Source organism: Bidens hawaiensis, unplaced genomic scaffold, assembly GCF_021521415.1.
Source record: "Bidens hawaiensis isolate Kalapana, Puna unplaced genomic scaffold, B.hawaiensis_p1.1 tig00005935_1, whole genome shotgun sequence".
In the NCBI taxonomy this organism is placed as follows: Eukaryota; Viridiplantae; Streptophyta; class Magnoliopsida; order Asterales; family Asteraceae; genus Bidens; species Bidens hawaiensis.
Genome location: NW_027491390.1, coordinates 25,810 through 97,898, shown reverse-complemented (window position 1 = coordinate 97,898; position 72,089 = coordinate 25,810). Strand labels below are relative to the sequence as shown.

Below are 72,089 nucleotides of genomic sequence, written 5' to 3'. Positions count from 1 at the left end.
AACTACAATTTTCTTTAATCAATTAATTTACACACTCCATATAACCTTACTTTTAAATCTACAAAATTCATCATGAAAGTGCAAATGTAGAGAGAACTTGTGTAAGTGTTCATTTGCCAATGTAGAGAGAACTGTTATTTTTGTTCTTGGGTTTACTCTTTTTGTTATTTCTGTTCATATCAGTAACTTCATTAGTTCTAATCACATAGTGTGAAATGACAAAAATACTATTTTTTTAATATTTATTTTATTTTAACACAGTAACTATTTGGGATGTGTTCACGTTTCACAAAAAGGAGAGTCAAGAGTGGAATGATTGAAGTACGTTGTTTCTCTAAGACTGAGGGGTGTGGGGCTTCAACGGGGGCGCTAGAGCCCCTCCGCTCGCGCCCCAGGCGCTAACACCACACCATCAGGGCGCTAACGGGGCGCTAACGCGAAAAACAAGGCAGGCGTGACCCGGTTAACGGGAGAAGAGAGAGAGCTGCACAACTTTTGATGATTTTTTGACCGTTGGGAGCCGAACAAACCAAAAAAAAATATTTTTCCTATATAATTATACCCCATTTCACCCATTTTTATACCAAAACTTCAAACCTTCACCCAAAATCAATTCATCTTCTCAACTTTTTTTAAAAAAAATGGCTGGAAATTGGTTCCCAAACCTTGATTCAGATTATCTTGACGACGATTTATGGTCGTCACCGCACCAACCGATGTTTTATTCGGAGCCGCAAGAATCATCCGGCTTTCAACCATCCAACACACAACCGTCTCCTAACTTTGTTGTTCCGGAGACACAAGAATCACACGGTGAAACTACGGGACCAAAAAGACGCGTCCACCGGAAAAAAACCAGTTGCAACGGACGGGTCGGGAAGCCACTCCGTGGTCATCGGATGAGAAGGAAGCCTTGTGTCGGGCTTGGATAGTCATTTCTGAGGATCGGCGTTGCGGTAATTGTTTTAACGTTTTTAAAAAAGATTTTTAATAAAAAAGTTAAATAAAAAAGTTAAATGGAAATTTAATTTATTTATTCATTTTGCAGCCGACTACCAGCAGAAAAAGATTTTTTGGACAAAGGTTAGGGAGACGTTTTACATGCTCGTTGGGAGTACAGAGCGGAACCCCGATATGATTTCGGGTCGGTGGTCCGAAATCAGAAAATTTGTCGGCTTGTTTACTAATCTTTTCAACAGGAACAGCGGTCGTATGAGACCAAGTGGCAGTGATGATTTGGCGGTTTACAATTTCACGATCGAAGAGTGGAAGCAGGAGTGTTTGCGGAGGTATGGGATGGTGAAGACGTGGGACGATTTAAAGTTGTGGGACAGGTTGAAAAGGTGTTCCAAGTGGGTTGAGCTAGTGGCGCTGGACTTTGATGCGAAAGTAGGGCCGGAACGGACTAAAACTAGTTCGTCTGGAGCGTATAGCACTTCAACCGGGTCGGATTGCCGCGTTAGATTCGACCTAAACATTGCGGAGGAGGAAACGTCTTCACCACCGAGGAGGCGGCCATTGGGAAGGGACGCCAAGGGGAAAACACCGGCTGAGGGGGAAGCCGTAAACATCACCAATCTTGTTGAATCCCTCAATAAATTCAACAAAACTATGGAGGTGGTCTCTTATGACAAAAAGGAAAAAAGTCGAATGAGATATTTGGAGTTTCTTACTGGAGACTTCAGTAACCTAAATCCGGTCGATCAAATGATAATGGAAAAGCAAAAGGAACGTATCCAAAAGTGGTTGATCGAAGAAGACCAAGCCGAAGAATAAAAAGAATGTTTCTTTTTAGTACTTTAATTTTTATTTTATTTTTAGATATTAATGTGTTTTTTTATTAATGTATGTTTTTTTTAATAATTTATGGGTTTTTTTAATAATACGTTGTTTGAATATATTTATAAAAAAATAAAAAAAAAATTTCGCTGGAGCCCCTTCACACCAGGGGCCAGGGCTCCAACGGGGGCTCCAACACCCCCCTTATCCAGTTTCTCTCTCTGCCACACGTCATAATATTATTGGTTGGAGCCCCCACTAAAACCCCCCACACCCCTTAGTCTAAATTAATGAAATGGAAAAGTGGGCCCACCTGCATAGATGCTGACTGGCTCTTGTTATATATAATTCAAAAAGTGAGTGCCCCATGAGAGCCCACAGCGAGAAAGAGAAAGAGGAGGGTATTTGTGTTTGTGCATTGTGTTGTATCCATCCATGAGAGTGACGAGTGACTGCCTATAAACCATTCAACTGTGGCACTGAAAAACATGGAGGGTTAATTTGTACATGCCACTATTATTATTATTATACATAATGTTACTTAAAAAAGGAGAGAGATTGGGTATAGTAAAGGCTCTGAGTGTTGCCTCTCAATGCATTATTGCATTAATCTAATGTTCACGTGACAACTAACAATAAATTAATCATATAACATTACCGGCCACCTTTATCATTTATATGTCATAATGATCATAACAAAGTAATGAATCCCTTGTATATTCTTGAGGTATCACGGTTTCTATGAATGTTCTGTACATGAAATAATCCATGAACCATGGATTATTTGTTACTCTCTACATAATCCATGAACCATGAAATAAATAATTATATGTTCTGTAATATCTCTAGATGATTATAGACAAATTGTATGATTCAAAAAGATTATTTTAATTGGTAATTGTTAAAAAAGAGCCAAGGATTATGTCAATGACTATCAATGCATTTTTGCGACATGCAAGCCGTCGACGATTTTTAAAAATCCATGATATAAGATTATGGTGTGATTTCATCTTGCAGACTTTACAGTTGTTATCATTCAGATGATATGTGAGACATATATTCCTTTGATGCCCTTCTAATAAGTTGGGATTAATCTCGGCTAATAAATTAAAGTTATGATTATTAAACTCTAATAACTCTGATTTTAATAGCAAAGGTATTTTAGTCACTTCATGTGAATCTAAATGGAAAAAAACTAACATTCAGCCATTTTAGGGGATCACATTTGTTACAATTTAATAAAATTTATTAAAGATTTTCTTGTTTGAACGACCAACTACTCCTTTAAGGTTATTGGCTAAATTCCCCAAATCGTGATCGATCCGGGGAAAACCCACACGTAAGGCCAACGACCGTAAACACTCGCCTGAAGACATGGAAATGTAGTGAGGTAAAACTCATTGAGTTTAAGGATCCAACTAATGAACGTCACCCACTCGCCTAGCCTCTCATCATCATCATGTGCCGCCGAAACTATTGGGATCAGGAATCGAACCTGGGTCTCATGAAGCATTAATCTCTTGTTTACCACTCCACCATCAACTTATTGAAAAAAATTATTAAAGTTAAGGAGCAAACTTAAACTTATAATATGGACATCTCTCATAAATAAACCATGTAATAAGCTCGATCCTTCATTTTTTTCAATTTCTAGAGCTGGGGAACTTAATTACAGGGACTCCGTTTTTGTACTGCTTTGCTTGTCAATAAACACATGTGCTCATTCTGAATAAACCGATCAAAAGATTTTGTCAATAAACCAGTTGCTTCAATAGCAGTTTTAACCAGGTTGGAAGAAACATCCAAACTTCAGATGTATGAATGCAACGGCAAAGCATCTGTAGGATTCGATCAAAGAGCTAAGCGAAACACAATTAAAACTGATGGAGAGGGAAATAGGGAAACGAAACATCTAACTTTTAACTTAAAGATTTTATTAAATAACCCTTTAAAACACACAAAATTGGAATTTTGAAAACACGCTCAAACTTAAAAGAGCTAACGAGTCAATCCAACGTCCATTAAAAGGGTCATGTTTAGGTTAGACGATTTTTTAGACCTAATATTCGGTTATATAAGTCGTGTTTGGGTTAGGATAGCCAATCTTCTTCATACAAAATGATGCAAATATGAATCATACAAGTAGGATTATGACACAGTTAAAAGACTGGAGTCAGATGAAATATATTCAACTATAAGCATGAATCTGTGTAGGAATGAATGTCCATCCAATAAGTGGTCATAAAGACTCGCAAGGAATCGTTGTAGAACTACATGATGAACCCTAGCAGTAGAGTCTATGGTCTAAGATTCCCACATTCATATGAAAATGGACAAAAACCAAATATTCAAACACCTTTAATTGGCTTGACCGATTTATACCTTGACTCGTGGATTCAAAAGGTGACATGATTTAAAAGCTATTTATTATACCTTCATGTCACATATATTGTACAACCCAATTTTATTAACTCATGTTCTAACAATTATTCATCAATTACACAAATGTCACACTACATGCAGTGACGGATCTATATGAAGGCCTAGAGATGCTTGGGGTACCCATCAATTTTCTTGGTGAGTGCAACTTTATCACATATCATATGTCTCAGAACTTTAAAGTCCGTCATTTTTCATTCATAAAATCCTTTTCTTAATATGCAAAGCAAAACTAAAAAACAAAAAATGAGATACCTTTAAATTTTTCTTCTAAATCTGTCACTAACTACAAGACTTTGACTTCTAGTGAGATTACGAATGTTGAGATCATGAAATAACAACACTTCATTAAATGTATCTTATCACACGTTAATTAAGTATATGGGTTGACAACAAAACATTTCGCAATAATGTAAAATTTTCATGCAAGATTGGGAAAAAAAAACAAGAAAAGACATTTTCTTGCAAATTTAAAAGAAAAAAAGATTTATTCATCCAAGAATCAAGTCGGTTTTGCAAGTTGAATTTTTTTTTTCTTTTAAACGACTAAATGTTTCACTCTATATGGTTTGAACTCATGACATCCAATTACACACCTTAACCACCTTACCACAATACCAAAATCAGTTGATTTACGAGAGAACAACGAAGGATATTATAAGAAATTAACAAGTAATTCATTATAGACTACTTTCAATTTTGAACTTTCTTGGAAAATATTATATACGTTTTTTTTAGTTTTATTTTACATTTTCATCACCTTTTAATTCCACCACTTTTTCGGCCATGTTTATCTTATATCCAAGTTCAGCCCACTAAAATCTTGTACAGGCCCAATTGCTACACAAGCAATTCGAATTTGTGTTTTTGCCGTAATATTATCAACAAATTAGTTGGAAACTCTTCAAATTAAATCCATGTAATTAGTTCACCCAATAGGCACTATAGCTCTTAATTAATAATTAATTTCACCAATTAACTTCATCTTCATTTTTAAGACAATGTGTTTTGCCACGTAAGCAAAGAAGCATTAAATAATTAAATCAATAAAAGTGTGTAATTTTTTTACTAAGTTATCAAATATTTTTATTATTAACGATTGGGATTTATCGAAAACAATTGTGGCCAACAAGTTATCCCATTTCCTCCTTTAACCCAACACCCCCCCCCCCCCCCCCCCTCGGTTCTCTCTTCTTGAGTAAGTGTGGAGCCCTCCTAAAAATGATGTGGTTGTGGGTGGCCCTCACGACACATAATCTAATCGACACATTCATCTTTAACAATCTTCAATATGAACTATGTACTTTTCTTCCATTTAATCATATTTTTGGCCCTCTTTATTTTCAGTCGAGATTTAATATATGTCTAACATCTTTTAAACTCCATATATTTCTTCGAAAATACAGAAAACTACTCATGCTGTCTACCGAGTAAACAAAGTAATTTTCCATTTCATACCAACACATATAGAGTTAGGGTGAAATTTGTATGAGATAAAAAGGAGCTCATTGTAATTATCTTTATGTTTCATGTTAGTTATCTTTGTGTTTCACCGATGCGTTCTACCACTTCGGCAATAGTCAACAGCTGGTAGTGTATAAATAGGAACCATGTTATATTTCTAAAATTACCAAGAGACAATATTGTACTTTAAAATATTATTGTGAAGAGACCATATGTATATATAGTACAATTATTGAAAATTGATTAATTATTTCACCTTAAGACTGGTCGCTATGGGGCGCCCATGGCTGAGGTGGCGGCCGCCGTTCGGCGGTCCAACCAAGGGCGCGGTGGTGCCCAGCAAGCCAACGGCAGGCGTGGATGGAGAAAATAAGGTGGGCCCCCCTCCAACGGCTTTCATCTCAGATTTGAAATGTGGCTCGTCACCGGTGGCTTCTTTCTTCTTGTCGGGATTACCTTTGATTTTTTTCATGAATTTGAGATAGGTATGTGATTTGTAATATATCCGATTATGTAGCCCCAGTTACCTGATAAAATACCCGATTGTAACCTGCCATAATATATTTTTTAATCTATTTTATATATATGATAATATACATAAATATAATATACATTATTATATTCAATATATACTATAAAGATTAAAAATATTAAAATTCATTCAGTTATATCTTAATCTAATATTTTAAATGTTGGTTATATAAGTTGGTTGCATCATGTCATTATTAAATAATAATCCAACTGTTCTTGTTATTTTACTAGATATTTTTTTTAACTGATTTTTGTTTGTGTTGAAAATGAATTCAATAGAATTTAATTTGCCATCATCTCATTATTATCGATTCTTTTGGATTTGGGATTGGGCCTAGCATATAAGTTAAAAAAATTCTGTTGGGCCCTTTTGATCTTTTGGGCCCTGTGCCCTTGCACATGTTGCACTGCCTCAAAACCGGGACTGAAATAGGCGCCATGTGTTAAATAGCTCAAATGACGGCCTATTTGTTCAACAAAACTTGTCAAGGCGAACTCTTTGTTAAACAAAGTCTCCCGGATGACTCGTTTTGTTTAACAACTCGTTGGGACGACTTGTATACAAACTCGTCTGGACAACCTGTTTGTTCACCAAACTCATCTGGGACGACCTGCTTGGGGCTAACTGGCGTTATTTAATTATAGGACATTAGGACACAAGCGTTAGACGAGTAGAAAAAACGACAGCAACGACGTGTTTGGAGGAAACATTTATAGAACTTTAGATTTGTTGGGACATAAACCGAATCTCTTTTGTAAAAATGACATTTTGAGAATTTTCCATAATATATTTCTCAGTAGAAGTATGAAAATATTTCACTTGAGACTCTGCTTGATAGCCGGTAAAACAAGACGGCGGTCAGTGGAGTCACACCACAGCTTGGTAGTAATAAAATCTCTGATCGAGGCTTTATGAGGCCTAATCTTAGAGCTTGTGTAATCGCTTCCCCAACTGCTTTCTCAGTTTGGTATATAGCTGCTGTGTCAAAGTGTCGATAATCCATCTTAATGGCTTCAACTAGAGTTGATGGTGCCACTGTTTCAATGCCTGCGATGCCTGATTCCGACGCTGTCCTCATTGCGATTACGGGAACCCGCCGAGCACCTTCGGAAGAACTTATCATCGTGTAAGGAATAGTTGCCATTCTTTCACTACAAAAAACTGATCATTGGAGACTTAAGTTTCAAGGACTGACATATCAGTGACAAATACATATTATCAGGGATTGGTTTATCAGTTACTGATAATATTAGGGACTGATTTTTATATGACTTATGTTAGTGACTAATCTTTAGTCGCTAATACTTTGCCACACTATTTGAGACTGAATTTCAGTCATAAATATCTGAGCGCTGTATTAGGTTTTGGAGGGAAAATAATTGGCGACTGAATTTTTAGTTCCAGATACATTCACTTTGTAATGAAAAATGATGAAAATGTATGGGTGACTGGTCCTTAGTCTCTAATAAAGAGGAAACATATTAGAGACTGAAAATTATTTCTTAATACTCCTAAATCGAATTAAATTAATGACTGATATTTAGTCTTTAAAGTCTTTTTGTATATAAATAAATCGAATATTGATTTTCAGTCTCCAATTAGTTGGTGCGAAATTTACTATTTTTAACAAGTATCGAAACAAAAAATCAGCCACAAATATGTTGTATCTTTATTTGGTATCAAGAAAGTTTTGTATATGAAAAAGAATTAGAGGCTGATGTTAAGTCTTTAAAAATCGACGCATATTGTACTGTTTGTGAAATATTTAAAAACTAAAAGTGGGTATTTGATAGGAACTAGAAAATCAATTCGAAACCGAAAAAATCGAATTATATATGATTTTTTTATTTGTTAGTAAGAATAAAAATAAACCTTTTTAATTTTCTTTTCATACTCAAATATTTGTTTATAAATATATTCGTGTTTTTAAAAGAAAACAAATATTATGTATTTCCTTCCCAATTATTCTTATTCCCGCTCCTTATTAAAAATAGTTTCATACTCCTGTCTGTAACATCTCGGCCTCAACCCCTCAATCTAACTTTTCCCTTCCCTTAATCATTAACAATTTACAATTCCCATCTTGTCAAATCCACAACCATGGCATCTTCCAATATCAATAGCAGTGGTTGAGTCGTCAGTACCTCCAATTTCAACTCGTAAAATGCTAATTCCAGTGGTGAATTTTTAGGCAATGATCCCTATTTCACTGTCGGATCTGATACTATTCTTCTATATACGTTTATTAATTAGTTTGTTTTCTGTTAAGATTGGGGGTGACTCTTGTGTTTGTCTTTGCCTTTACATGTTTTTTCACATGATAGAATACAAACTACGCCTTTATTAATTGTTCTGCCTTTTAGGATGATGTTTGACACAACCCAAATATTTTATCCAAGTCATTAACTGATCACCTTTAAATCTCTAATTACATGTGAAAAAAATACTAACCTTAGGACAAACCCAACTATGCAATTTATTTAGGCATTGTTTACTTGTGTTTTTTTCAGTTGATCAGTACCAACACTAATTTGTAAACAGTTCTCTAAATTCGAAATGCAACTAGGATAATCTATTTTATCTGCAAGGGATTGAGTAATTTGTACTGTTGTAGTTTTCATCTTTGAATTAAAGAATATATAATTTTCTACGCTTTTGATAATTCAAGTACTTCAAAATAAGACTAGAATTCAAATCATATGATGTCATTTATGTAACATATTTGTGACCTAATATCATGTAATTTATCTACTTTGTTATAGACGATATCTTTGGAGATTTTGACTATTAGACACATGATCCCATGTCTGGTTTCATGTTGTAATACTCCGCTGCATTGCTGCAAGACTGCTATAATGTAACCCTCAGATTCAGGTAGTTCATAACACAATACACTTATCATTCAACATTATGCCATTCATTTTTACAATTATATATAGCTTCTAGGTGTGGTCTATCTTGGTGCAAGTTCACTAGATACCATATTATAAATTGTTTTTGCATTGCCATTGCTTTTAATTGTTGATGCCTCTGTTTTTAGCCAAATGTTTGTTTTAGAACTTATTTTTTTGCATTATAATTATGGTTGCAGAAAGAAACTGCAAAAATCCAGATGATTAGCCAATAATACATGGTTCAATGTAAGTTTGTTAACCTGACACATTACTTGAAACTATAAATTTTTATACTTTATGGCTAACGTTGGATGTTACTTATTTACAATCTATCAAAGGGTTTTGTTTATTTTTTTGACTTTTGAAGTTATAATCTATTAGCTAGTTAGGGTACTAGTAAGAGCTTATGGTAGATCAAATTTTTGGGATAATCTATCAGCTGGTTATAATCTAACACTTTTGTTCTATGTGGAGATTATAACTGATCTCCAAAGATATTTTAAAGTTTTGGTGTTATTGGACTTTGAACTTATTTTTTTGCCATTCTAATAGTTCTTTTTTCTTATGCTACAGAGTTCGTTCTACAACTTCATATACCAGCAAAAGGTATACTAACATTTTAGTTTTTACAACACATCCTATTTTTACAATAATTTTATATTGCTTGCAACATTTATGTCTTAATACAATTAAATATTTTTGAACTGCCTAGAGACTGTTTTATTGATTTAAGTTTCTAGAATTCTATTTCTAGAAATTCTTTGTTGATAAAATTGTCAGTATTTGGCATGTCTTTATAAATTTGTAGCAGATGACATGAAATCTAATGAAATGGAACTCTTATATTTTCAGGTCAAAGATATCACTCGTTTTCATAGGAGCAAATGTTAATCAAAGCTGATGGGAGTTCTACTGCTTGAAGCGACATGCAAGATATACGTTTATATGTGATCCTGTATAACCTTTTTCTTGGTTTGATTTGTGTTTAAATATATATTTATAAATGAGATTTTGGATATGTTTGGTTGATTTGTGCTTAAATAAACATATTGAAGACTGAAAATATAAGTTATATCAGACTTGAAAGGATATGTTAGGGACTGCAATAACGCGGTATTTAAGATTAACTTTTAGTCCCCATAAAAAACATATTAACGACTAGAATCGGGTGATAGCGTGGACTAGTTGGCAGTCTTTAAAACATCTTATTGGAGGAGACTAATTTGTTACGAAACGTATTAGAGACAGTTTAGTCATGTTTAGGTGACTGATTTTTAGTCCATGAAGTTATTCATTAGGGATTGAAATATCATAATATTTAAGACTGATTAGTAGTCACTATATAAATGTATTAGGGACTGAAATGATGTGGTATCGGGGGACAAATTAAAGACTGAGTTTTTCTATATTGGAGACTAAACGTTAGTCTTTGTTGGTGACATACAACAAAGACTGATTTTTAGTTACTAAAACCACTATCTAGGACTAGGCATCCATCACTGGCTATGGACTGGCAAATCAGTCTTTGATACCCATTAGGTACTGATTAAAAAGTATCAGAGACTAATTTTTCAGTCCCAGATACCATTCTTTTTTGTAGTGTTTTGGTATTCTTTTTGGATGCTTTGATGTTGGTTTTTGAGAGAGAGAATATGCATGGTTTTATTGGGACTTTTAATATTTTTTGTTTCTTTGTGTTTTGTGTTTTTGTTTGTATGGATTATTTGTGGTTTGTAAAATTTCTTAGAGCTAATATTTAAAAGCATACTCAAAAGTTTGAATTAAAACCATTAAATAGTTTATAAGAGGATACAAAGTGAAGTCGGTGAGGAACCATGAAAAGCGTTGGAAAAATGAGGCCGCCCAGCCGAGAATCAACCCCACCCCCCTTCGCAGCGCGCGGGTTTATCCTCACTATTTTTCCATGGAAACTAGGTAATACTCCACCGTTTATCCCGGATTCATTTTGAGCGGTTTTGTGTTTTAGGAAAAAATGAGAGAAAGTGGAGTGATACCATGATGTTTGGAGAAAATGAGAAAAAAAACGAGGAATACAAGGAAGATGTGACACTAATATGACATACGGGATAAAATGAGGAAAATAAGTTAAATTGGGATGACTTGCATTTTAATGTTGTGAAAATTCTAAAAAATCAAATTTAGAAAAGAAATACATAATTTCTTTTTTACTATTTTGGCCTTTTGTTTATAAAATGTTTATTTAAACAATATATATATATATATATATATATATATATATATATTATCCTCGTGTATGAATATATGATTACATATAAAACAAATAAAAATGGAAATTGTGACATATATCTAGCGTTAGATTTAGTATGGCCCACGATCATTTATCCTCATCAAGTTCCGATGCCATACGATTACGTACGTGGTATGGATTCGTTTGTGATTATCATAAGTTCATTTTATTTGTAAAAACTAAAAAGAAAAACATAATAATAAAATAAACTTGAACCACTCACGTCATGTGGCGCACAAAGTCATGGCAGATTCTAGGGTATGCATTTGATGAATATCTCATCATCTCAAATAGTACTCCACATATAATTTTTTTTAGGAGACTCATATGTCTAGTGACATGGTTAGTGTCTTAAAAAATAACGGATAGTTTAAATCCTTGTAAGTATAAGGTTAAATAGATTTTAGGTAAACAAATTTGTTAAGAAGAAGAAAATTGGATTTAAATAATCTTAGTTATTGCCCTTTGGTGGCAAAGGTCCAACTAATGAAATGCTTTGTGACTGTCCTATCTTTTAACGTATTTTCTGCTAATAAACATATACTAACAGAATACTAATGTCGTTAGTATACAAAGCTCAACGTACCCGCAATGCACAACTTACAAAGTTTTTGTTGTAGATCTCTACTTAATTTAATGCTAATGTATTGTGCACAAACTATTTGTAAATAAGCATACAACACCAAAAATAGGTGAAACCTTAAAAGAACACATACATATTATTATTTTTCATCAAGTTCTGCATCGATCTCAGCAAATACATCATTATGTTCGGTTGCCAGTCCTCCGATTAGATAACAACGTCTGTGCTGAGGAATTTGATCAATTTTGTTTAATTCCTCATTTGTGAAAGACCATCCAAAGATGTCAAGGTTCTGCTTCATCCTTTCCGTGTAGAAACTCTTAATCACAATAATTACACCTTGCTCATATAACCATCTTAAAGAAATCTGCATGTCAATACTAAAGCATCAATACATGTTCTTTGTTGCCATAGTACATTAGACATTTGATTTGAAACTATTAATAGACTCATAAGCAATGTAACATCATTAAAGAAACAAAAACCTGAGCCAATGTCTTCCCTTTAGATTTGGCAATTTCTTGAAGAATATCACATTCCATGACACGGTTATGTCCCCATGTATTATTACCGACCGCACCTAATGGGGAGTAAGCCGTTATAATGATGTCATTCTCTTTGCAAAATCCGTTGAGTTTTTTCTGTTGCCAAACTGGATTCATCTCAACCTTGAAACCAAATTAAAATGATGTTAGTACTTAGTACCACCATTTTGATTTTTAGTTGACTTTTCTTTTACATTCAAAAACCATCTTGAGCATCAAGCAAATGGCTAGAACAGTATTTATTGTGCTTACTTGGTTTACTGCCGGAGGGATTTTGGCAAACGAAAGAATTTCTTTAATCCTTTTAATAGAGAAATTACTAACGCCAATCGATTTGGTGAGTCCAAGATTTTGACACTCCTCCATGCCTTCCCATACAGCTTTTATATCGATAGCGGCTACTTGCTCGTTTGGAATAGGGAATTTGATTTCCTCTTGGTTAAACTTTAATGGCCAATGTATAAGATATAAATCTATATAATCTACTCCCAGATTCCTACATTCATAAAGGTAATCAATATTTGGTTATGAATAACTTAATTCTTTAGTTACAAATTTTGAGTAATATTTGGTTGAGTCAACATAGAACTTAGTCTATAAGGTTGTTCTTATTATTAGGGACGGTAATAAAACCCGAACCCGATTGAAAAATCAGAAACGTTTGATGCAAGTATTAATACCCGCCCCATTAGGGTATGGGACGAGTTTAAGATTACTTTTGAAATTTTTACGGGCTGGATTGGGCATGGGATATAAAATGTGTCTGATTACCTGACCCGATTACTGGATAACATGCATAGACCTGTTTATCCGATTTTTGTGGATTTTTCCATTTTTTCTTTGTAGACTTGGATGTATAATATGAAACTTGGAGAATTTTTGTAAATTCAAAACTTGTTTATAGCAATTATTTGTTAGAGAAAAGATCCAATACACTAATGCTTATCGTACAAATACGTACGCGAATTCCGTTTTTCACGAATTGATCCATGAAATCACATCCAAACATCTCGGAATCGTCAATACATATCCAATCAATCATTGCTTCACCGAAAAAAACAGTTTTGGATGGTTAATCGATCAATTTTTCACTTTTTTTCACGAAGACGGTTTTTGAGCGTTTAACGTTTTGTGAGCGTTTTCTAAGCGTTTTAGGTTTTTTGCCTTTAAGCGTCTCGCGTACCTATCGTACATTAAGCATTAGCGTACAGTAACTGCACCCTTATTTGTTATACCTGATTAGTTATTGGCAACATTTTAGACTAATTGTTTTTTGTAATTGATTAATAGTTACTTACCCAATATAACTGACTAGTTATAAATTAATTTTCAAAACCCCATAGATAACCGGCGGGTTTTCAGTCGACTATACCCGAAAGATGCGGGTTTGCCTTATACCCGACGGGTAAGTACCCGACTGAAGAAACACTAATCGACCCCGGGCAGATTACGGATAATCTGGGGGTTAAATAGATGTTTCCCACGAGGGGTTAGGTCCGGCAAAGATGGTTCTTCTGATGACCTGCAAAACAGACACCGTGAGCTCGTCACTGAGAAGGGGGGGGGGTACCTCCTTGTGACCACCCTCCGGCGTGAGAATCAGACTAGATTGCTCTGAATATAAGTGTATATATTGAGAGATTGCTAGAGAAGATAAGATAATGAGATATAAGATAATGTGTCCATACCATTCCAAGGTGTTGGAGTATTTATAGCCGAAGGTAGGTTTCCAAGAAGGTACAGCCGGCTGAATAGTATTCCTGTTCTGCCAACTGTGGGCTACGCACATGCCATGCTGGTGGTTGGTGGGTAGGCAGCGGCTGATAGTGACCAGGCCGGCTGTGTACTATTCCTTTTCCACCAACTGCAGGCTATGCACGTGCTACGACAGGTTGGTGAGTAGGCAGCGGCTGATAGTGACATTAAGTAATAGAGCATGCTGCTCGTTGTACTGTTGTCAGTGAGCTGTCGCAGCTTTGGTCAGATCTTTTGTCCATACCTCGTCAGGTACAGTACAAAAGATCCTCCAGTAGCGTACGGACTGGCTCATTTGGGCGGGAGTTTTCCCGGCTTTGTGCGGGAATATTCCCGGCTTGCTCACTCCTTCTTCAGGAGACATTACTGAATTATTTAAGAGTTAAGTGCCTTGTGCGTGTAGCCTTGCTGCGCGGGTAGCCTTCCCTGATGGCTAGTATCCGTTGCTGCGGGAACAGGCGGAGTACGTCGACCATTGGGAGGCATTTCCTGCGGGAACAGCTTGCGTACTGCGCGTAAGGACGTCACGTCTCTGAGCATGGTGGGTCCTGCGGATCCAGTTGGTTTCTGCGCAGACGTCTCTCTTCAAGGTGAGTCTTGCGAGTTTAGCCTTTGCGCAGACGTCCCTGTTGAAGGTGAGTCTTGCGGGTTCAACTGCGCAGACGTCCCTCTTTGAGGTGAGTCTTGCGGGTCCAACTGGGCTCTGCTGGGACCTACCTCTTCAAGTCCCCCCAGTCCAATGTTCTTCTCATGAATTGTTAATAAGTGAGGTGAACTTTTGGACTTAAGCAAAGGGTTTTGAAAAGGGTTTAGTTTTAAGGTTTTCCATGGGGATTCTTCCCGCGGAAGTCCTAATGTCACGTGCAGAAATTCCCGACTTTTCTGCTTGATCTTTGGGTATGATGCGGGTAGGTCTGTAACCTCCTCGCAAGTCAGGAGCGTTGAGTTCCACTTGTGTAGATTTTCCATGAGGTTTTGGTAGTTTTGAACATAGTTATCAATTATGTTAAAACAACCAATTCCATCTTGGAGCTTCAAACAATCTAGTTCTCGACGTTCCCGCTATGCGGGGATGTTAGTCCCGTTTCCGCAAGCATGGCCCAGAAGATCCTTCTTGGTTTCAATTCCCTGCGGAGTGCTAGGTATGTGAAGGGTTTCGCCTTGACACTGTACCCGCACTCGTCTTATAGTTACTTTACTTCCAATGTATTCCTGGCTTCAATTCCCTGCGGGTGCTAAGTATGTGAAGGGTTTTGCCTTGACACTGTACCCGCACCCGTCTTATAGTTACTTGGTTGCCGAGGTATTCTTGGCTTCAATTCCCTGCAGGTGCTAAGTATGTGAAGGGTTTTGCCTTAACACTGTACTCGCACCTGTCTTATAGTTACTTGGTTGCCAAGGTAAGGGGTATAGTCCCGCTTACTTTTGAATCTTTTTGAATCTTTTTGAAATTCGAAGAGTTGGTGAAAGGATAAGAACAGTCCAAACTGTTGAAACGTCGTCCGACGGTTTCTTCTGACAGTGTCAGGACGTGCAGGAAGTTATGGCGACGTGACAGTATATGGTCATTCCAGACGCTTTTTCAGGCGCGTGGGCACGAGTTTTCGGGCGCGTGGCCGCGAAGTTTACGGCACGCGTCCTGTTAACAGTTGTTGCCAGCTTGCATATTCCACGTGTCATAGTTTCATTGCACCTGCGCTTTCCTCTGTCTTCCGCATTAAATTCATCGCATTCATTGCGGTGAGTATATAAAGGGAGGAGAGGTTGCATCTCAACTCACAGTTTCACCTCTCTTCTTCTTCTAAACTATTTCCGGCGAATACTCTAACTTTTCTGTCGAGCATTCTCCTGAAATCGTTCTTCTTTACATTCAAAACATGTCTTCCGTTCATGATCTTGAGGCTACCGCCGAGGAGTCTGACGTGTATGCCGAGAATCCGTCGTCTACTTCTGATAAGGACGATAAGAGTACTGCTGGTGAGTGCCAGTGTGCTCTTACCGTCGACTTGTACCAGTACATTGTTAGGAAGTTCATGCTCGAGCCTTTCGAGCCTGAGTTTCCTAAGCCTCATCAGACGGTGTACGATGCCCCCAAGGGCAAGATAGGGTTGTATGCCGCATTCTTCGTCTATGGGAATCTCAGGTTCCCATTGACGAAGTTTGTGTACCGTGTTTTGGAGAGACACGGTGTACATCTGACAGAGGTGCACCAGATAGCGATCGCTAAAGTTCGCCATTTTGAATGGGTGTGCCTCATTCTGGGCGTGGAGCCCCATGTTGACCGCCTGATGACCTTCTATTCCTGGAGGTGCATCCAGGGGTGGTATACCTTGGTCACTCGGATCAAGGGTTTGAAGATCTGCGCTACCGAGCGCAGTCTTCGGTCTTGGAAGCGGGAGTTCTTCTATATCTCCGCTCGCGTCGTCCCCATAGCGATGACGTTCAAGAACGGGAGAGCTCTCCCGAACCTTCACGCCTCCAACTACCAGGAGGCGGAATGGTTCTCCAAGATTTCCCGGGTCCAGTCTCCGGTTTACCGCTTTGCGGAGTCCGGGATGGTGATGCTCGGGATGAGCCGGGTGTGGAAGGATGCTGGGGCGGAGGCGCCACAGATTCCTATCGTCCTCGAATACGGTTTGAACTCTATCCCTTACGGTATGCTCCGTCTTCTTTGCTGATTTAGAGTTTTTCTTCTAACTGTTTTTCTTTTGTTTTCAGAGGGAAACGACCTACAATCGCTCCTGCATCCGCGGGAAGCTGGTGGTCCCGCTCGGATGGGTACCCGTGCTCTTGATGAGAACGAGTTGCCCATCCTTGAGCAGACGGCGGGTCGGTTTGTGGAGGTTTACACGCCAGGCCATGAGATTTTGAGTGCCACGCGGCCAGGTAAGGAACTCTTTAACCCCCGCCCTCTCCATGCTCAAACCTCTGCTGGAATTCCTCTAATCTTGTCATCTTCTGATGAGGAATCCGCAGATGGTTCTTTCTTCGCGAGGAGGAAGAAGGCTGCTGGCGGGAAGGGCAAGGCGAAGGTTGCCTCCACCGCCGATCAGGTTAACCGGTCTGACTCGGAGACCGAGAGTGAGGAGGTGGCGGGGAACCCTGGTGGTGGTGAGACCACTGTCCAGAGGTTGAGACAGCTGTCACCTCTTAGCAGCCCAGGATGACGACGGTGAGCGGCGTGAAGAGGCCGGCTCCATCGGGTTCGTCCCCGCCTATCAGAACCTTCAAGCTGAAGAGAACTCGTAAGTATAATTTTCATTTACTTTAACTGCATATCCTTCCGCCATTATAATTAACTATCTTGTCTTCATGCAGGCGTGGATGCAACTGCATTCCAAAGTGATGCGGGAAGGAGCAGTTCTGGACCCATGACGGTAGGTTTGGTCAACCTACCCGAGGCGACGACCCAGGCGGCTGCGCCTGTTTGCAGTATTGGGTCAGTTGCTCATCCTGTTGAGGCAACTGTTCCAACTGTAACGTTATCTCCGCCGGCTGTCAGTGCCATATTCACGGCGTCCTTCACTGAGCCGGCGGTGGTGTTTTCTGCGGATTCTCCCGCAGCGGCGGCCACGGTTGTGAGTTCACCTCCAGTGAGTTCACCACCGATGGTCTCTACCGCGGCGGCTTCAACCGTGCCTCTGGCACCGGCGACTACCTCGTCCCCGGCCGGTTCAGCATGTATGTTTGGGGTTGGGGCGTCTAGCCAATCTCTGCCTCCTTCCCATCTGCCTGACCTCTTGGATGGATATCCGTTAGGTTCGGGTGATAGGTTCGGCGGCTACCGGCCTGTTGTCGACCCTACAGGTGCGTAGGGTTATTTTGGCCTATTCTCTTTTTTTTTATCATCTTTTCCTAACTTCGTTTTGTTTTTACAGTGTCGGATTCCAATGAAGTGTATGTTCCACGTTGGAACATCCGCCGAGGAACAACCCTTCGGACGGCTGTGGACTGCGTGGAGTGGGCGCGCCACGCCGCTCCAAGTGGGGCGCTGGGGGAAGCTATGTCGAGCTACCAGGAGGGTAGGCTGACAAACGAACTCCGGATTCTCCTTGCCCGGATGCAGCCGCGCGTCGAGTTGCTTTGTCGTGAAAACGACAAGTTAAAGGCGGCTCGTATCCAAGAAGTAGCTCAGGCGCGGGCTATCCGGGAAGAGAACAGGAGACTCTCCGCCGTTGCTGCGGAGAAGGAGAAGGCCTTCAAGGCCCTTGAGGTTGAAGTTCAGGCCCGTCTCGAGGCCCGTTCCAAGGCTACCCAAGCTGTTAACGAACAGCTTCGGTTGGCTAAGGAAACTGCGCGGAACGCAACCGAGAGGGCTACCAAGGCTGAAGCTGTTGCGGAGCCTCTGCGCGCCGAGAATGAGGAGCTCAAAGCCAAACTAGAGAGGCTCCAGCAGGCTCATGACGCCTTGGCCATGGAAGACGCCAAGAAGCTTCAAGAGATCTTGGACCAGAGGGGTATGCTTGACCATACTGAGCGTAAGCTAAAGGGCGTTGAAGATGCTGCTGCTAAGGAAGTGTTGCTTGCCAACCTTAACAAAAGTGAAGCCGAACGCGCCCGTAACCAAGCTCAAGCTGCCCTCCAGGAGGCTCTGGTTACCAAGGAATAGCTTCTACGAGAAGCGTTGTCGCAGGTAAGCTTAGCTTCATAACGTCTTTACGCTTTTCTTTGTACTTAGAAAAGGTTTTGATACTTGGTATTTTTGTAGGTTGTGCATCGAGTCTTCACGGACACATCATATGACGATGCCATGAGCGCAGCCCTCAACGCTTCTCATGAGGATGGGGAAAAGGCTGGCTTCCTGCTTGGTCTAGGGTTCGTTGAGAAGGGCATCCCGCCTTTCAACTTCCCTTTATATGATGTGGATCCTGAAGCTGTATATGACCAAGCAGTGAACCAGTATGCCGCCTTCCCGCACCCGGTGGTGGAGAAGGTGAACGAAGTTGATGCTGCTGCTGATGGGCTAACCATTCTCAAGACCTTCCTTGAACCGCCACAGCCAACTGATGGTGTGGGTACAAGTGGGTTTGGAGGGAGTGGCCTTGAAGCTTGATCTTTAGATCCCTTCCCACTGTTAGGATAGGTTTATTTTTGTATAGATTTACACTCTTGTAGGTGGGTAGATACCCGGCCATTCTTGTAATACTTGAATTTTTATGGAATGTATAAATCTTTGTGCGGGTAGGACCGCCACTTTCACTGGATGACTTGCTTTATAGACGTTATATGACTTGCTCATGCATATTATAGCTTAATTTGGCACTTGTTTTGCCGCATAAACCATATATGATTCGCTCGTGCATACTTTAACTTAGCAAATTTTCAAGTGTTTTGAACAAGTTAACCGTTCGACGCGCGGTAGTCAATAGGTTAGTGTTCAGTTTCCTCTATTATGATTGTGCGGGTAGGACCGTCACTTTCATCTAGTGGGATGACGAATCTTCACCTATGACTGACCTGCGTGAAGGTTTGCCGTTTTTTGTGTTTATGCGGGTTTTGCCGCCGTCCACACACAACGACTTTTCACATTTATGCGATGAATACCGGCATCAGTGTGTTGAATAAGTTAACCGTTCGACGCGCGGTTGTCAATAGGTTAGTTCGGTTTCCTCTATCATGATTTGTGCGGTTAGGACCGGCACTTTCATTTAGTGGGATGACCCAACTTTACCTATAACTGACCTACGTGAAGGTTGTCCTTATCTGTTTTTTGTGCTTATGCGGGTTTTGCCGCCGTCCACACGCAACGATTTCTTCACACTTATTTATGCGGTGAAAACCGGCATCAGTGTTTTGATTAAATTAACCGTTCGACGCGCGGTTGTCAATAGGTTAGTTCGGTTTCCTCTTATCATGATTTGTGCGGGTAGGACCGGCACTTTCATTTAGTGGGATGACCCAACTTTACCTATAACTGACCTGCGTGAAGGTTGGCCGTTTTTTTGTGTTTATGCGGGTTTTGCCGCCTTCCACACGCAACGACTTACTTCCCCACTTATGTATGCGGTGAAGACCGGCATATCAGTGTGGAAAGTTCATAAGTATAAATGTAAGATTATCAGTGTCAATGTGATAAGGAGAATCATTTCCATTAGAAGTGGCTCTGGGCCTTTCCTTTTACAAGTTTGGAATTGATCTACATGCAGACTGTGTAATTGAGCTCCCTTCCATGTTGTTTGGATGGGAGTGCCATCGAGCCGATATGCACTTGGTTCGGAATCTCGTTGTTTACGCAGTATGTAGTCTCCAACATTGTAGCTGCAGTTTCGTGTTTTTCCCAACTGGGGTTCTACACGCGTTGGCCTGCTCAGCATCCTTTACGCCACGAGGTGTGCGAGTTCTCCATCTCTGACGAATGTCTCGATGATGTCTTTCAAGTCTATGCATTCGTCGGTGGTGTGGCCTTTTGTCCTGTGGAAGTCACAGAATTTGCTCTGATCAGCGTTGTGACGCTCTCGGATTATTGGAGCCTTTGGCCATGGGAGCCTCTCGGTGTCGAAAATCTCAGTGACGCTTTTGGTGAGCGGCGTCCACCGGGGGTTCCGGTTCGACGACTGCCTGTTGTCCTTTCCGCCTAACCGAGGGTGCGAGCCGGATGAGGTGTCGAAGTTTACCCTTGACTGCCAAATACCTAGCTTCATCTTTTTGTTTAATAGGGCGGTAAGGACGTTATTTTCTCTAGTTTTCTGGGTGTAGAGGTTTGTGCTTTGGGGAAGATCTCTACCCAGTTGCTTTTCCGTTTCCGCGAAGCGTTTAGCTGCTGTCATGATGGCATCCCATGTGGATGGCATGCCATCTTTACACGTTAAGGTGCGGATGAGCTCTGGGTCTTTCGCACCCTGGATGAAAGCAGCGCAAACAAGATCTTCGCTAATACTGCCCAGACTTAGCATCTTTGAATTGAAGCGCGTGATGAAGTCTAGTAAAGACTCATCTTCCTCTCGGATGCAGTTGAGGATTGTCCATTGCTCTTCAGTGTACTTTCTTTGTTGACTGAAGTGTTGGCTGAACTTCTGTTGGAAGTCTGCCCAATCGTAGATATGGTGGACCGGTAGACGGTCGAACCACGCTCTGGCTGCTCCAACCAGCGTCATCTGGAACATATAACACCACGTGGGTTCCGTCCAGTTGTTGACGGTTGCCCCCGCTATGAATCTGTTCAAATGATCGTCTGGGTCGGATATACCATCATAAGTGCCGATGTTGGACATCTGTTTGGCACTTCTTGGGGCGATTGCTTCCGCAATGTCCCTTGCAAACTTGGAGGTTCCTGCATTTGCAGCGGTTGGTCTGAAGGTTTTAGAGAAGTCACGTGGGTTTCCACCCGCGTTTTTTGGTTTGAAGGTTTCTCCAAAATTCCTTCTCGGTTGGAAGTCCGTTTCCTTACGCTTCCCTTTCGCCCTATGGCGAGGGTTTGCGTCGGTGTCGGATTCCTCCGAATCATCGTCCAAGTACTCGCACTCATTGCTCATGTTGAGCTGTTGTCGAGTGCTTCCGAATTCGTCAGCCTGTTGGAGTGAACGTAAGCGTTCATCCAACTCAGCTTGGAATTCCTTCTGACGTGCTTCGGCCCACGCTTTGACTTGATCGAGTGTTTGGTGGGGGAGCTTCGTCTGTTGTCTCTCCAACTGGGCATCGGTGAATCCCAGTGAAAGATTGTTTACTGCACTTGCCCCGGCTCGGGTAACCGGGGTAGTGTTCATAAAGTTTACTGCACTTGCCCCGGCTTGGGTAACCGGGGTAGTGTTCGTAAAATTTGTGTACTCGCCAGTATTCCCCCCAGTAGCTGGGGTTTTAGTTACCGGGGTTTCTTGGTTACTTGCTGGCCCTGTGACCGGAGTAACGTTAACCATCTTTCCAGAAGTTTTGAAAAAACTGAAAGTAGTTCTAGCTTTTATGCACGGATGGCGCCAATGAAGAAACACTAATCGACCCCGGGCAGATTACGGATAATCTGGGGGTTAAATAGATGTTTCCCATGAGGGGTTAGGTCCGGCAAAGATGGTTCTTCTGATGACCTGCAAAACAGACACCGTGAGCTCGTCACTGAGAAGGGGGGGGGGGTACCTCCTTGTGACCACCCTCCGGCGTGAGAATCAGACTAGATTGCTCTGAATATAAGTGTATATATTGAGAGATTGCTAGAGAAGATAAGATAATGAGATATAAGATAATGTGTCCATACCATTCCAAGGTGTTGGAGTATTTATAGCCGAAGGTAGGTTTCCAAGAAGGTACAGCCGGCTGAATAGTATTCCTGTTCTGCCAACTGTGGGCTACGCACATGCCATGCTGGTGGTTGGTGGGTAGGCAGCGGCTGATAGTGACCAGGCCGGCTGTGTACTATTCCTTTTCCACCAACTGCAGGCTATGCACGTGCTACGACAGGTTGGTGAGTAGGCAGCGGCTGATAGTGACATTAAGTAATAGAGCATGCTGCTCGTTGTACTGTTGTCAGTGAGCTGTCGCAGCTTTGGTCAGATCTTTTGTCCATACCTCGTCAGGTACAGTACAAAAGATCCTCCAGTAGCGTACGGACTGGCTCATTTGGGCGGGAGTTTTCCCGGCTTTGTGCGGGAATATTCCCGGCTTGCTCACTCCTTCTTCAGGTGACATTACTGAATTATTTAAGAGTTAAGTGCCTTGTGCGTGTAGCCTTGCTGCGCGGGTAGCCTTCCCTGATGGCTAGTATCCGTTGCTGTGGGAACAGGCGGAGTACGTCGACCATTGGGAGGCTTTTCCTGCGGGAACAGCTTGCGTACTGCGCGTAAGGACGTCACGTCTCTGAGCATGGTGGGTCCTGCGGATCCAGTTGGTTTCGGCGCAGACGTCTCTCTTCAAGGTGAGTCTTGCGAGTTTAGCCTTTGCGCAGACGTCCCTGTTGAAGGTGAGTCTTGCGGGTTCAACTGCGCAGACGTCCCTTTTTGAGGTGAGTCTTGCGGGTCCAACTGGGCTCTGCTGGGACCTACCTCTTCACCGACAAGTACCCAATATGATTGAGATGGGCTTTAGTGACTGGTATGAGATTGGGAATGTATAATCCGACCCATTGTCATCCCTAGTTATGATTAGTTTGCTAGTTTCATATTTTTTCTTTATCTATTTAGTAAACATTTAAGGTGTATTAGACTCTCAGCATCACAATTCAGTTAGCCCTTTTGATAAAATTAACCTTATCTTTGGATAAAATTATTAACTGTTATGTATCTTAATGTTGAACATATAATATAACATATAATTTGCAGCGGATAATAATTTTTTTCTTTCAAAATTATAGTTAAGAGTTAAGACTAACTAGAGCAAACGTATGAAAATATTTTACTTGAGACTCTGCTTGATGGCCGGTAAAACAAGATGGCGGTCAGCGGAGTTACACCACAACTTTGTAGTAATAAAAATCTCTGATCGAGACTTTATGAGGCCTAATCTTAGAGCTTCTGCAATCGCTTCCCCGACGGGTTTCTCAGTTTGGTATAAAGCTGCTGTGTCAAAGTGACGATAACCAATCTTTATAGCTTCGATAATAGTCGATGGTGCCACCGTTTCAATGCCTGCGATGCCTAATTCCGACGCTGTCCCCATTGCAATCACAGGAACCGGCCGGGCACCTTCGGAAGAACTTATCATTGTCACTGGAATAGTTGTCATGTTTTGATGTTTTTTTTGGAAAGTTTGAGGTTGTTTATTAAGATAGAGGATTTGCATGGTTTTGCTGGGACTTATAGGGCCAATATTTTTTTGTTTTTTTATCTTTGTTTTCGGGTTTTTTTTGTATGGATATAATTGTTAGAAATGGACGAAATTATTGTCGTGGATAAACATTTGTGGTATCGGTTGCGGATTACAATAAAATCAACTTTCGATTTGTTACTCACCCCTCGTTTTTGTCACTCTCTCTCTCTATAGTCGACTAACGTTATTAGTGGATCAGATGCTAATGTAGACATTTTATGATTGAGCAAGCAGCCTCACCGTAAAACCATTGCGAGCAGAAATCATACCAAAATGCCGGATGCACTTCACAACCGTCAGAGCGCTCTTGCATCTTATCGATTTGTCATCTCTTTGCGTTGATCGGACCTTGGAGTTTCTACAGCCGCCTTCGATAGATGTCTGAACCACCCTGAATCAGAGGTCGCCGCCAACTACGGCAAAACTTAGCTTGGAGTTGATAGTTGGAGTATTAAAAACCAATATCCCTTATATATAAACATGTTAAAAGTTGAATGGTTATAAATAACCTTTTCATTTTCATTGCACCATACAAGACCTACTTGTTTATTCCATCAAATAAATATTGTGTCATGTGTTTGAAACGTGTGGGTGCTACAATATCTTTGGTCCAAAATTAGATCATGATAAACCTACACACTCAAAGCTTTGAATCAATCTCAGCTGTTACATCATTAGGCTCCTTCACCACAAGACCGTGGAGATAAACGAGTTTTCGTTGTGGAATTTGGCTTATTTTGCTCAGTTCTTCAGCCGTCAATGACCAATCAAAGATGTCAAAATTTTCCTTCATCCTCTATTTGTTGAAACTCTTTACTACGAAACTAACACCTTGCTCGTATAACCATCTTAATGAGATCTACATGTCAATATTAGGACATGAGCATAACATTAGCTTCTTACATTAAATAGGATAACATAATTGAATATATATTGAGTTAGGAGCTGTTTGTTTACATCTGAATGAAACCGTTCAGATGTAAACATCTGATTCATTCAGATTTCAGACTGTTTGGTTTCAAACAGAAAAACATCTGAATGGTTAAAATTAGGTCTGAATCATTCACACTTGTTGTTGCTGAATGGGACAAAGGCTCATTCAGATCTGACTCATTCAAATCTGAATGAATTAAACAACCCCTTAAGATCATTGATTTTAAGTTTTTAACATCATAGTTCATGAATAAGTATATATTAATTTCGAAATGGTGAGGTGATCCTATTCATGTCGCGGTGGTGTATATACCTGAGCAGTAGTCATCCCTTTGGACTTAGCAATATCTTGGAGAGCATCACCTTCGACAACACTGTTGTTTCCCCAAACATTGCCGAATGAAGCTAGAGGCGAGTAGGCGGTGATGAGGATGTTATTCTTTTTGCAAAATTCGTTGAGTTGTTTTTGCTACCAACGAGGGTTCATCTCAACCTTCAAATTTGGTACTCCGTTCATTAGTTATACGATTAATGGACTTAAAGATCAAACATTAATATGTAGCATGTCTAGAAAATAATACGTTATGAGGTTTAAGAGTGGATGATCACCTGGTTGACAGCATGAGGAATTTTGGCGAACGAAAGAATTTCTTGAATCTTCTGAGAAGAGAAATTACTAACACCGACGGATTTGGTAAGTCCGAGATTTTGACACTCCTCCATAGCTTCCCAGACGCCCTTGATATCGATTGCGGTCACCAACTCGTTTGGAACCGGGATTTTGACATGCTCATAGTTAATTTTTATTGGCCAGTGTATCAGATAGAGATCCACATACTCTAGTCCCAAATTCCTACATCAATAATCCATAAACTGTCAATAGTTGATACTCGATACATATATTGTCCCAAATCCTATATTAATATGTAAAGTTGTAAAATAGCTAATATAACTAGGTTGTCCCAAGTTCCTACATTAATCGTAAACCGTGAATAGCTAATAACCAACATAACCGAACTGAAATACTGAACCAATTAAAAGCCAACAGCTTGGTTTTGCATTTTTTGAAAAACTGATTTTTCAGTTTAGTTTCGGTTTTGCAATTAACCAAAAACCGAAAAGGCCAAATATATATATATATATACATATACATATATATATATAAATATATAAACAAACTCATTGGAACAGGAAACAAAATGATTTTAAGTAATTTATAAGAAATTAATAAATGATATAATCCCAAAATTTTAGTATTAGACTATTAAATGTGTAATAATCTAGATGTGTAATAATCAATTATTCATTAGTTAATAAAAATTAGGCCCAAAGCTAGCTTCAGGCCCAACTTCATTGATAGCGGACTTGCGGTGTTTATCGGCCCAAAATTTTCAAACTCAAATAATAAAACCAACAAATTGAAACTTAAGCAAACCCCTTATAAATACCGAAACAAAACGACTTTTTTGGTTTTTTACTTTTTTGTTCGGTTTGAGCCTAAAAATGTGATGTATTCAACTCCTCATAGATTTCAATAAAAGCATGAAAGTTTCTTACTGGAGGCTCTTCTTCAAGGCCGGTAAAACAAGATCACGCTCGTTCGAGTTACTCCACAGCTTCGTCGTAACAAAAACCTCCACTCGAGACTTCAAGAAGCCCGCTTTCAAAGCTTCCGCAATGGCTTCCCCAACAGGTTTCTCGGTGCCATAGAATGTGGCGGTGTCAAAGTGGCGATAACCCGCCTTGATGGCCTCAACCTGTTTCGGTCAAGGTCCCGGTCCCCAACCCGATATGTGGAATGGGTCGTGGACCATCAGAAGAGCTTATGGTCGTTGTGGGAATGCCTGTCATTGTTCTAAACTTTGTTTCTTTGGATACATTTCATTTGCGACTTGCATGTTGATATAATGATAGATGTTAATTTAAATAATGTTAATGGGTACGTATGCCCACATGTGATAATATTTTTAAGACTAAATGATGGGTTTGTTCGGAATAAACCCATGATAGTGTTGAAAAGGTTATATATGATCATAAAGACAAACAAATGTGATCAATTGCTTTAGTGGTATAGGAGTAGAATGTGGAAAAACAAGCCTTCACCATTTGAACCTATTATTTATTTGATCTTTTGGTATTATTTTGTAGCCATTTGTTTAATGTTGAAGGTATGAACTCTCTTATTTTCGATTATGAGTGTCCAAGGCAGTCTACAAGCATCAAAGCACATTGTACAAGCTAGAGTTGCACATGAATAACATTTTTTATTATTATTTTATATTTTGTTTGTTTTTGTTTATTATAATTTGTTGTAACCTTAACGAACGTAACCGGCACCAATTAAATTTGTGCTTGTTCGCAGTGGTAACGCGCAAGTTTTGTTCTTTCGATTTTTTTTTACTTTCGGTACCGTAAACTGATACCGGCCAAATCCGTGTTGATATCGGCCGAATTCACATCGGTTAGCGCCCGCTAAACGTTGGTTATTATTATTTGTTGCATTTCCCCCCTTTTTAATGTTAGTGCCTTCAATACTGATAGAATTTGCGCCGTTAAGCAGCCGCAATGAGCATGGTGTTTTTTTTGTTTGCCGCAGGGTTTTGTTGTTGTTTTTATAGTTTTAGTATTGTAGATCAATATCGATTGAATTTTTTTCGGTGGCGAAGTTATCTTTTTATTCACTACACCGTTAGCGGATGTGAAACCTTCTTGTCTAAGAATTTTGTTTTTTCCCCATTTTGATACCGTAACAAGCATAACGGAAGCTTGCTGAATGACAATTTTTTTCCCTTGTGTTTCTATTAATTTCGAGATCATTACGAATGTGACGAAAACCGACCGGATTGCATAGACTCAATGTATCAACGCTCAATTGACCGACAACGTTCAATTTTACCAACGCCCGAGTTTACCGACCGACACCACCGCATTGGTCCACTCAGATTTTTTATGTTTCCCCCCTTTCTTTAGCTTCGGTATTGTAACAAACGTAGCCAAAACCGACCGAATTCATGTCCAGTTAATGCCTAGGACCGACAACGCTTGGGTTCTTCCACTGCCCAAGTTTACCGGCCAAAAAAATGTCATTTTAAATATTTTATTTTTTTATGTTAATTTGACGAATATATATTTTTTGGACGCTAATGTTGTACCAATGATGTATACACCGTAAAGAACGCAAATGATACTAACTGAATTCGTGTCAATTCACCAACGTAACGCTTGGGTTTTGCCAACACCCCGATTTCAACATTGAGGTTTTACCAATTGCCCCGTACGCCGTATGAAAATCTAGTAATATTTCTAAGACTAAATGATGCGTTTGTTCGGAATGAATGGTCATAAATAATGACAAGAACACTTTCATTAGAAACATAACAAATGCTGATAATTTATTGACAAGAACACTTTCGTTAGACAATTTCTCTTTTCTGAACAAATTGTCATGAATAATGACAAGAACACTTTCGTTAGAAACATAACAAATGCTGATAAATTATTGCTAAAGGCACGACTGTAGGTTTATTTTGTCTTAGTATGATCAGTCACGCAGCCTTAATCCAATTCATTTTTTATATCCGAACTTTCAAGGTTTTCGAATCTTATCATTTTTGTCTATTTCATTAACCCGATTAATTCTTTTAACATTAAGACTGGGGGTTTTCAGTTCTGTTACATATTTGGATGATAGTTGTGACTAACTCCTAGGGACAACTATGATCAAACCTTAATCACGATTTTTTTGTTTTGTCTGTAACAATTAAAACTTAAAAAAAAATCATTATAATATGAAAGAAAGTAAAAAAAAAAAAGGAACAAAAAAATTTAGCTAACAAATAGCTAAGTAAGCAATTTTATATTTTTAGTAAACATATGAGTTAAATACTCATTTTATAAGTTATTGTATTAATAAAGTTATTATTAAATACTCATTCTTCTGCGACGAGTCTACTGGATTGTACGTGTATGGTTATTCTATATATTACTCTTTATATCTAACAGAAATGAACGGTTTCGTTGAATCCGCGTACTTCTTTGGTTACATAGCTTGCTTTGGGTATGGAATCTTTCTGGCACTTGGAACCGTTGGTTTCTATGCCTCGTTGCTATTTTTTGGTTACTTGTATTCGTCTATAAAATGTGACTAGCGAGTATCCTTATATCTGAAACAGGGTTAGGATTGTAGTAGTTAACTCGAGTTGTAATCACTGGAAAAATGAAAAATCATATTCATTGTATTACACAGGCCCGGCTTCGAGAAAGCAAAAAAAAAAATGGGCCGAAGGCGATTTTTTTTTTGGCCTTAAGTAAAAAAAGTTTTTTTTTGTTTAAACAATTTAATTTTTACGTGGGTTTACTTGGTTATAATTGGGCTGTGTAAAAAGCTTTTGTATAAAAAAGAATTAAACATATCTCAAATGAGAGTAGAACATATAACCTTTGGGTTAAGAGTAAAACTCATTTGCCACTAATAATAATGGTTATGTAATTGAATACAAACACTAAATATACATATTGTTTTAATTAAAAGAGAATTCTGTAATTTGTCTCCCTGGTATATGGACCAATAAATGATTTTGCGAATTATGGACCATCGTGACATTTCGGCGGGTCAATCTGACTCCTTGCCATCAGTTGACCGTGAGTTGACTGACCAAAAAACGGTGAAATTACCCTTTTACCCCTGAGTCTATAATTAAACCTAAAACTAGATATCCAAATTTCGTGTAGTGGGTGGGGTTCGAACCCCGACCCTCGGTTTAACAACAAACAACACAAACCAGTTGAACTGAGATACCATTTAATAAAACTACACAATATGTAATATATATTAAGTACCACAATGTGTTGTATATGTATGTTGTATATATGTTCTGTATGCCGTATAGTATATATATATGCTGTTGTATATATATGCTGCATATATACATATGTTGTATATATATGCTGCATATATATATATATATTGTATATATATGCTGCATATATATATATTGTATATAATATTTGCATATCGGGTTTTTTTAAACGTATTTTTAAACGGTCAATTTTATCGGGTTTTTTTAAACGTATTTTTAAACGGTCAATTTTTTCTAAAAAATCAAAACGAGTCCGAATACGACTAAACGGCCCGTTTTTTAACAAACTTTTCGTCCGAATACGACGAAACGGGTCGTTTTTTAGTAGACTTTTCACTAAAAAACGACGAAACGGCTCGTTTTTTAGTAAACTTTTCACTAAAAAACGACGAAACGGCTCGTTTTTTAACAAACTTTTGGTTCAAAACGACGAAACGGGTCGTTTTTTAGTAAACTTTTGGTTCAAAACGACGAAACGGGTCGTTTTTTTAGTAAACTTTTGGTTCAAAAACGACGAAACGGCTCGTTTTTTAACGAACTTTTGGTTCAAAACGACGAAACGGCTCGTTTTTTAGTAACTTTTGGTTCAAAACGACGAAACGGGTCGTATTTTTAGTAAACTTTTGGTTCAAAAACGATGAAACGGCTTGTTTTTTAAAAACTTTTGGTTCAAAAACGACGAAACGGCTCGTTTTTTAATAAACTTTTCGTCCGAATACGACGAGACGACTCGTTTTTTAGTGTCATTTTAGCTCAAAAACGACGAAACGGCTCATTTCGTCACAAACTTTTGGTTCAACCACCCGAAGCCAACCACCCGAACACAACCACCCGAACCCAACCTCCCGAACCCAACCACCCGAACCCAACCTCCCGAACCCAACCTCCCGAACCCAACCTCCCGAACCCAACCCGAACACAATTAACACAAACATTTTTTATATATATAACACGAACACAAAATACATATATCAAAACAACCGAATTATAAACTTCGGGATTTCACATACATAACATACCTAATAATTAATTATTCACCTGAATTATAAGCTTCGGGATTTTATAAGGGTAGCATCCGGAGACGCGACCCAAAATTCCACGTACGGTGGAAGTTAATTTGGTTATGGTCGGCTAAGTCGACCACAAACCAACCCGTGATATCTCGGATACGGAACTGAATCCGGAGATTGAGTTCGATTGGGACTCCAAAAAGAGCCCTATTGAAGTTCACGTTCAATATTAGAACCATCTTGACGGAGCCGGAGACGGGGAGCGGGTGCCGGAGACGGTGGTGAGCCGGAAACACAGTGGATGAGCTACGGGTTCAGGTCTTGGATGAAGATGTGAAGTGTTGTGTTGAGGATGGAAGATGGCGACGGTGGTGGGTATATATATATATGAAGAAGGAGTGTAGAGGAAGGAGGAGAAGTTGATGTGGATACGGAAAAAAGGAAAAGAAGGGGAAGGTGGGTAGGGTAGTCTTACGGTGGAAGCAGGGGAAGAAAAAATACCCGGTGGTCAGACTGCCATTTTTAGCGTCAACCTTGTTTTCCAAGCTTTCAAAAAAAATTAAAAATAGAATGACACATTTTTATCGCCAAATTTTCATTTGTAAAAAGACCAAAACACCCTCCATCTTAACAGCCTTTAACGAAAATATTTAACGTTTGGGTACAGATTGACCCGCCGAAATTTCACATGGTCCATACTTCGCAAAATCATTTTCAGTGTCAAACCTGTCGAATTGGTCCATATAACAGGGAGACAAAATGCAGATTTCTCTAATTAAAATACATATAATTTTTTTTAAAAAAAATCAGCCCTAGCGGGGTATCGGGCCAGTGGCCGTCGACTCCCCGGCCATACCTTATGGCCGGCCCTGGAATTACATTAAATAACTGAGACAAGAGTACAGACGGAACTGCTGGTATGATATCGGTTTGAGAACCTCTTCGCTAAATCCGGTTAAAACCTAACCGAAGCAGTTAAACACCGGCCCCTTTAAATGGAACCATTCCATTTCCATTTGAAAACTAGTTTCAAAACCGAACCACTTTGGACAGAACTCGTTGTTTGTTCTCTTTGACTGAAATAAAAGGGTTTCAACCCGAATCAGTTTAGGCACATAACGTCATAACCCGATTTATGCACCTCTAACTATGAGTTGATATTTTTTGGATTGCATCTTCGTCGACATAACCCGATTTATGCACCTCTAAATCGTTTTCTGAACTTGGGTCATAATTTATAAAGCCCAAGAACTTATTTCATAATGGGTCATTTTTTAAAGAACAAGAACTTATATCATATGGGTCATATATTTATATGTGATTTGTGAATATCCAACATCAACATATACCCAAAAAAAATCCCAGAGAAAACTGCTATAAAAGATGCTTTGTATCTAAATGATGTTGCAAGATCACTCTCCCTGGTTCCTCTATAAATATCATAAACAAAAACGTACATGAATAGCATGTTGTATAATATCACACAAAGTTTTATGTATTTGTTACAAATCGATCACGTAACATGTTATAAATGTTCGATAAGATTGTTAAAATCAAGTCAACCAAAATATCGAAGAATTACAAGTCATCCAAGTATTAATTTGGTTTTTCAAATTTTTGTCAATATTTTTGTTAAAAATTATACCAACAAAACCGAGTTCATACTTAGGTTATCGGAAATACGAATTTGAGCTTTAGAAACCATTAAGGCTTATGCAAATGTTATCACCCAAAAAAAAAAAACTAATTAATGTGAAAGCTCAAAGCAATATCAATATGTTTGTTTGTGTACACTTTTTGCTATATTTTTTTCTAAAGAGGACAGTTTTCTTTTAATGAACCTATCTAAATTTTCTCAAAATTGGTTCAAATCATAAAGTCATGTTTATATTAAAGTCAAGCGAATGTTAGGCAAATGGTCCAAACCGGCAAATAGCACATGGGATTAAATGCATTATACTAGCAACTACAAGTACTTGTTACATTCTTTTCGAAAAGGTATCATTTGATTTTAAGTATTTTGTTTGATTAATCAATTTGGAAGTATCTCAAATCAGCATACGTGTAAGCACGAACAACCTATAAAAAGTTTTAGGTGTGGTCTTGATGGTTATATAATATTGCTAGTTCTTCAAGGTGAACAGTCATCTTTCTTTTCTTAATTTCATGCCGACCACAATGATAAAAACGTTTCTAAGAAACCATGTCAATAAGCCAAGGGCAAGAACGGTGAGCTGGAAACGTTCGACGAACTGTTTGACGAAAAGTTCGTTTATATTCGTTCGTTTAATAAGTGAACGAACATGAACAAAGAATTTCTTTCGGTTAGCTAAATGAACGAACACGAACAAATAACATTGTTGTTCAATTGTGTTTGTGGATGTTCTATAAGGTGTTTGTTAACGTTCATTTGTTTGCTAATGTGTGTTTGTTTATGTTGATTCATTAAATGTCTTCTTAATGGTCTTTTCTTATCTTATCCAATATATTTAAGTAAAGCTATTAGCTAATAAGCAAAATATATATGAGTATCTTGTGTTTAATTTATATGTATATTAACATAGAAATATGAATGTTAAAAAACACCAAAATAAACTTGGTAGCCGGAGCGAACCGTTGACACTAGCCATTATTGATATCATAATCAAATAAAACATTGTTTATGTGCATTTATGTTTCTTCGTTTATGTTCGTGAACCATTCGGGAACCAGTTCATATTCTTAATGAACAAACACAGACAAAAAATTACATTCGATTAGGTGTTCGTGAACCGTTCAGTTGCCCGATCGATAAAAGCTTAACGGACGAAGATGAACAAAGCTTTGTCTAGTTTGGTTTGGTTTGTTTACAGCCGATTGGGTGTATTTGCTCTCTACTCCTTAGTTTTGTCTTGTGTTATTTTATAGTACGTCTCAATTGTATTTCTATATTAATATTAATCATTTTATCACTATAACACAAGGTATGACAAAGATGTTTAGGTTTTTCTTTGAATTTATTTAGTTTAGTCATAAAGTGCAAAAAGTTGGACATGATGAACAAACATTTGAGACTTGGAAGCGTATCCATCACATTTATCATTTAAACACGTTCCAACTTGCATGTAATTCAATGGATGTAAAAGGTTCAAGAGTCAAAAGGATGTGACCTAATTGCATCAATCATTGGTATATTATTCGTTAATCCATAGAATTAAAAAGAAAAAAAAAAAGTAATGTACTAATCAATTTCAACACACGCACACTTAATAAATAAATAAATATTCACTATTACGTGTAACACTTCTATAAACATAGCCTCTCTTTTTCTCCTTATATTTCATCTTTAAGACCATCCTTTAAGGTGGGACATCGAAGCCCTTCACAGTGGCACGTCAACGTCACGTAAGCACCGGGGGCATCAAAGCCCCAACCAATAATTCTCCGCTATGGTTTAATGCTCCAAGGGCGCCTTATGTGTGTGTGTGTGTATGTGTTAGAGATGGAGAGAGAGAGAGGGCCCACCTTCACACCACAAAGGCGTCGGTCGTTGGGACGACCCTTGGGTCCGCGCCCCACCACCAAGGGTGCCCCTTGGTGGTGTTCCGTGCCCAAGGGTGCCCCTCCTTTCCCTCATTGGCGCCCCATAGTGGTTGGTCTAATACATTTCTAATATATTACAACTTGAAAATGTTAAAAATAGTGCTTTATCTAACATTTTATTTATTGAACAACAAAATATCAAGTCTGGTATGGTATGGGTGAATTACTTTAACTTCCCAACTAACGGTAGATGATACAAAGGTTCATCAAGAACCTGACTTTCACTAGTTTTGAGTTGTAAATGCAATGACAACGGGGAATTGACAAAAGTAATGTTCGTAGCATTAAGCTTAGTCTAAAGGTCTTAGGTAAACTTGTATTGAGTGGTTAAGAGAACAAGATCCTTAATCGGAAATGTGGAGACATATCCTTCAAACAGGGGCGGATTTACGTTAATAGTAGGGGTTGCACGGGAACCCCCTGAGTTTCGAAATAATAGTGTAACTCTATATATAAAATCTAGAGTGCACCCTCTTATAAAATTGGAGTGCATTAGTTAAACATAATGTTGAAGTGGTGGAGTGGCAAAATGTTTGTTATTAATGTTTTCTTGTCCCTGGTTCGATTCTCAAACTGGATGGCATTTTTAATTTTTAAAAGTTGTAGTACTAAGCTGTTGCATCAAACCTTTATCCATATTCTCTTGGTGTATTCTTTCTCTTGTGTTCAGTGTCTATTAAGAGTTTATACCTAAAAATTGAATAAATATTACACATTACACACTCAATTGTTGAATCATAAAGACCAAGTATGATTTTGTGTTTTTTTATAGAGTTTTGGAGATTTATTACATTGCATAGACATTAGGTTAGCCATACCCGAACTGAACCGACCGGAATCACCTAACCGGCCCGATTTTTTTATATCCTGACTATATGAAATTGGAGTATCTAAAAACAGTGCACCCCTTGAAATAATTTTCTGGATCCGCCACTGCCTTCAAATCATTCCCACTTAAAAGAGTATCATCCACATAGACTGTCATGTGAATAACATAGCCATCCAATGTCTTGAAAAACATTTGACAATCGAAGATAACATTTTGTTTTAATAGTATTAGGAAAGCTTCTCAAACCTCGCATATAAGCTTGCTTTAAACTATAAAAAGATTTGTTAAGCTTCAAAACTTGATCATTAGATGATAAAGACATACCCAAAGAAGCACTCATGTAAAAAGACATACAACATTTCCATGCATCAACATTATATTTGACTTTATACACGTATTTACACTTGATAGCTTTCTTACCCGTAGTAAATACATAACCTCCCGGACTTGATTACTTTCAAAGACTGTAACATTTTAGACATTGTTTCTTGCCAAGGAGAGTGTTTAGCAGCCTCTTGATAAGTAGTAAGCTCTTTAATGTTGTCAAGTTTAAGAATAAGAGGCTGAGACTCCTTAGACATAAAAAATGTCGTATGAAAACATATTATGAACATTTTAAAAAAGATTAAGGGAATTAACGTATGTCTTGATTGAAAGAACATGAGGTATATACTTTATGACCTTCCCCATTAAAAGTTGACCCTTCAAACCGCATTAACCAAAATAAAAAAGTTATTTGTTATTATAATTTTAAACAAATTTCAACTAATAATTATGTATTAGTCAAAGTTGACAACCTAGTGATTAGAGATGGCCAAAAAAACCGGTTGGGGAACCGGTTTACCGGTTTAAACCGGAAACCGGTTTTTACGAAAACCGGTTTTTTAAAAACCGGTTTGACCGGTTTACAAACCGCCGGTTCGTCTTTCGGTTACAAGTTCTAGATCCAAAACCGGTTAACGAACCGGTTAATGGAAAAACCGGTTTTTTTTAAAACCGGTTATTATGAAAAAAACCGGTTATTAACCGGTTATTTAAAAAAAAAAACCGGTTAACCGGTTATTAACCGGTTCTAACCGGTTTCTAAACCGGTCCGAGTTTTGCACAAAAAAACCGGTTAATAAACCGGTCCGGTTATTTAAAAACCGGTTTTTTTCCAGGCCAAGAAAAACCGGTCCGGTTATTAACCGAACCGGTTTTTTTAAAAAAACCGATTTGTGCACCTCTACTAGTGATTGCCGGATAAGGAAACAAAAGGCAAGTCAGCTATCAGGAAATATATTCGGTCAATATCATGTTACAATTATTTTTGTTCATTGGTCTTATTTTCTGATATGATATAATATTTTATTTATCCAATTTTTTCACGTAAAAGCATATTTATTAAAACAGATAAAAATTGTTATCTATTTCTATATGTCTTAGTAATATATTAAAAAAAGTAAGATACTAAGATAAAGGGTTTGGATCAAATACAAATGAAATTAACGTGTTAAACGTGAGAATCAAGTAGAGTAATTATATATACAAGTAGAGTAATTATGTAATTACTCTACTTGTATATATAATTACTCTACTTGATTCTCACGTTTAACACGTTAATTTCATTTGTACGTTAACATTCCCCAAGATATATCATTTACATTATTACATAGAAGGGTTTATTTCCAAAGGTTATAATATGTGGTACAGCTTCATCTCTCTCTACGTTCATGTATTGCAAGAGGGGTTCACCTAGATTTAGGGTTTTTATTCTAGAAGACAACCCAAAATCTTTGAAAAAAGAAAAATAACAATTTGCCAGAAACAAGTCAACAACATTAATAATGTGAACAATTATTAAAAGTTGATATAAAACAACATTCGAATGATCGAATCCTATGTGAAAGGTATAGAAGTAGTTAAGTTGATAAGAAAACTAATGGGAAAATATTTTCACACACCTTATCATGCTGACACCGAAGGATTTTAGGTTAAGGTTTATTGTTTACAAGGATTTTAGTTTCTACAATTCTACCTAAAACAAGAAATTTACTTTAATTTCAACTTTGTTAATCTTATTGAAGAATATTATATTAATATTGCTCTTATGTTATAGTTTTTGTAATAATATTTAAAAATTAATTGTTGATCATGTAATTAAAAATTACCAAACGTTACAAATAAAAATGTGAATAGAAAAATATTATCAACCAAGGTTAGTACAAATTCCAAACCTATACATTTTTCCAGTCCATTTTTTTAACTTTCAAACAAAGTTATGCGGTGTATATATGGCCACATAGAACTTGTCATCTTAATTTGACTATAAAATCATTATCATAAATGTTTATTACACCCTTTTATTTTATTTTATTATTCATACGTGAATGAATAAAACACATTTGATTTTAACAAAACAATTTCTTATACTCTTATACGAAACTAATATCAGTCACAAAAAAGAAAAAAATGAAGAAAAACTAGAATGCTAATGAGCTTTGACATGTAACACTCCTATAAAACAAGGGACTTGTCACAAATTTAAATTTGCCGTAACACAAATTAGAAGAGGGTTTAAAGACAGTAAAACGTCTATAATAATAAAATTCGTGAATTTTATTTTGATTTATGTCTTTAAAAAGGTTGAACAGCTCGTACATATTACACGTTTAATTCCATGACCAATTCTTCACGAAAGAGATTAACGACAATTTTCTGCGACTAATATGTCGCAAGTCACATTTTGCGACCAAAACCATCATGTAAGCACCCGTTATCTTGTTTATCGCGTAAAGAATTTTATACAAATGCCAATAATTTTTAAAAGTGTTTCTGATTATTGAAGACGTCGAGTCAAATTTCGATATTGCCTTTTGTTATTTATTAGAGACATATCTTCGAAAAGTTCTTTTGTGTCACCTAACAAAAAGAAATTCTTCTTTGACGTGTCGGTGTATATACCACTTAAATTATCTTATATATAAATATAATAATTACTTAAATATTAATTTAAAACGTGTTTTTCAATAGTTTCAAGTATCTTTACATTGTTATGTCCAAATGTTTCCGTATAAGCAAAATCGGACACACATACCCCCAAACTTATAATTATTAAATTGATACTCTTTTGGAGCGAGTAGAACAAAACCTAATAACATAGCCATGGTCGAAAAAACAAACAATTTGAAAAATCGATGGTTGACGTTTTTCTATTAGGGTTGTAAACGAAACGAACCAGAAGGAGACTTTGTCCATGTTTGTGCGTTAATTTTTTGTCGGATAAACAAACAATGTTCACAAACACTCTACGGAACGAAAATTCTTGCCAATTTCATTATAGAAATTTGCAGTTAGACCATCACCAATGCAAAATATTTAATGCACGTAAAATCATTTACTATACAAATTATCTTTCCTTTTACTCTTCTTTTTCAACATTTTCTCTTTCAATCCCTCTCAAAAGATCCCAAATGTGCACTTAGCCAAAGATTTTCCTACACTCTCTCTTGTCTCTCTTCTTCAACTCATCACCATGTCACATATGCAACCTAATACATTGCATTGGGTTTGGTCTTAAAGTGATATGCTTCATTTCCAATGCTAGTCTCCATTAAGCTACCAACATAATGTCGCCGCTATAAGTCTCTGGTCCGTTTCAAAAAAAACTCCCGTACTTCTGGGATTCCCATATTTCTAAAATACATAAAACTATTAGATATGCATGTATGCAGACTTTTCCAAACACACGTCACAACGATTTATATAAATATAAGCATAAAATAACATAACGTCAATTAAGTAACAATAACTTGTTTAATTAAGTTAATATTAACCCATATTAACAGTCAAAGAGACGCCATATATAACATAATGAACGCAGATTGGTGTTTGTCTCCAATTGGTGTGCGTCGCCGCTGAAGGACTTGTAGCTAAAGTTGCTTCTTCTTTCCTTTTTTTATCGTTAATTGGTGGCGTTAATGGAGTTTCCACTTAGGGCTTTCTACTTTTGTAACATCTATTAATTAACGGTTATAATTGACAACTATCGACCATCAACTGATATTCTATGACGATTTGACCCGGTTAAAGAAGATTTTGAATCTATTTTTAGTATGTTGTTTTTATAACAAATATGCATATTTATTTTATGTCATTCTCTTAATTAATTGATTGATCTTCCAACTTATAATATCAAAATATTTTAATTTAAAATAAAAGTGATTAATACATGATTCAAAAGAATGTAAAAGCTTACTCATATTCTATTAAACTTGCAATATGTTTGTAAATTATAATAAATTAATTAACTTAAAAGTTTAAATTTCAAATTCTAATTTTTATTCTATTCTCGACATGTGTTTTGAAGAACATGATATATTGACTTATCTACCATTCTTTAAGAGAGTATAATGTCATTACTTTATTATATCAAACATGTCCATAGTCCCCCGATCCTTTCGGTCAAATGCCTGGAGGATGAAGTCAAAAAGAATGGGCCCTCTTTCTTCAATCATTTTATCCTAAAGACGACTTTGTAAAAAGGTAAATTGATGACTTTGAAGATAACATATAACATATATAAATGTGTGTAAACGTTCAACATTGCTGGATAAGTACAATATTAAAAAGATAAGATCATCTAAGTACGCGTGTGTGTGTATATGGTCGAGATCACGTACAAATAAGAAATAGCTTGCGAATTGTATGAAGTGAAAGAGGAAAACATATGGTCAATTTTGTAATTACTTATGCTATAAACAAAATACAAGTAGAGTAATGAAGTAGTTGAGCTTATCTCATAAATAGGTTTCATGAAAGTACGTGTGTATGTGAGGAAGTGTGGCACGATCATGGGTTAATATATTATGAACTGACTGGATTTTGAAAAGAAACGGTAAACTAAAAAAAAAAAGGCTTCAAATATTTTTAAAACAAATATTTTTGTGAGTTTGTAATTTATATATATGTTGTTAAGTAAAATTTGGAAAGAAGTCAAACTTTCGGTTCATGCATGGTCGAATGTGAGAATATGTGATTAAATGTAAACTTTGTTGTGATTGAATTCTTTTTAGACCTATCGCGTATAAATTGTTATTTTATAGTTTTTCAATTTTATAGTTCATAGTTGATCTAGCCATCTAGGTTAAGCCATGTATACTAATACATGTCTACTGCCTAGCCACGTTTTCCTCATCTTCAATATTCCATAGTTTGTGTTTTCATTAGTTGGTTGTTAGTTTTATATTAGTGGGTTAGTGCATGTATTAAGTAGTTTCCTTTTGTAGTTTTCATCTTAAGCCTACTTTAAGACATGACTCTTAGGTAGCGTTTGGTATGCAAGAATGAATGATGAAATGGAACCCACTGTGAGGTAATGGAGAAAAGTGTGTTTGGTTGATTAAATGAATGAAATGACCCATTTCCTAGTCCATTCCATTTCCTCTAAAATACTCCAATTTCATTCCCTCCATACCATCATGTTTTTTTTCATTACATTCCCTCATTCACCCTACATCACCTCCATCACCCTTCCACCACCACCCACCATCAACACCCACCACCACGACCACCACCTACCATCGCCACCACCCACCTCCACCAACCATCGCCATCAGTGCCAACCAGCACCGCCAGCCGCTCACGTCACCGCTGTCCACCACCGTCGCCACTGCCACCAACCACCACCATCGCTGTCCACCACCATCGCCATCAGTGCCAACCACCCGCCGCATCCATCAACCATCCCCCCACCATCACACTCGTCGCCCACCACCACCTCCACCACCCACCCCACCTCCACCCCACTACCACCACCCACCTCCAACCACCATTATCTCGTTGCCCACCACCACCTGCTACCGCCAACCACCATCACCGTCCACCAATGCACGACCGCCACCTACCTCCCACCACCATCACTCACTACCATTTTAATTTTATTTTTTCTTTTTTCCTACCTACCAAACAATATAAAGTAATGATTCGTTTCATTCCCATGTGATAACCAAACATTTTAATGAAATGGTAATAATTCATTCAATTCCTTTGTCCATTCCATTACCACGTTCATTCCATTCCGTCGTCCATTCCATTACCTCATACCAAACAGACCCTTAATGTTTTACTGAGAAGAAAATATATTGAGGTAATATATCGTGTTCTTTCTTTTATTTTTTTAGAGCTTAATCCACTCAACAAATTAACTATTTTGGAAGATTGATCATCTCGAATCGTTCCTTATCATATACATCATCAATACATTTTCTAGATATATCTCATCTCAATTGCTTGCATATTTGGGTGCATCAAGTCAATTTGTTTAAACTTTAGTACAAAATAATAGATCAACCCAACATTTTTAGCCATAACTCATGTGGATTGTTATTAAAAAGAATTTTAAACAAGATTCAAGGAACATTGCAAGATAAAAACACTTTTATTACCAACCTAATACCATGCTAAAACAAATGGGATAATTTGTAATACTACTACAAATAAATATTTTCAAAAGACTCTTCAATTTATCTTCGATCAGTCGCCACATAAAGCAATAGATAGGTCTAAATTAACACAACACTTGTTCGAATAGCCATCGTTTGCGTTAGATGTTGAGTACACCTCACTTGTGTCACTCGTTGATGAATCGTTACTACTCTTTTGTGTCGAGGGATGGTGCAATGAAAGCGTCAACAGTAACCCATCTTCATCTTCGTCTTCATGTTTATCTCGAATGCTTCTTGGGCTCTCTAACTTCCGTCTCTTAAATCGTCCACATCTACCGGCACCTTCTAAAATCTGTATTAATTTTATACAACACAAAACTGTAATCACTTATATATACTTGAACAAAAAAATATGTTCCAAGTATATCAGATTCGAATGAAATTTGAACACACTTTAAATAATCATAAATACCAAAAGGCAGGTAATAGAAATCAATAAATGCCTAATATCCGACCAAACACCTTCACAAACCTTTGAAAGTATTCACCCAAAAAGTTTGTTTACCAGCATGTTTTCCACACAAGACAAAACCAACCTTACTCTATGCGTTGAAAATAAAATGCAACTCCTCATAAATAGTCAAGATGTGACAAAAGTAAAAACAATATTATAAATTAATGGAAGGTGCGGTTGAATTGAATTGTTAGTATTCCAATAACTCAGTAGTAATAATAATAATAATAATAATAATAATAATAATAACCTTTTTAAATAAAATAGTTTAACATGTTTTAGTGTGCAAATGAGCCGAGCTTGAGCATTTTATTTCGATCTTTATTTTAAAAGTTTGGGTTTGACTCATGAGTAATTTTAGTGGCTCGGGCTAGGTTTAACTGGCTCATTTGCTATTTATTAATTAATTTTTTTATGTACATTTATAATATTTATAAGTGTGTGTGTATTTCAATAATAATTTTATATATAAAATAATATATATTATTTAGTTATTTTTTATAAATTATATATATTAATTAATATTTATGTAATATATATACATATTAAAACAATTATATAAATAATAGACTAATTAGGCTTGTTTTTTAAGTGAGCTTATATTTAAGGCCCAGGCTTGAGCTCGAGCTCGTTTAAGATCAGTTTGATCGAGCTTTATAATTATAAGTAGAACCCTAAAGTTATTTTGAAAATAATGTTTGATTACAAAGATTCGTATAGTATATTTATGTTTTGACAAGACAATGTAGACAGTACAATATTGCTGGTTAGAAGTGGTTTATTTAGGTGGTTTTGGATGTAAAAACAAAGCACAGAAAAAGCATTAATGTCGAAGCAACCAAACAGGTATTTAGAGAAACAGCATATTCTCTGGTTTTGAAAGCAACACATGCATGCCAAAGAAATCATCCCTATTTTGTTTACTAGAGTTTAAAGGCTGGTCGATTTCCGTATGTTCAACATTGTACAACTTTGAAATCATTAGGATACAAGCCGCGTACAGCGTACTGATCACGTGGATATACCAGGATTCTAAGGCGTTTATACACACATATGTTATGTGTATGTGTATATAATAAACAAGCCTAAACCTATTCAATAATATGCACAAATGATATCATTGTTAATTATGTTTAGGAATGAAGATTCAATCATGTAACAAAAGGATTATACCTTTTTAGTTTTATAAGTTAATGATCTTATTTAGTCACGTAAACGAAAAAAACGCTTAATAAGTTGTTTGATGGGACGTTTGTCTATGTAATAATTGAACGAACATTAACACATGTCTTTTCGTTCATTATGTCCGTGAATTTTTTTTAAAAGTTATATCACTATAATACTTAATATCAAATTAATATATAATTTATTCGTTTATGTTCATTTAAGTTTGGTTCCGTTTAAGTTTGTTCAAATATATTCTAGTATGTTTGTGTTTGTTCATGAACTCTTTATTTAGATATTAAATGAAAGAACCTAAACGAACACAAACATGTTCATTTTTTAGACGAATGAACATGAACACATTGGTCCGATTAATTGTCTGTGCTCATGTTTATTTAATGTTTAATGAACGAACACAAACATGTCATTATTTATGTTCGTTTGGTTCATTTACAGAACAAATTTTATTCATTAAAAGATAAAGTTTAACACTTAGAATAGAATAGAACAAAAACTATTGGATTATGCATTATTTTATATTTGGGTTTTTATATCTTAACAGTTAATAGAAAAATGACTAAAAAAAATATAATCTTGTGTGTGTGTGTATAAGAGAGAGAGAGTGAAAAGCTTTACCAAGTCAGATTCCTGATGAAGGGCATTTACATGGGTAAAAGAAGGATGCAAGAGATAATGTGGGAAAGAATGAAGAGGATGCTGCCATGTGAGATTCCCTGCAGCTTCTTTTTGCTCTCTTTCTGCTTCATTTCCCCACCATTCATGCTTACCATTTCTTGTCTCCATTCTCCCTCTAAAAATACATATATATAAGATATTAAAAATTATGGAATTTAACATAAACTCAACATGCAAATGCAAACCAACACCTTTCATGTTGTTTTTTAATAAATTTTCATTCAGGTCAACTTATAATACCATACTATTTTAACAACTTTTAACAAGTTAATTTACAACAAACACCAATGTGAAGTGAAGAAGTGTAATATAATAACATGATGGATAAATTAACTACCTTTTAGAAGGGTGAGAGTAAAAGGAGTAATGAGGATGAGAATCTTGAAAGTTGGACTTCATTTGATGTTCATGATCAAGACATCCATCATCTTGATCTTCAAGAGATTGTCTTCTTTGTGATCCAATATTGGAATTGTGAACTTCATCTCCTGTTATTAAATTTTCATGAATCATGATCATTACTAGCTAGTTGCCATATTGAGACAAGTTAGTGTCTCCACATTAGGCAATTATGGTATATCATATATGTGAGAAAAAGAAACTAATCTCTTTCTTTTTTTAGAAACTACAAATGTGTGTATTCACCCTACTTATAATAACCCTAGTTTGAAAACCACCAAGATTTTAGTGAAACCATACGAATATTAAGCCTGAAAGTAGACTATTTTTAAACCTTTTCAAGAATACTATGATTGTTTTGATACAAAGTTGGTCTAAAGTACAAAATCAAAGAAATTTATAACTAGGGCTAATTTGTTGTTATACCTTGTTTGGTAACTTTGGTTCCATCACTCTTCATGCTTCTATACATCTATAAAAAGGTTCCATTAAAACAAGAAATAATCATGTTCACATGAAAAGATAGTTTTTTTTTTCAAATAAAAAAGTTCATAAAAATGATGAAAAATAGAACCTGGAGATGACTTTTGACATGGGAAATGGTGAGTCCTCTTACATCCATCATCTGAAGAACAAGTTTTGGTGTAGCTTCTATACACATACATACATACATAAAAACCATCATCATCATAAACATCATAAACATCAATTCATCATGATCAAGTTTGGTTAAAGAAAACATACTTTCAGGACCTCCAATTCTGTCAATTGCATCAACAAAGGAGAGATGAAGATCAGAAGTCCATTTAAGCCTTGGAACCTTTGATCTTATGTATTGCCTTACTGCTCCATTCCTCCCACAGCTTCCCATCTTTAACTTTCAAATCAAAAGTCTTCTTAAAAGTACTTATTTTACAGACTTTTAAGTTTTAATACATGGCATGTTCTAAAGAATCATCAAGTACCATTCAAAACTCTTCCTTATTCTTCTTGGCAATCTCCTTGAACTTGTCTACATCTAAACTAATGTGTGACTAAAGAGGTAGAAATAGAGAGAAAAAGGGTGGATTGAACTTTGAAGTATTAAATGAAGCTTGGGTCCAGTCAGCTATATATATAATATGATAGCCGTTTAAAAGTTGAAAACTACTACAACTATTTTGATTTTACATGTTTTAAAAGAAGTATTCAACATTATCATTGTGTTCACACTTAAAATCATGTAGTTAAAGTGTGAAACCTACAATTATTATTATTAGTATAGCTCAATATAAGCTAATTATATTGTGAATAATTTAATTAAGCATTTTATGCATTTAAAAGATATATTTAATTTAAGCACCAAAATCTTATTATTTTCAATGAGTTTAATTATTAATACTATTGTTGCGTTGAATTATTAATAATAAATGTAACATCCTAAAATTTATAATGTTGAATAAAGGAAGTTATGTTTAGTGATTTCGCGTAATTGATTAATGTCGGGGAAGGGGTGGGTCTTGGACGTGGATTAATTGAGATGGGTTAAATAAGAATGGGATTTCAGGGATATAAATACCCCCAAAATCCCAAAAATATCTTCATTTACATCTATTCCTTCACACACTCAAAACACACACATTCTAACCGATCAAGATTCGAAGCCGAGACCCGAGATTTTGTTGATAGATCTGAGTTGGTAAGGTAAGAACAAATCCAACAAAGCTAATATTACTGAAAATGGTTATGATTGGATGGGTTAACCGGACCCGAAACCCAAACTGCCCATATCGGACCCCTAAAACGTCGATTTTAGGCCGATTTGATGGTTGGGAATTGTAGGCGCCGATCATACGATTCCGTGGGTACCAAAATCGAGTTATTTGGCTAAGAAACGAAGGATTTATGGGCAAACAGATCTGCAGCGCGATAACTTCGCCTGCAAGATTAAGTTCGCCTGATGAACTTCGCCTTCAAGCGTAACTTCGCCTACGGCCAAGTTCGCCTAAGGTTTAACTTCGCCTGAAGCCAAGTTCGCCTAAGGTTTAACTTCGCCTGACGCCAAGTTCGCCTAAGGTTTAACTTCGCCCGAAGCCAAGTTCGCCTAAGGTTTAACTTCGCCTGAAGCCAAGTTCGCCCGAGGTTTAACTTCGCCTAAAGTGAAGTTCGTTTAGAAAATAAATTAAAAACCTAATGGAAAATGTGTTAAGACAGTTATTGGAAATAAAATTTTTCCAAGCTGACCTGGCAGCTCGACCCCAGCCAGGGGCTCTGCCCCTTGGACCCTGCTAGGGGCTGCCGCCCCTAGACCCCGCTGCCAGGGGCGCTGCCCCCGGACCCCCGTTCGTTGTGGGTAGTAATTAAGACTAGAAAGATGTTATAAGTAGTGATAGTTAAATTGATATGTATACTTGTTATACAGTCAGCCGTGCACAACTGAAGAAAGGGATTACGATCAACGGAGAACGTAACCGTGTTCAGGTGAGTTTCTAGCCCCATTTATGTGTTACGTTTTCGGGGCTGTGTGCATACTCAATATGTTTGTTAATACACTTATCCTAAGAGATAAGTGTATACCCTATGTGGATAATGTGAAATGTATGAATGATTGCTTGATGGTACGTGACCGATCTTCGGATATTGCACGTACTGTCAGGTTGTAACGCTATGTATAAGGTAAGTATGTTATGTATGTTTATGTGTATGAACGATAGAGATAATAGAAGAAAGAAATGATAATGTATGGTTGTATGGTTACGAAAAGGGTACCGAGCCCTAATAATACTCGAGGTATGATGTATGGTTGTATGGTAACGAAGAGGGAATCGAACCCTACTAATATTCGAGAACTAGGGAACCGAGCCCTAATAATACTCGAGGAATGAGGGTACCGAGCCCTAATAATACTCGAGGAAAGAGGGTACCGAGCCCTAATAATACTCGAGGAAAGAGGGTACCGAGCCCTAATAATACTCGAGGAATGTAGGGCGTAATGCTCTTTATAACATAAGATATGAAAGTAAGTTAATACAAAAGAAAGTAAGAAAGTATGAATGTAAGAAAGTATGAAAGTATGAAAGTATAAAAGTATGAATGAAAGAATATAATGTTATGTGAATGGTATGATTATGTGATTATCTAGAACTCACTCAGCGTAGCTGACTTTTAGTATGCACGCAGGTGAGTAGGATGAGGCAGCTCGCTTGAGGAGACACATGGCACTGAACAAGAATCTGGCATCTGAAGACTTATGATGTTTTAATTTTAATGTTTGAATGTGAAAGACAAAGGATGTTTGAGACAAGTTATGAAATATTGTAATGTTTTATGAAAGTTTTATATTCCGCGTAAATGTTTTAAGTAACTCTGATATTTAGAACTGTGTTTATGAGTAAATCCAACACGAAAATAGGGTTACCGGTAACGGGGCCTTACAATAAATTTATAAGTGTCAATGAGTTGACAAAATTGAAGGATATAAAATTGAGAATTTATTTAAGTATAAATTTATAACTGTCAATGACTAATTAACATGACCTTTAATTCACCATGCGTATACGTGTCAAAATCTCAGACACAGCGTGTATCTTTAGTTGTATAGTATAACACCATCGGTGTCAAAATTATATTGTGTTTGCTTGGCCGTTCAAAAGAAAAAACCCTGAAAAATAGAATGTTACGGTAACTAATCTTCACACTCACTAATATATGTTATTAATCGGTGTAAAGTCCGAGAATCACATAGGGCTCACCACTTTAGGAATCAAAACAATAAACGAAGCATTGCACCCCGCTAGTCCAACAAATTTCATAATGTTAATTTTCAAATTCTTCCAATAACGTTTAACAAAGCCAAAAGTAAACCCATCAGGTCCCGGGGATTTTGGGCTCCCATAATCTCAAATGGCATTTTTTATCTCCTCTATAGTGAACTCCGGCTCTAGAAAAGAACTCTTATAGTTTTATAAATAAAGGATTTGACGAATTAATCTTTACCCCATACTACTAAACAACGATAAGAAACTAACTATTCTAATGTAAAATACAAAATATGGACACATATTTATATCTTTGATCGAATTTGGTAGAACATCTATTATAGAGTTGTGAATTCGATGATAATGGTGTACTTAGTATAATTGCTTAGAAGTTTCTTTAATCTTAATATGTCAACTAAATACCTGTTGTAGTGTAAAATGTTATTTTCATTCTTCTAGTTTGACAAATAATGCGAATTTAATATAAAAAGTTTATTTTTTTTCATATGGACCATCCACGTTTTTCAATCCTTGCCAAGTACATCCAAATCACTAACCTCGTTAAGTTAAGAGTAGACATGTCTTTTCACTCATTCTTTATTATAATATTTATTTAAGTGAACTGCAGTTTCGTTCTTATGGTTTGTCCAAATCTGTGGTTTCGGTCAAATAGTTTTAAGTTTGCAATTTTCGTCCTTGTAATTTCATTTCACTTGCAGTTAAACCCAAATTTATTAACATCGTTAAGTTTGGCCGTTAACCTATCTGTGTGCCCCTCACGTGACGACCGATTTTGTCGTTTTCCCCCCAATAAACTTCATTCCTAATTCGCAATCCCACTTACGTGAGGGGTTGGGTGTATTTGGGGAAAAGGAAAAAAAAAGAAACAAAATTGTCATTCACGTGAATGGCACACTGATGGGTTTAATGACCGGATTTAACAAGATTGGTGAATTCGAGTTTTATTGCAACTGAAATGAAACCATAGAGAAGAAAAACTGCAAATTTGAAACTGCTAGACTAAAACTGTAGATTTGGACAAACCATGGGGACAAAGATCGCAGTTTATTGAAATAAGTATTATAATATATAAAGAATGATAAAGACATGTTTACCCCTAACTTAACGAATAAAGTTAACGGTGTTAGTGATTGAATGTAATTGGCAAGAAATTAAAAACGTGAAGGGTCTATATGCAAAATATAAACTTTCTAAACTAAATTCACATTATTTGCCAAACCACAATAACGAAAATAACCATTTTACTCTTTATTTTTTGTGTTGTTTTGTCTAAATTTATTATTTTGAAATAAAAGATTTATTTAAATTAAAAATTAATGGTAGTTAAAGTCTCACTGCCTAGTTAATCCACAATGCTCTAGTTTAAAAAGATTTTTGGTTAAAGTCTTAATTCATATGTAACAATGACGTAACGATTTAACTATTATATATTGGTAATCCCACAACACATAGGCCATAGCCTAATAATATCTTTGTACACATCAAAACATCTTAAGGCCAACTACTTATTGTGGTGGGACTTTAAACGTCACGTTAAAGGGCAACGTCACTGACTCACTGCTACGTAGGCGGTGACTTTTAACAAACACATATCTTTAACACTATGTTGTGATTTAACTAACAATAAATCCCCCATCATATTCTTGTTAAAGCATTTAAACCCCACCATTCTTCTTAGCCGCCCCACTAACGCGCTAAAGCCCCACCATTTACCATCGAGCCTTAACGCCTCGGTTCAGTGTGCGCCACATTAAGACCAGACCACATAATCTTTGTCGCCCCTTTAAAACTCCACAGTCCACAAGTACCGGTCTAACAAACAATATTTATGCCGTTTGACTCTCTGCTCAATCTGATCACTCATCATTTTAGTGGCTCACTCTCTCTCTCTCTATAACTAGAATGGTGTAGCTTATAAAGGTACTAGGCCTACCCCTCAGTCATGATAACTAGAGCCCATGACTTGGCATATTGTTTTGATTCTTCCTAAATCAAAACAAAAGGTAATGATTCTCTGTTACTGATTATTATTAATTTTTCACTTCTGCCAATTATGTGGCCGGTGCAGAAAATATCCTTCTCCATTTTGGATTTTCCTAGGCACTAGATTATCATTCTCGTTTTGAAATATTTGCTTTGTGATTATGTTAAGGCTATGTGTTTGAAGACTTTAAAAAGCTAACAAGAGATTGGGATTTTAGATGACACATATATGGTATTAGATAGTTACAATTGGTTGGAAATTTTCTTTTAGAAAAAGAATGGCACTCGCCTTTTTAAACCCTTGTGTAATAGTGTTGGGGCTTTAAAGCTTAAAGCTAATGAGATAATGATGTGGCAAGAGGCTTGAACCCTTCGTAAGTTTGTAAAATTTTCAAGGAAAAAGAAGAAGTATTTCCAAGTGATTTGTCTTGTTTCGTTGTGGTATTTATGGAAGGCTCGTAATGGAATAGTGTTCAATTGTTTGTCGGTGACAGTGGGTGGTGTTGCGAGTGGCATTAAAGATCTAAGCTATTTTTGGGTTAAAAGTATATCTGGAAGACCTCTTTTGTCATGAGAGAATTAGTGTAAGTTTAAAGAGTAATCGTTGTGGGGATGTTGTGTTGACTAGTGACTTGCTAGTGTCATTTTAATTTTAATAAATTTACTTTGGGTGATCGTTCAAAAAGAAGGATAAAAGGGAAGAAATAAGTCGAAGACAGAAAATGAAGGACTTTCCGTAAAATAAAATGTTACACATCTATTCAGTGAGAAAATATAAAGGCACCAACGAACAAGGAAAAAAATTACAACGAACAACAAACTTAATTAATTGATTCAAGATAGATATGGTTGATTACTCCTATAATCTATCATCGTTTATTTCAATCACACGACAAACTCATAAGATCGTGAACTTTTTATATGGAACGGAATATGAAAATAAAAATTACATTGTCGTATAATTGATTTGAACTTATAAACTTTTACATTGGAATCAACGATCATGCAAATCATAAGAAATCTCATTTCATCAAAACTTGTTTTCTCCTCTTATTCACTTTCTTTTTTTCATCTCATTTCTCTTCTACCTTATTTTTTTCACACCGCCACCTGACCATCACAGTCGCCACCACCATCTGACCACCACTGTCACCACCACCACCACCATCTTTGCCGCCGCTATTGCCATTTTATACTTTTGTTAAAAGATTTTCTTTTAAGATGGCATATTTTTATAATTTTTATTTCATTCACGCTTCTTTATTATGTCTATCAAACAATATAAATTAACTAGTTTTTATCCCCCGTATTACGTGGGGTTGTTTTTCATTATTCGTTTATAATATTATATATTTTTGGATTTTAATTTTATTTATTGTACAGAAGTTAATAATATACTAAGTATTTGATGATGAAAGAGTTTCACAAATAAATGAGATGTTATAACTCGGCTTAAAAGTTATCCGGGTTTGGTGAGACCATGACCCGCTTATTTTTTACTATAAAATTGGTTTTTAAATATAATAATACATATACCTTTTTTTAAGGAAATCAAATATTATTTTTTTTGTATATCCCTATTTTATAGATTTTTCATATCAAATATTTGGTGAGATTAATTTTTTATTTCATGAGATGTTATAACCCGTTTAAGAAATATATGGGTTTGGTGAGACTCATACCCTTGAATTCGGGTCAAATGCATAATAAGCCTCCATTTAAAAATCAAGCAAATCTGGTGACTCCAGAAAAAAGGGGAGCGACCACATCACGACACGTAGGTTTTTTATGTTTTCGTTTATATATATTATGAATGATTTATTTCCTTCAACCTATTACCCCCCACACCAAACGCATCAGGATGATTATTAAGAAAACATGTTTTGGTATTGAACATATATCTAAATTCACTCTATTAAAATATTACTTGGACGAGTGGATTTTATAAAGGCCTTTTATAAAATGATTGCAGTTGTCATAAAAGTGAAACATGCTAATACACATAGAGACAAAGAGGGATATCATTAACATCAGGTCAAGAGAATGTATTAAATGACAATTCTGTCCTTACCATTTCTCATAAAAGGCCGACTGTTGCAGGGATTAGGGGCAGCCCAATTTGGAGTTTCAAATAAAGCTTTTCAGTCAATTCTGTGGTTAAATATTAATTTTTTAAAAACGTATTCATTACTATTTATCTTAAGCAAAGATACATCATAATTCGTTTGTCACATATTATAAAAAACCATTCTTATCTCAAAACTTGAAACATGTTCTCATGTTTATTTTTCTTTTAAGATTTGATTTGTATCACCATACATCTTTAAATATTTTATTTTATTTAATTTTACATCTTAATAACTTTTCACCACTAACGGGTTCAGTATTTTTTGGTATACTTGCGTTGCTGGCATTGAATCGGTGTTGTATCAACAAATTGGTATGATATTAAGTTTGTTTTTTTTTACGCATTTTCAATTTCGGTTTCTAGTATGATGAGGAAAACTATATATACAACTTTTTTTCGTATTCAACGCTTATGGTTAATATTAAAACTTTCGTAATTGTTTTAATAATAGCTCATACTAATTTTTCACGACAAATTCAGTATTAAAATTTGCTTAGACATGAATGCTTTTCTGTAACAAGCACTGAAGCACATGTGATAGTTATGAAAATTTTAAGCATTAGACCATGCGTAGTCAAAACTAGTCAGCTTTTGAGAATTTTGCAAAATGTGGGTGTAGTGGGAAAAAGTTTCCAAAACGTCTTTCTCACCTCCCCCTCTTTCTACCTCTCTCATAAAACCCTTAAAATTCGTGCCTTCTTAGTGTTTTGTAAGAAACGCTTCTTCAAACGCCAAACCCAAAACTAGACGGTGTGGCTAGGCATTTTGGCCTTAAAAATCTTCAAAACGCCATCCACTACGAATGGTCTTATGATCACTAGAATGAACATACATGCCTCAAGTGTATATATTAAAAAAAATCTTATCTTAGGACTTAATTTTTATACGTTATTCTTTCTCTTTGATCAAAACTCATTCAGATCGACATTAATCTTCGTTCCCACTAGCCAAAGCTCTACTTGTAATCAACACGTGTTTAATTCGATTTGGCTCAGTATTTTAACCTTCTTTAAGATTTTGTATAATTCATTTATGAATTTTAAATAGCAAGTTAACAAAAAAATAAAATTATACAAGTTTCAAATAACACAAACTTGGATGACCAAATTAGATTTGATTAAAATGATGGGGTGATGTGGTGGAGTCAAATCAAAAACCAAAGGGTGATGTGGTGCTTCATTCGTATTATGATTATTGGTTATTTGGCAGTGGTCGCATGTGGGTGAAGTGAGTGCTTTAATCGTGTGGGGTGGGGGTGAGGGTTGAGTGGGCAAAAAATAGGACAAATTATACAACCCATTAATTAATGTTAAAAAAGAAAAAAAACTTACATAGATGTATAATGGATCGGTTTATGTAGAAAGCTAATTTGTCTCAAAAGCTTAGAAAGAAATGAGATGAAAATGTGTATATAAGTGTGTTTGCTAGGTAAGACGTGTTTTTTAAGTATGTGGTACATATAACGATATCGTCTAAAATGGTTTTATTGTATCTTGTTAATGCGTAATCAAATCTTATTTAAAGCCTATCAAACGATGTTGTTTACCAATAGGTTAGACGTATTGTGTTTGTAAACAATGTTGTTTACCAATATATCGGAAACGATGTTGCTTTACTAAAACAATTATACATGTGTTTGTAATTTTATTAGAAATGACATATTTCACTATAGAGGTAAAACAACATGGTTATATGGTACAACAACACAAGTTCGCACAGTGTATTATGATCATAGAAAATTGTTTTTGAGAAGACATAACAATACTATATGCAAATTAATTGTAGAAAGAATAAATCAATTTCACATGTAACTTTAAAGAAAACTTTTATTAAAAATTTACGTCTAAAATAGTGAGAAGAATTTTCAATCAATCTTAACAATCAATCACTCTTTTTCTTATTTGTTGTTGATAGTTTTGATTAGCATTTTTTTTTATTTCAGATTTTTGAGGACAAAAATTTGTTAAGGGTGGAGTAATGTTAGGTATTATATAGTATAGGGACTAATGTGTAATTGTTAAATAGTTTAGGGTTATAATTGTAATAGGTTGACATACATAATCCGGAAACGTGAATGAGAAGGGTAGCTATTGATTTGAGAGATTATCTCCTTCTTCTTTTGTGCTCTTCTTCTTCTACAATTTTTTAACTCGATTATCATTTTGATACTTAGCCCATTTGTTTCCTTCACTTAGATCTTAACCACTAGTATTCTTTATTAAGGACTCACGATTATTATTATTATTAGATTAAAAAAATTGACTGTTAAAGCTGCTTACACGGGTAAAAAAGTTCAAAATGAACTATAATTTATGGGTAGGAATTCCGTTCAAAAGTACATAAGGAACACAAAACCCAGCCCAACAATAGGAAACTTTTAACCCACATTTCGTGATCACTTTATGGGCCATACACAGTCACAGATCTCAAATTTTAACTTTAGGTGGGCAATAGTAGAGGTGCACAAATCGGGTTTTCCAAATACCCGTTTTCGAGTATGGAATCGGGCTCGAGTATGACAGGGTATTGAAAAATCGGGTGTTAAAAATAACCAGGTCGGGTTCGGGTATTGTCTCTAAAAACCATACATATGCATCGGGTTCGGGTCGAGTATAGAACCTGGAATTCAAAAATCGGGTATTTGAATACCCTATTTCCGGGTATTGAAAAAACCTTATTTTCAAGTTTTTTGGGCTTTTTCGGGTATTTTTCGAGTATAGATTGGGTTTTTTAAAAGGGTTGCACTTTTTAGGGGTATTTATGTGTATTTTTCAGGTATTTTCGGGTATTTGATAAACTCTGTTTCGGACTTTCGGGTATGGAATCGGTTCCGGTTGTCGTGTATTACGGAGTACAAATCGGGTCCGGTTCTGGGTACGGGTTTTGGTACTGAAATGCATACCCTATTTGTACCCTATGGGTAGGGTAGGGTTCGGGTATTAAAAACCCGAGTATAAAAAAAACTGGTATCCAGAATTTGAAAACCGGAAATTTGGATAGTCCGGTCTTGAACACCTCTAGCTCTATATTTTGACATATCACAGTTGCACGCCCGCGAGCTGCATAAATGGAAACCTTGTAGGTAAATTAAGTATTACTTCTTGGTGTTTCTTTCAACTATTTGTAATTCAAATGTTTTAGTTTTCGAACTATGCTAACCTTTGCTTCAATTATGTGTGTTCGTATTCATATTATTTTTGCGTTTGTGAAGTTTGACTCATTTTTAGCGCTCATGAACACATCAGCGGTTAAGGGGGGCAATTTAGGCATATACAATAAGCATAAACCAAGGGCGGAGTCGTAAGGAAGTCACTTGTCACGAGCTTTTTTGATGAAATTCTCCACCCATAATAATGCATGGAAATATACGTTTTTCAAATTTTTAGAAAGTATAAGTACGTGATCAGTGATCACTTGGAATTCTACAACGCAACTTGGAAGGATAGTACATTCAATTAAAGTGAGTAATACAAATGTTTATTAAGTGTACGAACAATGTGTAAGCTATGAACCCACCTAATATTATATTCTTTTACTTCTTCTATTGAAATTGATTTGAATTCAATAAGATTTGAACTTCATCACTCAAGAATTTGGATTTAATATGTTTAGGTACTTTGTGCAAGAGTTGACAAGAAGCACCTTTAAGTAGATATGAGATACAAAGACGATACTGTGTTAGTTTGTGTGTATCAATGTATACTCTTTTTTTTATGAATGACGAACATATTAAATTAAATACTTAGCATATAAGAGCACAGTCAAAACTCAAAACAATAAAACATACACTATAACAAGACTAAATAATCCGTATCCAACCTAAGAACTGTGAATCGCATTGAAGAACCTTGAACCTCATACCAAATCTACTCTTTACATTTGTTTCTAATTCGGTTAGAAGCCAACAACATGATCTCGTCTACAAGTATCATTGTGCACTTTGCCTTTGTTAAATGTTGAGATGAAAACTTGATTTAACCCTTTAAGTTTTCTCTAATGACCGGACGATAAGTGTATGATCGTAGTAAAGAAACACATCCCTTCGTTGGTATATATACAAGGCTACAAGCCATTATAAGTATGGAATCATTTGTAAAGATTAGATCATTTTGAAATTGTTTTAAAAAATCTTTTAAGATTATGTTTTTAAAATTTTTAAATTAATTTGTTAAATAAATTCCTGTTGATATACACTAACACGGTCAAAGGCGGTCAAAGAAGAATTATATATTCATATATAATGGACAAAAAGTGTCTAGTCATGTTACAAAAATTAACCCAGAATAAACAACACAATATTGAGGGGACTAGATTTTTTCCACAACTTCCGTGATGTAACAAATGGCATGGCACGTGAAACCAAAAAGTAACTTAAAGCCTGTTGATCATAAAACCTCAAAGCCTCTTGTCCTCTTGTATTAATGTAATTAATAACTCAATACTTCACATATCAACCATTCAAACCAACAAAGATTAAGTAAAATATATGTTTTTTTAACATAAAAGTTGTATAAAATATTGTAGTGTTGATAACTCTCACCATAATCTTGCATTATAAAAAGATAGTAATTGAGAACATGAGTCAGTTTAATTAAAAAGTTAAATAAAATGGGTCAAACAGATAAAAGTAACGAGTTAAAAATTGAAACACCCGGAAGTGTTTTCCGAATGCATATATAAAACCTCGTAAATGGATTCAAAGTTTCAAACACAAGCCAAAAACCCATTGTGAACTGTATAAGGAGAAGATTATTTTATAATTTTAGACTTGATAAGAAAGGACCTTGAGCTCAACTTGTTAAACAAAATTATGAACCAATATATATATATTTTTTTTTTGGAAGCGCCAATATACCATAAGTATCATCATGAACAGATAATATTTTCAAATGGATTCTTACAAGACTGGTTTCAATATGAACAGATAATATTTTCAAATGAACAGATAATATTTTCAATATGAATCGCCCGATCAATCGTTTATTCCTCTTAATTAGTTTGGTAAAGACTGTGTTTCAAAACATCAGGAATAACCGAAAATTTTCAAACATAAAGCAAACAAATAATAGCTTATCACCAGCATGTTACAACATAAACTTTGAAAAAAAAAATAGAGAGGTTGGTTTGGTGAAGAAACACTAAGTGAACCCTGGGCAGATTATAGACATTCTGGGGGTTAAGTAATGTTTCCCACGAGGATGAGGTCTAGCAGAGAAGGTTGTTCTTCAGGGGACCTGCAAAACAGACACCGTAAGCTCGTCACTGAGAAGGGGGGGGTTCCTCCTTGTGACCACCCTCTGGCGTGAGAATCAGACTAGATTGCTCTGAATATAAGTGTATATTAAGAGATTGCTAGATAAGATTGAGATATCAGATGATGTCATTACCATTCCAAGGTGTTGGAGTATTTATAGCCGAATGTAGGTTTCCTAGAAGGTACAGCCGGCTGAATAGTATTCCTGTTCCACCAACAGTGGACTACGCACAGGCCATGCTGGTTGGTGGATAGGCTACGGCCAACAGTAAAGGTCGGCTGTATACTGTTCTTTTACTGCCGGCTACGCACTGTTCCACCAACTGTAGGCTGCGCACGTCCCATCGTAAGGGTTGGTGAGTAGGCAGCGGCTAATAGTGACAAACAGTACTAGAGGGTGCTCCTCCTCGTATTGTTGTCGGTGAGCTGTCACCCTGTGATTGGTTCATGGGCTGCTCTGGTCAAATTGTCTGTTCCGCCCATACCTTAGTAGGTATAGTACGAAAGACCTTCCAGAAGCATACGGACTGGCTCATTTAGGCGGGAGTATTCCCGCCTTGCTCATTCCTTCATGTGACTACTGAAGTAGCGAATGCCTTGTGCGTGTAGCCTTGCTGTTAGTGCGGGTAGCCTTCCCTGATGGCTTGAATCCGCAGCTGCGGGAACAGGCGGGGTACTTCACCATTGGGAGGCTTTCCCTGCGGGTACAGCTGGCGTACTGCGCGTAAGGTTCTCTGAGCATGGTGGGTCCTGCTGGAGCAGTTGGTCATTGCGCAGACGTCCCTGTTCAAGGTGAGTCTTGCGGGTCCAACTGGGCTCTGCTGGGACCTACCTCTTCAAGTCCCCCCAGTCCAATGTTCTTCTCATGAATTATTAATAAGTGAGGTGAACTTTTGGACTTAGCAAGGGGTTTTTGAAAAGGGTTTAGTTTTTAGGTTTTCCGTGGTGATTCTTCCCGCGGTTTTCCTGATGTCACGCAGAAATTCCCGACTTTTCTGCTTGATCTTTGGGTGTGAAGCGGGTAGGTTTGTAACCTCCTCGTACGTCAGGAGCGTTGAGTCCCACTTGTGTGGATTCTCCATGGGGTTTTGGTAGTTTTCAACATACTGATCAATTATGCTAAAACCACCAATCCCATCATGGAGTTTCGAATAATATAGTTCTCGACGTTCCCGTCATGCGGGGATGTTATTCCCGTTTCCGCAAGCATGGCCCAGAAGATCCTTCTTGGTTTGAATTCCCTGCAGAGTGCTAAGTATGTGAAGGGTTTTGCCTTGACACTGTACCCGCACTTGTCTTACGGTTACTTTACTTCCAAGGTATTCCTGGCATCAATTCCCTGCGGGTGTTAAGTATGTGAAGGGTTTTGCCTTAACACTGTACCCGCATCCGTCTTACGGTTACTTGGTTGCCAAGGTAAGGGGTATTTTCCCGCTTACTTTTGAATCTTTTTGAATTTTGAATTTTGAAATTCGAAGAGTTGGTGGAAGGATAAGAACAGTCCAAACCTCTGAAACGTCGTGCGACGGTTTCTTCTGACTGTGTCAGGACGTGCAGGAAGTTATGGTGACGTGACAGTACATGGTCATTCCAGACGCTTTTTCAGGCCCGTGGGCGCGATTTTTCGGGCGCGTGGCCGCGAAATTAATGGTATGCGTCCTATCAACAGCTGTTGCCAGCTTGCTTTTTGCCACGTGTCATAGTTTCATTGCACCTTCGATTTCTCTCTCTTCCGCATTAAATGCATCGCATTAATTGCGATTAGTATATAAAGGGGGAGAGGGTTCTTTGTAATCCACACTTTCACTCTTCTCTTCATCTTCTAAGCGATTTCCGGCGAATACTCACCTTTTCAGGCAAGCATTCTCCCGAAATCGTTTTCTTCTTTCTTTTGCAAGATGTCGTCTCGTGATCTCGATTCTACAGCCGATGACAAGAGTACTGCTGGCGAGTGCCAGTGTGCTCTGCCTGGCGATCTGTATCATTACATCGTCAGGAAGTTCATGCTCGAGTCTCTCGAGCCTGAGTTTCCTGAACCCCACCAGACGGTGTATGATGCCCCCAGAGGCAAGATCGGGGTTTATGCTGCATTCTTTGTTTATGGGAATCTTAGGTTCCCATTGACAAAGTTTGTTTACCGTGTCCTTGAGAGGCACGGTGTGCACCTGACCGAGGTGCACCCGATGGCGATTGCCAAGATTCGGCACTTCGAGTGGGTGTGCCGGATTCTGGGCATTGAGCCCTATGTTGACCGCCTGATGACCTTCTACACTTGGAGGTGCATCCAGGAGGTGGTACACGTTGATAACCCGGATTAAGGGTTTGAAGATTTGCGCAACCGAGCGCAGTCTTCGCTCGTGGAAGAGGGAGTTCTTCTACATCTCCGCTCGCGCCATCCCCCTTGCCATGAAATTCAAGAACGGGCAAGCACTTCCCAGCCTTCACGCCTCCAACTACGAGGAGGCGGAATGGTTTTCGAAGATATCCCGGGTCCAATCTCCGGTTTACCGGTTTGCGGAGTCCGGGATGGTGATGTTGGGGATGAGCCGGGTGTGGAAGGAGGCGGATGCGCGAAAGATTCCGATCGTCCTCGAATACGGTTCGAACTCTGTTCCTTACGGTATGCTTTGTTTCCTTTTGTTGATTTTGAATTTCTTCTAACTTGTTTCCTGTTTATTTCAGAGGGGAACGACTTGCAGTCGCTCCTGATCCCGCGGAAGGCTGACGGTCCCGTTCGGATGGGTACTCGCGCTCTAGACGAGAACGAGTTGCCCATCCTAGAACAAACGGCGGATCGGTTCGTGGAGGTCTACCAGCTAGGCCACGAGATCCTGAGCGCCAGGCGGCCAGGTAAGGCGCTCTTCAATCCTCGACCCCTCAATGTTGAAACCTCTGCTGGAATTCCTCTAATCGTATGTTCTGATGAGGAATCCGCAGATGGTCCTCCGTCGGTGCGGAAGAAGAAGGCTGCCGGCGGGAAGGGGAAGGAGAAGGTGGCCTCCACTGCCGATCCGGCGCCTCGGTCTGATTCGGAGACCGAGAGCGAAGAGGTGGTGGGAAATCCCGGTGGTGATAAGACCACCGCTCCGGAGGCTGCGACTGTCACCTCCAGAGAGCCCAAGAAGACGACGGTGATCAGCGCAAAGAGGCCGGCTCCATCGGGTTCGTCCCCGCCTCTCCGTACCTTTAGGCTCAAGAAAACCCGTAAGTACAATCTTCCTTTCTTTAACTTCGTAGCTTAATATCATTAACACTTATCTTCTTTACGCAGGCGTGGATGTTGACTAATTCCAGGGTGGAGCGCAGAGGAGTACCTCTCCGCCAATGACGGTAGGCTTGGTCAGCCTTCCTGAGGCGACGACCCAGGCGCCTGCGCCTGCTTCCGCTGGTTCAGTCGCTCACTCCTTTGAGCCGACTGTTCCAGCTGTGATGACGTCACCGCCGGCTATGAGTGCTATTTTTACAGCATCTTTCACCGAGCCGGCGGTTACTATTGCTGCGGATTCTGCAGCGGCCACCGCGGCGGCCGCCACCATGCCTCCTCCGTCATCGGCAACGACGGCTGATCCTTCAGGTATGCATGGTGTATCGCCAAACTCTGCCACCTTCCCATCTGCCTGACCTCTTGGATGGATTTCCCTTGGGTTCAGGTGATGGGTTCGGCGGCTATCGGCCTGTTATTGACCCTACAGGTGCGTAGGGTTCTTTTGGCCTATTTTATATTTTTCAATCATCTTTTCCTAACTGCTCTTTGTTTTTTGCAGTGTCGGATTCCAATGAGGTGTATGTTCCACGATGGAACATTCGCCGAGGAACAACCCTTCGCACACCTGTGGAGTGCATGGAGTGGGCTCGTCACGCTGCTCCCAGTGGTGCGTTGGGGGAAGCCATGGCTAGCTACCAGGAGGGTAGGCTAAGCAATGAGCTTCGGGTTCTCCTTGCCCGGATGTAGCCGCGCGTCGAGCTGCTTTGTTGTGAAAACGACAAGTTAAAAGCAGCTCGCCTTCAGGAAGTAGCTCACGCGCGGGCTGTCCGGGAGGAGAATAGGAGGCTTTCCGCCGCGGCGGCGGAGAAGGAGAAGGCGTTCAAGGCCCTTGAAGTCGAGGTTCAGGCCCGTCTCGAGGCTCGCTCCAAGGCTGCCCAAGCTGTTAATGAACAGCTTCGGCTGGCTAAGGAGACTGCTAGGAACGCGACTGAAAGGGCCACCAAGGCTGAAGCTGTTGCTGAGCCTCTACGCCTGGAGAATGAAGAGCTTAAAGCCAAATTAGAGGCTCTCCAGCAGGCTCATAATGCCTTGGCGATGGAGGACGCTAAGAAGCTTCAAGAAATCCTGGACCAGAGGGGGGTGCTTGACCATACCGAGCGTAAGCTAAAGGGCGTCGAAGAGGCTGCGGCTAAAGATGTGTTGCTTGCCAACCTCAACAAGAGTGAAGCCGAACGCGCCCATAACGAAGCTCAAGCTGCCCTCCAAGAAGCTCTGGTTGCCAAGGAATGGCTTCTTCGAGAAGCGTTGTCTCAGGTATGTTTAGCTTTATGTCTTCACGCTTTTCTTTGTAAATAGAAAAGGTTCTGATACTTGTATTTTTTCTTTGGAGGTTGTGCATCGGGTCTTCTCAGAGACGTCTTATGACGATGCTATGAGCGCAGCCCTCAACGCTTCTCATGAGGATGGGGAAAAGGCCGGCTTCCTGCTTGGTCTAGGGTTCGTTGAGAAAGGCATCCCGCCTTCCAACTTCCCTTTGTATGATGTGGATACTGAAGCTATTTACGACCAAGCAGTGAACCAGTATGCCGCCTTCCCGCATCCGGTGGTGGAGAAGGTGAACGAAGTCGCTGCTGCTGATGATGGGCTGGCTATTCTTAAAGCCTTCCTTGAACCACCACGCTCTACCGATGGAGCGGGCCCAAGTGGAAGTGGTCCTGAAGCTTGACTCTGAAGATCCCTTTCCACCATTAGCGTAGATTTTTGCTTTTGTATAGCTTTGTAATATTTGAATTTGATGAAATAAAGATTGTGTTAGTTCTTTGCCTTGTTTATTTTACGCATGTTTTGATCTAACTTAGCAATTTCTTTAGTACTTAGATAAGTTAACTTTTTAACGTGGTAAATTATAAGTTTGTTTCGCTTCCTCTTTCATGATTGTGCGGGTATGACCGTCACTTACACTTAGTAGGATGGCTTAACTTTACTTATATCTGACCTGCGTGGAAGTTTTCCTCATCTTTTCTTTCGAAATTTTCTAAGTGTTCAGAATAAGTTAACCTTTGAACGTGGTAGATGATAGGTTGAAGTTTTGCTTCCTTGTTCGTGATTGTGCGGGTAAGACCGTCACTTGCACTTACAAGGATGGCTAAACTTTACTTACATCTGACCTGCGTGTAGGTTTTCCTTAAAACTTTAAGATTTTTAGCGTTGTGTTTATGCGGGTTTTGCCGCCTTCCACACGTAACGACTTACTTCTTCCCCCATTTATGCGGTGAATACCGGCACATCAGTGTGGGAAGTTCATAAGTATAAAGGTAAGGCTATCAACACATTGTGAAAGGAGAATCATTTCCATTAGAAGTGGCTCTAGGCCTTTTCTTTACAAGTTTGGAATTGATCTACATATAACATTTGCGTAATTGAGCTCCATTCCATGTTCTTGGGATGGGAGTGCCATCGAGCCTTTCGAGCCGGTATGCGCCCTTTCCCAGGACTTCTTTGATTATGTATGGCCCTTCCCAGACCGGGGCCAACTTTCCTGGGCGTTCTTGGTTCGAAGCCTCGTTGTTACGCAGTATGTAGTCTCCTACTTTGAAGTTGCAGAGTTTTACCCGCGTGTTGTAGTACTTTTGCATTTGTCACTTGTAGTTCTCTTCACGCACTGCGGTTAAGTCTCTGCGTTCCTCGGTTAGCATAAGGTCCAACCGTCTTTCAGCATCATTGTCTTCTGGCTGAATCAAGACCCTTGGTGAGGGTAAACCAATTTCGACCGGGACCATGGCTTCTGTGCCATAAGTGAGGCTGAACGGGGTTTCTCCCGTACTGGCCTTCTTCAGCGTTCTGTTTGCCCAAAGGACGTGCGGAAGCTCGTCCACCCAGCCGGATCTGTGTTCCAAGAGTCTTTTCTTGATGCCTTCGACGATGCTCTTATTTGCTCTTTCCACCTCACCATTACCTTGCGGGTGTGCCACTGAGGTAAAGGTGTGGGTGATTTGAAGTTCTTTGAGCCACTGTTGTAGCTTCTTGTCAGCAAAGTTGGTGCCGTTATCGCTCACCAAATTCTGTGGAAGTCCAAAACGACAAATAATAAATTCCCAAATAAATTTTTTGATATGTTTTGCGGTTGTTTGGGCTAAGGGTTTTGCTTCTATCCACTTGGTGAAGTAGTCGATGGCTACCACTAGAAACTGAACATTTCCTGCTGCTGTAGGAAATGGGCCTGTCACATCGATGGCCCACTTCTGAAATGGCCATGAAGAAGTGACTGGAACAAGTTCATTCTTCGGGCGGTGCGTGTTGGGTGCGTAAAGCTGGCAAGACCTGCATTTTCTGATGTATGCCAGTGCATCCGTATGCATCCCCGGCCAAAAGTATCCCGCGTTGTTTAGCTTAGCTACAACAGCGCGGGGACCTGCGTGTACTCCACAGATGCCTTCGTGTACTTCCCTTAGGAGGTAGTCAGCATCTTGGTTGTCCACGCATCTTAAGAGTGGGCCAAGAAAGTTACGTCTGTAAAGGATGTCATCGATGAGTTGATAATTCAGTGCTTTACAGCGTAGTTTTCTTGCCTGTGTTTTTGATTCTGGTAGTGTACCTGCCGCAAGGTATTTTATTATTGGTGCCATCCACGTTTCCGTGCCGGTTTGGATGACACAAATTTCCTTGTGCGGGACCGAAGGTGCCTCGAGGAGTTCAATGCGGATATCCTTTCCTAAGTGGGTGAAGGCTAATGATGCAAGCTTGCTTAACGCATCCGCAGATTTGTTTTCACTTCGCTTGACGTGTATGACTTTGCAGTCGTTGAAATCGCGCATAAGGGATTTTGCTTGTGCGAGGTACAGGGCCATTGTGTCGTTCACGGCCGTGTACGTCCCGTTTATTTGATTGGCTACCAACATGGAATCCACATGGGCTTCCAAGTTTTTCACCCCCATCTTACGCGCAATTCTCAGCCCAGCCAAGAATGCCTCATACTCAGCTTCGTTATTCGTACTTGGAAAATCCAGTCGAATAGCGTAAGTGTATTCTTGGCCTGCTGGGTTGGTTAGTTTCAGCCCTGCGCCTGAACCCTCGTTACTGGCTGCTCCATCAGTGTAGAGTCGCCAGACGTCATTGATGTCTTGTGCTGGAGAGGGTTGAGCCTCTTCCTGGCACTCTTTTTCCCGCGATGCAGGCACTTCTGCAATAAAGTCGGCCAGAACCTGGCCTTTTATGGCTGGTCTTGGCTTATACTTTATCGCGTATTCCCCCAACTCAATTGCCCATTTGGCTAGGCGTCCCGATAACTCGGGTTTGCCTAGAACGTTTGCAAGTTTGAAGTTGGAGAGAATGGTGATTGGGTGACCCTGGAAATATCGTCTTAACCTGCGTGAAGCGTGTATAAGTGCTAAGACTAATTTTTCGAGGGTAGAGTACCGGGTTTCTACGTCTGTTAGGATACGGCTGACATAATAGATTGGCATCTGGATGCCTTTTCGCTCTACTAGCAGGACTGCCCCGGTTGCTCTATCTGTTGCAGAAAGGTATAGGATTAACTCCTCTCCCGCTTTTGGTGCTGTGAGCGTTGGGAGTTCGATCAAGCGTGACCGAATCTCCTGAAAAGCTGCTTCCGCTTCTGGTGTCCAGCGGAAGTGCGTTTTCTTTAAACAGTTTCTCAACGTTGACACGAAAGGAAACGACTTTTCTGCGTGGTTTGCCAAAAAGCGATTAAGTGCCACTAGTCGTCCATTCAGTGTCTGAGCTTGTTTGATGGTAGTAGGTGATTCCATTTTGATAATGGCTTCGACCTTTTCAGGGTTCGCTCGAAAGCCATCTTTAGTGACGATGACCCCCAAGAACTTCCCTTCTTCCATTCCGAAGGCACACTTGCTCGGGTTGAGCTTCATGTTTATCTTCCTGAGCGTGTTGAAAGTCTCTTCGATGTCTTTCAACATCGCTTCTGGGTCAGGGCTTTTGATGACCAAGTCATCCATGTAGACTTCCAAGTTCCTCCCAATTTGGGCATGAAACTGGTTGTCCATCAGGCGTTGGTATGTGGACCCGGCATTCTTAAGTCCGAATGGCATCATTTGGTAACAAAATGTGCCATCGGGCGTCCGAAAAGCGGTTTTGTCCTGATCATCAACGGCCATGTGGATTTGATGGTACCCCTTATACGCGTCCAGGAAGCATTTAAGGCGGAACGGTGCCAACGAGTCCACCTTAAGATCAATTTCGGGTAACGGATAACAATCTTTGGGGCATGCTTTGTTCAAGTCCTTGAAATCTATACACATGCGCCTTTGTTTGTTATTCTTCGGTACCATGACGGGATTTGCAACCCAAGTTTGATATCTACTAACGCGTACGATGCCTGTGTCAAGGAGTTCCTTGACTTGGGTTCTACACGCGTTAGTTTGTTCTGGCCCCATTACTCTGCGCTTTTGTACGATCGGCGTAACAGCCGAATCGCATTTGAGCTTATGCTCTGCCTTACTTCGGGGTACACCAGTCATGTCAGCTGGTGTCCACGCGAAGATGTCAGCGTTTTTTTGTAATAAGCGCTTGAGTAAGGTGCGTGTGGGATCAACAATTGTTGGGCCAATGGTGACGGCCTGGTCAGGGTACTTGCCGTTGAAGGCCCATCTTTCTGGTTCAGTGATGGTTGGTTTAGCCATCTTTGGTTTGGGTTTAGATGAGACAGATGCGATGCATACCTGGGGAATGCCGGTGATCATCGCTACACCCTCAGCTGTTGGCCATCCCATCATGCCGTGGACTGAGGATACCACGGCGTTGAATCTTGCCATCCCGTCTCTCCCGAAGAGGATGTCGTATGTGTGGTGTGGCTTCCTCATCACGACAAAGTCCACATCTTCTGTGCGGGAGTGTTTCCCATCCGTAAAAGTGACGGGGAAAGATAGGATACCCATGGGGGTATTTGTGCTGCCATCAAACCCTTCCATCGAGGCGCAGATCGTTTCCAGGCGTTCCTTGTCTTCGTCATTTAGCTTGTCGAAGAACTGCCTGTACATCACCGTTGACGAGGCGCCGTTGTCAGCAAGAGTGCGAGAAGTGATGTAGTGCCCCAGCTGGCTTTTGATGACGATAGGGCCTTCTTTGCTGGGTCCTCCTGGCACTCGCGGGAAGCGCACTTCAGCTTCCTTCCACGCACATGGTTCTGTCGTTCGCCTTTTTCTTCCTCTGATCTTACCATGAACCATGTTGATGCTGATGTCAACGGGCTTTCGTCCGTTGCCTCGGTACCGGTTGTCGTTCCTTCCTCCCTTCTTGATTGATGCCACCAGGTGTGCCAGTCTTCCATCCTTGACGAATGCTTCAATAATATCCTTCAAGGATGTACACTCTTCCGTACTATGACCTTTTGTCCCGTGGAAGTCACAGGATTTACTCTGATCCGCATTAGGTCGCTGCCGGATCATTGGAGCTTTTGGCCATGGTAGCTTTTCAGTGGCAAATATCTCCGTGACGCTTTTGGTAAGTGGCGTCCACCGGTGCTTTTGGCTTGAAGGGTGTGTGTGATTTCTTCCGCCAACAAGAGGGTGAGAGCTGGATGAGGTGTCAAAGTTTACCCTTGACTGCCAGATACCTAGCTTCCTCTTTTTGTTCTGCCGGGCGATCTGAACATTGTTCTCTCTTGTCCTCTGCGTGTAGAGGTGTGTACTCTGGGGAAGATCCCTTCCCAGTTGCTTCTCTGTCTCGGCAAAGCGCTTTGCCGCCGTCATGATGGCATCCCATGTTGATGGCATGCCATCCTTACCCGTCAATGTGCGGATAAGCTCTGGGTATTCGGCGCCTTGGATGAAAGCGGCGCGAACAAGATCTTCACTTATGTTGCCGAGACTTAACTTTTTGGAGTTGAAGCGGGTGATGAAGTCTAGTAAAGATTCATCCTCCTCTCTAACGCAGTTGAGGATCGTCCACGAGGATGAGGTCACCAGCATGTTACAACATAAACTTTGAAAAAAAAAATAGAGAGGTTGGTTTGGGTAAAGATATTTTAAGACATTAATAGGTCAGTTGAAAATTCATCTTATTATTTTCGGTTAAAAAAGGTAAACATCTTTAAAAAATGAATCGATGTGAGTTAGTGTCTTAAAGAAATGAGATATGTTTTGGATTTGAACATGTTTCATGTCGGCACAAGTATCTGCACAAGACGGGTTACGGCATGAAACGGGTTTGGTTCGGTTTCGGGCCGGCACACGTTTATGCACACGATGAGTTTTGGGTCGTGGCGGGTTTTAGCATGGGACGGTTACGTTTTGATTTCCGCTTTTTTGTCTTATTTTGGTCGGTTTTTTAAGTTATGATTTTTCAGTTTTTTTTTTTTATATTGTTTTGGTCTGTTTCATTTCAATTTTTTTGTTTTCAATGAAACAATAATAATATCAAACCTTGACAAAATTGATTTGTTTCCCCTGTGATTAAGGCTATGTTAAACAAGTGGTATAAATGAAATAATACTAAGACTATCTCTAACGTTAAGGGAGCCTTTCAGACGTCTTTAGCAGTTCAGTCAGCTAAGTGCCCTTAGTTGCCTACTCAGCTGTCATCTCATCACATATTTTTGCTTTAAATTTAAATGCTTCTCAAATATTCAGTTTGTATAATTAGCATGATAATTTAAAAATAATTAATTAAATAAATAATATCTAAATAGAAAACAAACAAAATTAAAAAAAAAAAGGCATTTATACATAGAACTTAATAATATCTATCTAGCTAAAATTAAGATTAAATATAAATAAAATTTCATTCATTTAAATTAATATAACTTAACTAAAAACAAATTCTTTTCCTTTAAATTAAGTTAACAACCCACCTTCTCCAAACTCATACTCCACCATCTTCTCTCTCAGTCCATCACTCCATCTTCACGAAACCTCATCAGTCATCAGTCAACAGCTGCCATCATCAAACATCATTATTGCACGTTACCACCAGTAGACTCGCCGGATTTCTCTCCGGCCACCAACATCTCGTCATCTTATAACTTGGGCTATCTCGTGCATATGTATATTACACACTGAAATCTTTTACTCTTTCTCTTTTCAAGTTTCCGGTGACTTCCGTTTTCTTTCAAAGAGGTACCGGGTTATTCCTTATGTTTATAGTTGCTTACATATATATATTAACAACAAAACATTAATTACTCCTCCACTTTTCATACAGATCTTCAATGGCTTCTGATTTTTTTATTTATGGAACTCATAACCATTGTTATTCTTATGGAACTCAAACCCCTTTGGAGAATCATCACGTGTTTATCCCCTTAGCATTTGACACTTTTGGTTTCTTAGCTCCGGATGCAGTGGACCTTTTGAATAGGGTTCAGAAAGTTTTTTGAATAGGGTTCACAAAGTTGTGTATAGTAACGTATCAGCCCATAAGAATCAAAACTTTGTTTTTAGTTGGATTGGGTTTGCTATCCAAAAGGGGTTGCGACACAGCTTGTTGCCCGCTTACCTGCCACTTCATTGTAAATCGTTTGGATGTTTCTATGAAATATAAAATGAGCCAAAAATAAAAAATGACAAGGTATGGTTTGTCTTCTTAGCTCTGAAATTGAAGAATAACATAATAATAATAATAATAATAATAATAATAAGTTGTTATTCTTCTTGCTTACACATGGTGCTCGCTTCACTTGTCATGGTTGTTCAACTTTATCCAAAGTACAGTTTAAGTGAACTTGGCTTCATGTTTTTTTTGAACAAAAACTTTATTCAAAGTAATAGTTATGTCTGACCCGACCTCGTCTAGGCTTGTTTGAGACTCAACTAGCGTAGTTTATTTTTAAACCTATATTGGATTTCTATATATTAAATTAACATTTCACATGCGAGCTTGATTCGAGCTTTGATCCATATAAGGTGCTAAACGAGGCTCGTTTAAGATTTTTATTTCTTAAAATATAAATGTTCAAATGTTCAAACTGCTTGTCGTTTGATATTCAAAGATCTTTATTCAATGATTTGTATTTTTACTTTGTTAAAATATATATTATATCAGCATGTTTTAGTTGTTAAATCCACAGGACAAAAATATTTATGTCAATTTTTGGAGATAAAGCTTCTGTAATGTCAAAACAAAATGTGTAGTTTATCACTTTATCCTATAAATTTTAAATTTTTTGATTTACTTTTTTTTAAAATAAATATTTCAGCAAGAACGGTAGAAGAAAACACAAGAGGCTTCGGCCACTTCAGGGGGCTTCCGCTGCACACGCAACATCATGTGGATTCTCTTCTCAGATCCACCATCACAGGTGGTTGAGAGGGGACGATTTGAAGGTCCTGTTTATAACAGGATCTACTATTCTCCCTCTCCACCACTATCGGCATATTTTCCGGTCACTTTGCTCCGGCGAGACCTATTCTCGCCGGAGTAGATACCGACTTGGCTACGGCCAAAAAGGTGTCGGAGCTACTCATAGACTTTCTCCCACGGGAGTTTATCCCGATAACCCACCTGAAAGGTCTCCGGAAGCTCGGTGTCTTCCGGAAGACTCACCAAATTGCCATAGTTGGGGAGGATAACTTCGAGTTTTCGGCGAAACTTGTTGACGCCATCGGAACGGCTGAAAACTTCTGGGCCACGAGCTATCATAGAATGGGTATGATATGTTTTATTATTATTATGTTGTTTTTATTTGTTCAATATGAACGATTTGTGTTTATTTGCTCCCTTTGATGGTGATTTAATCATATATTTTAATTGTTTACTCAAAATAAAATGGAGCTAAAAATCTCAAAGTCACCCGTGTGTCTTTCTATTATGCATGAAATATGTTTTCATTTTGTTTATAATGTTGAATTATTGGTTATCTTCCATGTTATAATTCCATGTTATAAGGACTATTGCCTTCATGTTAAAATAGAATGTATCGTTCATCACTTTATCTTATAAATTTTAAATTTTCTGATTTACTTTTTTTTTTTAAATAAATATTTCAACAGGAACAACAGAAGCAAAAACAAGAGGCTCCAGCCACCACATGGGGCTTCAGCTGCACACACAATGTGGGGTGGATCCTTTTTTGATCGACCATCACAGGTGGTTGAGAGGGGACGACTCAAAGGTATTGTATAACTGGATTAACTACTATTCCCCCAGCTATCAGCATATCAGCCTCTTCCTTGAGAATGCCAAGATGGCCCTCGAACCCGAGGACGAGCAGATTACACTTCTGGTTAGGAGGTCGTCTCCTGCCCAGCTGTTGGCGCTTGAGCGCCTGGCTCACTTCCGAGGGCTATCTTGCTCTTGAGAAACCAGGATACCATTTAAGGGGGGAAAAGAGAATAACCCCTACCAACTGGTCTGCATTTGCAGGCCGGGGGTAGTTACTAGCAAGATGGGGGTAGTTAGAGCATTCTCATCCCATTTCCCATCGTTATTTCTATAATTACACTAAAAAACACTACATTTCTCTCTCATGTTCAATTAAATAATATTTTTTATACATTTATCATTACAGTTTTCTCTCTCCTCTACTCACAACCAATCTAACAAATATTAAAAAATAAATAGGGGCAAACAATGTTCCCAAAATGTTTCCCCGAGTTTACAAAAAATCACTACATTTTTCTCTGCACCCTATAATTTACACTCACAACCACTCAAAACCTCACCCTATAATTTACATACTCCCCTCACATAAATTTAGGGGATGGAATGTGGATGCTCTTACTAGCAAGATGTCACTTTTGATGATGAAGATGCTAATTGATGTATAATTATTTATACATCTTTATTGCATCATTTTATACCCGATTCATGTTATTTTCATGATAATATTATTGAGAATCGGTTCTAATAAGCCTCTATTTGTTTTTGCAGGAAAAATGAGCTTAGAAAACCAAACATGAAAAAAACAAAGAAAATAATCAAGAAAAATGAAAGTCTGTCAACTAAGCATGTGCAAAGCCTCAGACAGGCATGCCCCATGTCCATCTGAAGACACATCAGCTAAGCATGGGTCATTCCTCAGCCAGACATGCCCCACGCCTCCTCAGAAGATGACAAAATAAAGTACACAGTACATTGTCCCCCTTTTTGAGACACACAGGGTCATGCCTTAGCCAGACATGCCCCATGCCAATCAAATCTGCCAAGAAAGTACAATCAGTAGCATGCGCATTTAATGCTTGAGGGACCAACACAGCCCGTGCCTAGCTATATTCCAAAGAGTACAACCAGGGAGCACGTGGTGTACAACATGGGGACCAACATGGGTCATGCCCTATTAAGCATGGGTCATGCCTTGTGCACAAATGAGCCTATATAAAGACCATGCATGTTGCTCATTTAGTGTGCACAATTTTTGAGGAAAAACACACCCATTTAATGCTTGAG

The 72,089-nt window shown here is 38.3% G+C and overlaps 2 protein-coding genes and 1 pseudogene across 3 annotated transcripts; all 3 read right to left on the bottom strand.

Moving 5' to 3' along the window:
- Positions 1 to 11,966: 11,966 nt before the first annotated feature.
- On the bottom strand, positions 11,967 to 23,960 carry LOC143631012 (D-galacturonate reductase-like). The gene is made up of 4 exons (XM_077099878.1): positions 23,583 to 23,960; positions 12,758 to 13,001; positions 12,446 to 12,628; positions 11,967 to 12,327 (listed from the first exon to the last, which is right to left on the bottom strand). The coding sequence occupies exons 1-4, from the start codon at positions 23,906 to 23,908 to the stop codon at positions 12,100 to 12,102; spliced, it is 981 nt and encodes a 326-aa protein (XP_076955993.1). The 5' UTR covers positions 23,909 to 23,960; the 3' UTR covers positions 11,967 to 12,099.
- Positions 23,961 to 24,632: 672 nt separating this feature from the next.
- Positions 24,633 to 26,785, bottom strand: LOC143631011 (D-galacturonate reductase-like; annotated as a pseudogene). The gene is made up of 4 exons (XR_013153277.1): positions 26,483 to 26,785; positions 25,535 to 25,778; positions 25,239 to 25,418; positions 24,633 to 24,851 (listed from the first exon to the last, which is right to left on the bottom strand). The product of XR_013153277.1 is annotated as a D-galacturonate reductase-like (transcript).
- Positions 26,786 to 41,414: 14,629 nt separating this feature from the next.
- On the bottom strand, positions 41,415 to 45,610 carry LOC143631010 (uncharacterized). The gene is made up of 6 exons (XM_077099877.1): positions 45,148 to 45,610; positions 44,978 to 45,054; positions 44,830 to 44,875; positions 44,342 to 44,492; positions 43,945 to 44,119; positions 41,415 to 41,982 (listed from the first exon to the last, which is right to left on the bottom strand). Exons 1-6 carry the CDS (start codon positions 45,272 to 45,274, stop codon positions 41,719 to 41,721), a joined length of 840 nt encoding a protein of 279 aa, XP_076955992.1. The 5' UTR covers positions 45,275 to 45,610; the 3' UTR covers positions 41,415 to 41,718.
- Between the last annotated feature and the right edge of the window lie 26,479 nt (positions 45,611 to 72,089).

Bases quoted from the DNA above. Each gene is read 5' to 3' on its own strand.
- LOC143631010 (XM_077099877.1), bottom strand. From the start codon at position 45,274: ATGGGAAGCTGTGGGAGGAATGGAGCAGTAAGGCAATACATAAGATCA. The intron at 44,120-44,341 runs GTAGTTAATTTA...ATGTATTTTTAG, and splicing joins TACTCTCACCCTTCTAAAAG to AGGGAGAATGGAGACAAGAA. The intron at 41,983-43,944 runs GTAAAGCTTTTC...AAATTAATACAG, and splicing joins TTCATCAGGAATCTGACTTG to ATTTTAGAAGGTGCCGGTAG.
- LOC143631012 (XM_077099878.1), bottom strand. From the start codon at position 23,908: ATGACAACTATTCCAGTGACAATGATAAGTTCTTCCGAAGGTGCCCGG. The intron at 13,002-23,582 runs GTAAAATATTTT...TTATGAATGTAG, and splicing joins GCCATCAAGCAGAGTCTCAA to GAATCTGGGAGTAGATTATA. The intron at 12,629-12,757 runs GTAAGCACAATA...TTTGGTTTCAAG, and splicing joins TCCCTCCGGCAGTAAACCAA to GTTGAGATGAATCCAGTTTG.